Source organism: Lathamus discolor, chromosome W (assembly GCF_037157495.1).
Source record: "Lathamus discolor isolate bLatDis1 chromosome W, bLatDis1.hap1, whole genome shotgun sequence".
Classification (NCBI taxonomy): Eukaryota; Metazoa; Chordata; class Aves; order Psittaciformes; family Psittacidae; genus Lathamus; species Lathamus discolor.
In genome coordinates, this window is record NC_088908.1 from 21,351,238 (window position 1) to 21,423,326 (window position 72,089).

Sequence of the window (72,089 nt, forward strand, 5' to 3'; positions counted from 1 at the left end):
CTTAAGTAGGTGAGAGCAATTAATGAATTTAGAAGACTGCAAATAATTAGTTGTATATTCATAAGGAAAAAGATGCTAGATTGCAGGATTTCTGAAGCATTTATCTACTGTAACAAGGCACCAGAAGAATCACAGAATCATAGAATAGTTAAGAATTGGAAAGGACCTTAAGATCATCTAGTTCCAAACCCCCTGCCATGGGCAGGGACACCTCCCACTAAAATATGTCACCCAAGATTCTGTCCAAAGTGGCCCTGAACACCACCAGGAATGGAACGTTCACAACTTCCCTGGTGTCCTGGGTTCAGCAGTAGCTATTATTTTTTCTCCTTCTTAGTAGCTGGTGCAATACTGTGCTTTTGACTCTCAGCCTGAGAACAACGCTGATAACACCAGTGTTTTTAGTTGTTGCTAAGTAATGTTTAGTCTGACCAAGGACTTTTTGAGTCTCATGCTCTGCCAGGGAGGAGGGGAAGCCGGGAGGAGGCAGAGACAGGACACCTGACCCAACTAGCCAAAGAAGTATTCCATACCACAGCACATCATGCCTGGTACATAAACTGGGGGCGGTTACCCAGAAGGGTTAGATCACTGCTCTGGTAGGGCTGGGTGTCGGTCAGCAGGTGGTGAGCAGTTATATTCTCTTCCCTTGTTATTTCCATTATTATTATTGCTGGTAGCAGTAGTGGTTTTGTGTTATACCTTAGTTACTAGATTGTTCTTATTTCAAACTGTGGAAGTTACATTCTCTCAATTCTCCTCCCCATCTCTTCAGGAGTGGGGGGAGGAAGAGATGGGAGCGAGTGAGTGGCTGCATGGCTGACAGGGCTTAAACCACAACACCTGGGGAACCCATTCCAGTGCCTCACCACCCTCACAGTAAAGAACTTCTTCCTTATATCCAGTCTAAACTTCCCCTGTTTAAGTTTTAACCCTTACCACTTGTCCTATCATTACAGTCCCTAGTGAAGAGTACCTCTACAGCATCCTTGTAGGCCCCCTTCAGATACTGGAAGAATGCTTATGAGGTCTCCATGCAGCCTTCTCTTCTCCAAGCTGAACAGCCCCAACTTTTTCAGCCTGTCTTCATACGGAAGGTGCTGCAGTCCCCTGATCATACTCACGGCACTCCTCTGGACTTGTTCCAACAGTTCCATGTCCTTTTTATGTTGAGGACACTAGAACTGTACACAGTATTCCAAGTGAGGTCTCATGAGAGCAGAGGGGCAGGATCACCTCCTTCAACCTGCTGGTCACACTCCTCTTCATGCAGCCCAGGATACAGTTGGCTTTCTAGCCTGCGAGCACACACTGCCGGCTCATGTTCATTTTCTCATCGACCAACACCGCAAATACTCTCCACAGGGCTGCTCTGAATCTCTTCTCTGCCCAACCTGTAGCTGTGCCTGGAATTGCTCCAACCCAGGTGTAGGACCTTGCACTAGGCATGGTTGAACTTCATAAGGTTGGCATCAGCCCACCTTACAAGCGTGTCAAGGTCCCTATGAATGGCATCCCTTCCCTCCAGCATATCAACCGGACCACACAGCTTGGTGTCATCGGCAAACTTGCTGAGGGCACACTCAATCCTACTATGCATGTCAGCGACGAAGATGTTGAACAACACCGGTCCCAACACCGATCCCTGAGGGACACCACACGTTACTGGTCTCCAGCCGGACATTGAGCCATTGACCACAACTCTTTGTGTGCGGCCATCCAGCCAGTTCTTTATCCACCGAGTGGTCCATCCATCAAAATGATATCTCTCCAATTTAGAGAGAAGGATGTCGTGTGGGACAGTGTCAAACGCTTTGCACAAGTCCAGGTAGATGACATCAACTGCTTTACCCTTATCCATCAATTCTGTAGCCCCATCATAGGAGGCCACCAAATTGGTCAGGCAGGATTTCCCCTTAGTGAAGCCATGCTGGCTGTCACCAACCACCTTGTTGTTTTTCATGTGCCTTAGCATGCTATCCAGGAGAATGTGCTCCAAGATTTTACCAGGCACAGAGGTGAGACTGACTGGTCTGTAATTCCCCGGGTCTTCCATTTTCCCCTTCTTGAAGATGGGGGTTATATTTCCCTTTTTCCAGTCGTCGGGAACTTCACCTGACTGCCATGATTTTTCAAATACAATGGCCAGTGGCTTAGCAACTTCATTTGCCAGCTCCTTCAGGACCCGCGGATGGATTCCATCAGGTCCCACGGACTTGTGTGCGTTCATATTTTTAAGTTGGTCTCGAACCAGATCCTCTCCTACAGTGGGCCCAAGGTCTTCATTCTCACAGTCCCTGCATCTACCTTCTAAGAATTGGGTGGTGCAGTCAGAGCCCTTGCCAGTGAAGAGCGAGGCGAAGAAGTCATTCAGAACCTCAGCCTTCTCCAAATCCTGTGTAGCCAGTTCTCCCAAAAGCTTCTTCAGGGGGCCTATTTTGTCCCTAGTCTGTTTTTTGTTTGCTACGTACCTGTAGAATCCCTTCCTGTTATCCTTAACATCCCTGGCTAGGTTTAATTCTAACTGGGCCTTAGTCTTCCTAACCTGGTCCCTAGCTTCCCGGACAACATCCCTGTACTCTACCCATTCCTCAGAGAAATTATCTTGAAGAAACTGCAGTGAATGTACAGCAAGATTTGACTTTTGTTATGGCAAGCTGCCTGGATGAAGTTCTTGACACCGCTTTTGATGGAAGTTTTGCAGTTAACCCCAGAGCTGAGTACTTGAATAGCAAACTTTTAAGAGCGAGGCCAAGATTATGTCTGTTTCAAGTTTCACAGGGATCAAGAGCTATCAATGTATCAAGTAGAACTATGAGCTAAATTTGATTGTTTAAATGTGGATGTAAATGCTCTTCCTGCTCACTAATTCTGAAACAAACTCAAGTGTGCTCATGAAATGTATACTTTGTCACTGACAAAAGCTATTATAGAAACAGCCTATAGATCAAAAGTAAACATTTGTTTTGCTTTAATTTCTGTAGACAGAAAGCTGATTTACCTCAAACATAACAGCACCATAGTAATGAATTCTAGTAATAGTAATATGTATATAACATGTAATAGTAATGCATAAAATAGCGATATGTAATAGTAATAATGAATTCTAATAATTAATAGTAATGAATTCATAGTAATGAAATACAGGTATTTCTGTACATGATTACAAAATATTTTACAACTGTCATCAAAGACTTGATCTAATAAAATGATAAAAATAAAATAGTGAAACAAAAGAGGTTTTTAAGCATTCTACTTTAGTCATTCACTAGCCACATTCCAAGGGTAAGAGGTAACAACCACCGAGTCTCAGAATACCTTCTGCCTTACAAAATACTTGAACACAGAATGTGCAAAGAAACTAGACAATTGGTGAAACACCACAAAGGTACGTCACTAATGCACTGCATCACCTGCTGCAATTTTAAAGCACTACTGCAAACAACAACTAGCAAGAAATGTCAAACAGAACCCAAACATTAATGTCCACATTTGTCAAACATTTTCCTTTTAAGGCTTTTTTTTTCTTTTCCTCCAAAGGCAACAAAACCCAACAGCAGCAGGGCTAGCAGACAAACAAAAGATCTACTGCATTTCATCTTGTCTACTAAAGACAAATATGAATACTCACTTCCCAATACAACAATGTAAAACAATGCTTTCTAAAATAAATAGCTAATGTTAAGATAAATAAATGGTGTATTATAGATAAGGTAGTAAACTGTACAGACTTCTAGTACATTTTCCATTACCATATCTAACTGTAGTTAACTCACCATATCCTCAAACTCTTTCAGTGGATCTCTTCTCAACAGGTTTCTAAAACTTTTGAAGATCTGGGCCTAAGGATAATCTAATCATTCCATCTGATGGGCATCCATTGTTCTATACAGATTTCTTAACAAGACCAGAAAGCTGGAAACAAGTTGACCTCAGCAAGCAAACGCCAGTGGTAGGCAGCTGATCACACATAAATCAGTGTATCCCTCAAAATATCAAAAAGTAGTTAGTCAAGTTCCTGTCAAAGACCAGGACACAAACCAGAGGTAAATATAGACAAGCTTAAGTAGGTGAGAGCAATTAATGAATTTAGAAGACTGCAAATAATTAGTTGTATATTCATAAGGAAAAAGATGCTAGATTGCAGGATTTCTGAAGCATTTATCTACTGTAACAAGGCACCAGAAGAATCACAGAATCATAGAATAGTTAAGAATTGGAAAGGACCTTAAGATCATCTAGTTCCAAACCCCCTGCCATGGGCAGGGACACCTCCCACTAAAATATGTCACCCAAGATTCTGTCCAAAGTGGCCCTGAACACCACCAGGAATGGAACGTTCACAACTTCCCTGGTGTCCTGGGTTCAGCAGTAGCTATTATTTTTTCTCCTTCTTAGTAGCTGGTGCAATACTGTGCTTTTGACTCTCAGCCTGAGAACAACGCTGATAACACCAGTGTTTTTAGTTGTTGCTAAGTAATGTTTAGTCTGACCAAGGACTTTTTGAGTCTCATGCTCTGCCAGGGAGGAGGGGAAGCCGGGAGGAGGCAGAGACAGGACACCTGACCCAACTAGCCAAAGAAGTATTCCATACCACAGCACATCATGCCTGGTACATAAACTGGGGGCGGTTACCCAGAAGGGTTAGATCACTGCTCTGGTAGGGCTGGGTGTCGGTCAGCAGGTGGTGAGCAGTTATATTCTCTTCCCTTGTTATTTCCATTATTATTATTGCTGGTAGCAGTAGTGGTTTTGTGTTATACCTTAGTTACTAGATTGTTCTTATTTCAAACTGTGGAAGTTACATTCTCTCAATTCTCCTCCCCATCTCTTCAGGAGTGGGGGGAGGAAGAGATGGGAGCGAGTGAGTGGCTGCATGGCTGACAGGGCTTAAACCACAACACCTGGGGAACCCATTCCAGTGCCTCACCACCCTCACAGTAAAGAACTTCTTCCTTATATCCAGTCTAAACTTCCCCTGTTTAAGTTTTAACCCTTACCACTTGTCCTATCATTACAGTCCCTAGTGAAGAGTACCTCTACAGCATCCTTGTAGGCCCCCTTCAGATACTGGAAGAATGCTTATGAGGTCTCCATGCAGCCTTCTCTTCTCCAAGCTGAACAGCCCCAACTTTTTCAGCCTGTCTTCATACGGAAGGTGCTGCAGTCCCCTGATCATACTCACGGCACTCCTCTGGACTTGTTCCAACAGTTCCATGTCCTTTTTATGTTGAGGACACTAGAACTGTACACAGTATTCCAAGTGAGGTCTCATGAGAGCAGAGGGGCAGGATCACCTCCTTCAACCTGCTGGTCACACTCCTCTTCATGCAGCCCAGGATACAGTTGGCTTTCTAGCCTGCGAGCACACACTGCCGGCTCATGTTCATTTTCTCATCGACCAACACCGCAAATACTCTCCACAGGGCTGCTCTGAATCTCTTCTCTGCCCAACCTGTAGCTGTGCCTGGAATTGCTCCAACCCAGGTGTAGGACCTTGCACTAGGCATGGTTGAACTTCATAAGGTTGGCATCAGCCCACCTTACAAGCGTGTCAAGGTCCCTATGAATGGCATCCCTTCCCTCCAGCATATCAACCGGACCACACAGCTTGGTGTCATCGGCAAACTTGCTGAGGGCACACTCAATCCTACTATGCATGTCAGCGACGAAGATGTTGAACAACACCGGTCCCAACACCGATCCCTGAGGGACACCACACGTTACTGGTCTCCAGCCGGACATTGAGCCATTGACCACAACTCTTTGTGTGCGGCCATCCAGCCAGTTCTTTATCCACCGAGTGGTCCATCCATCAAATTGATATCTCTCCAATTTAGAGACAAGGATGTTGTGTGGGACAGTGTCAAAAACTTTGCACAAGTCCAGGTAGATGACATCAACTGCTCTGCCCCTGTCCATCAGTTCTGTAGCCCCATCATAGAAGGCCACCAAATTGGTCAGGCAGGATTTCCCCTTAGTGAAGCCATGCTGGCTGTTACCAACCACCTTGTTGTTTTTCATGTGCCTTAGCATGTTGTCCAGGAGAATGTGCTCCAAGATTTTGCCAGGCACAGAGGTGAGACTGACAGGTCTATAATTCCCTGGGTCTTCCATTTTCCCCTTCTTGAAAATGGTGGATATATTTCCCTTTTTCCAGTCATCGGGAACTTCACCTGACTGCTACGATTTTTCAAATATGGACAGTGGCTTAGCAACTTCATTAGCCAGCTCCTTCAGGACCCACAGATGGATTTCATCAGGTCCCATGGACTTGCGTATGTTCAGGTTCTTAAGATGGTCTCGAACCAGATCCTCTCCTACAGTGGGCCCAAGGTCTTCATTCTCACAGTCTCTGCGTCTTCCTTCCAAGACCTGGGTGGTGTGGTCAGAGCATTTGCCAGTGAAGACTGAGGCAAAGAAGTCATTGAGAACCTTAGCCTTCTCCAAATCCTGTGTAGCCAGTTCTCCTGCTAGCTTCTGGCGAGGGCCCACATTATCCCTAGTCTGTCTTTTATTTGCAATGGACATATAGAATCCCTTCCTGTTATCTTTCACATCCCTAGCCAAGTTAAATTCTACATCTTTTAATTCAAATTTGTGTGCAGTTCCAACAGCCTAAATATAAAATTTTAAGTGAAACTCACTACATGAAGCCAAGTATTTCTGTAGTATTTTATTAATCCAACCAGATGGAATTTATGTTCTGTACCCGTAGAACTACTTACCTCATCATGCAAAATAGTAAGAACAAGAGTTGTCTTAAGAAATCAACCTCTGACAAGAATGACAGTGCACAGTAAATAAACTGTATTTTTAATGGGTTACAAAAGTAGTTATTAGCTAGCCTAGCTCCCCACCCATATGTCCATTACCACCAGGTTTGACAAAGATCTCTTTCAAACAGCTTTTCACCTTAGTCTCTGTGTCTATGGTTTGGAACACAAATACCGTATACATTTATGGTTCAGTCTTTCACATACAAACAGTATAACGCCCAATATCCTTCAGAAGCCTTTCTAACTGGGGAGTCACACCTGTAAGAGACTGTTTGTTTTGTAACATCCATCATGTCACTAATATACAGAAATCAATTCAAGGCAGTTCCTTCAGTAACAACCAAAAGCCATGAAGACAAGCATCAATGTGTCAAACTGAGCTAACGCAAAAAGCAAAAGTTGGGTTGGGGTTTTGTTTTTAATTTGCCAGGTATTCTTTTAATGACAAATATAAAAAGACTGAAAACATTTCAATCTGACTGCCTTTTTTTTTTTTTTAAACAAATGGTCTTGTCTTAATATTACAGATACTGCATAAAACAATACCTTCTTTGTACTGAAAACAAATACAAGAATGCAATCAAGTTTCTAAGCATCTCTAAAATTTGAAGCATGAATTAAATTAAAAAAAATCTTAGTAATTGTTCCTTTTTTGGTAGAAGATAACTCAAAGTACAACATCATCTTGACCTGTTTTTAGAAGAGCTTCGTTTCCCTGATACACCTTTCAATAGAAGTACTTCTTTCAAGTTCAGTACACTCACAAATAGCTCAATTAAGAACAGAATCACCAATGAGTTGACTACTGGAAAGAGACAAAATTTACCAAACATACAGAAATAGAAGTTTTACCATAGCAATTATGCATAGCAGAAGATGACACTGGTAATTAATTAAAAAGAAAAAAAAAGATTAAAACCTGAATTACAGAAAAGAAAGTAATATTTATTTAATGAAAAACTAGAAGTTAATGAAAATTAGCAAATACACAGAAAATATACATCAACAGCAGCAATACTATGTAGTGACTTACAAAGGAGGGGGCAGTAGCCAGAGACCAGATCATTCAACATGGCTTGTCAAAGGGGGGAGGAAAAAAAACCACAAACAAAACCACAAAACAGTATCCTTCTCAACAGTACAATCAATCTACAAACAAGTTTTTATAATTATTTTACAACAACATTTCCTGTAGAATCAATTCTTAATACAAAAGATGCCCATTTTGGGTGTATATATTTTTTTTTCAGTGGTTTACTGCTGACTTATTTTAAATATGTTAATGTTACTACATGCAACTGCTTCCTCTAATTTAACAGCCTTTCCTTTTATTTACCTTCATATGTCTACCCTCCATCTACCAACTAATTTGTCTGACAGTCAAAGAAAGATGGTTACCCTAGTTTCAGCTAAATTAAATGCAATGGTTTAAACACTGGCCTCAAGAGGTTTGACTGCCATTTCAACACATGGATATAGTTACATTGATGCCTAAATTGCCATTTTCTGCAAAGAGCTGTGCAATGCTGGTGTCAAAGACTAGACAGTCACTATTCATAATGGCTGTTGCAATTCCTTCATGGATAGATCGAGGAGTTGCTTCCCAAGTCAATCGCCGTCTATGACCATTTAATTCCAGTCGATAAGCAAAGTTTTCTGCTTGCTTGCGGGTTCCTATCAGCTGTACAATCGCAAAGAACTGCTGATGACCATCATACTTCTCCTGTTTCTCCAATACTAACATGAAATGAAAGCCAAAACAAGACTGCATCATAACCCAGTCAACAGCACCAGGAAGATTAATGTCTGTAGCAAGAAACACTATATCTTCTCCCTGAAGTGTTGTAATGGACTTATGTTGATGCATCAGGTGTGGCATTACAGCATCTAGAGAACCTTGCCATTTACATGAAGCGCCGGGACATGGACAGGAATAAGGCCTAAACTCACACAGCTCCTCATGGTCTGCTTTTTCTGTGTGTGGCAAAGTTATCTCACATCCGGAAGAGGCATATTTACATGGGAACAGTACAGAATTAGCAACTTTCTCCATAGCCAGGTTACGAATGGAGCCCAGTGGGCCTCGGCAAGTCGGACAGCACGTAAGTTTGGGGCGACAGTTGCTACAAACAAGATGACCACTCTGACACTGAAGAATTGGTGGCAGCACATAGTCAAAACACACAGGACATTCAAAGAGACTAGCCAGGTCATTATTGGAAGCTGTAGTGCCTGTCAGTGCAGGGACCCTCTGTGACGGCGTACACTTTGAAGTACCTGTGGGTATAGCTGTAGCAGTCTGACGGCTCATTTCTGCAACAGAACAGAGAAAAAAGAATGAGTACTCAGACACATTTTATTTCCTTTTGCATACAGATTTTCTTGATTTACAAAGAAGCCTCAAAAGAAACCACATACAAATGACAGCAAAAAAACCCTATGTAATACAGACTGTGGATATGTTACATGGAGAATATCTGTTGTGCTGCATAAAACAGACACTTTTACAAGATGGAGATTTAACAAGTGAAAAAGTTCTGTAATTATTCTGAACTGGAATTTACCTACTGGAAACTGCAAGGGTGATGAATAAAGATACACTAAAAAATGGGATTGAAATCCTCAAAGTTTGGTGGTGGTGGTTGTTTGGGTTTTTTTTTTTTTAATACTGCATTTACAAAATACTCCACCCAGATCACTGGGTGTAACAACTATGAGCACTATGGAACAATTCTAAAGGCTGAATTTTAAATTGCTATGTATTTAGTGAGATGAGAAACCAATAATTTTTAAAGGGGGAAAAAAAAAATCTTCTGGATATGACCTTCTCAGTGATCATGTTTACTGTATAATTTTAAAAAACTGAAAACCAGTACCAAAGAAAACCACAGCTCAGAGATCACTGCACTGCTTTGTTCCCCAGGACAGGATAGTGACGCTTCATCATAATAAACATACCTGCTTTATAACTCTGGGTTGTAGAGTCTGATTCCGTGCTTCAGACCGGGTGCAAGGGGGATCGCTCCTCCCAACTTGCACACCGAGGGGTTAAGCAAGCAGATATTTATTACACACAAACATGCATATTCATTAGGTTCCCAAGAGAGCGGCGGGGATATTACAATTAGTTTAGGTACACATTATCATAAGTCTCCTCCCTTTTGATGCCTGCGCACTGCCCTCTGACGGTCATGGGCCTTCAAGATGAAGTAAGCAGTCTTCCTCACAGAATACTTTTCACCTTTGGCACAGTTGGATGCCCCAGTAATCACAAACCTAGCTGAAACCAGCCATATCTGCAAGTTTCTGATAGCTGGCAAAGATTCAAGACAGTGTGACCTTCGTACAAAATTTATTGCAAGCAGAACAGGATGGGCAGACAAGGAGTATCCTAAGCTAGGAGATGATTGGGAGGCACTGTCTCCAAACTAACTGATAATTAGAAGGATGGTAAGAAATAATTCACTCATTAGAAGGATGGAAAGAAATAATTCACTCTTGTTAGTAAGACTACTAAATTCTGTTATCACACCACAGACTTACAACACAAAAATTGTTCTCTAAGACCTAAGTTAAGTTAAAAGGATCTTAATGCTATGTTTTCCAGGCACTTGCTTTCCTTATATCAATAACACCGATGTTCCCAGTTGTGGCAAAGTAATGTTTACTCTGACCAAGGACTTCTCTGAGTCTCATGCTCTGCCGGGGAGGAGGGGAAGCCAGGAGGAAGCAGAGACGGGACACCTGACACAGACTAACCAAAGGGTTATTCCATACCACAGCATGTCATGCCCAGTATACAAACTGAGGGCAGTTACCCAGAAGGGCCAGATTGCTGCTCGGGTCAGGCAGGGTATTGGTTGGCGGGTGGTAGGCAGTTGTATTCTCTTACCTTGTTATTTCCCTTATCATTATTATTGTGGGTGGTAGCAGTAGTGGTTTTGTGTTATACCTTAGTTACTGGATTGTTCTTATCTCAACCCATGGGAGTTACATTCTTTCGATTCTCTTCTCCATCCCTCCAGGAGCAGGGGGAGGAAAGGGGGGGTGTGAGCGAGTGGCTGGGTGTTTCTGGGTTGCCAGCTGGGTTTAAACCATGACAGTTCATTTTTGGCGCCCAACACGGGGCACAAAGGGTTGAGATAACGACAGATCTGACCACAGTGTGTCTAATCATATTTGTGATAAGCATTTATTGTTTTGAATTAATAGTCACTCGTCACAATGCTTATTTATTGGCTCTCAAAGTTGTTGCTCTTGATCTCGGAGTTTCATCATGTCATACCTTACTTACAGCCGGTATTTGCTCTGTTAGTGTTTATCAGATGGGGGGCTTGGGCTAAGGTTCTTGTTTCACTGTACTTTATGGTAATGACTTGTAATACAACAGAATTATTGATTATGAAACTGATCTGGCTTATGTTCCCAATGTGGTCACCACGTCTATACTTTAGGAGGTATATAATAGAAGTGTTTAGCAATTACACATGTTTTTCCCCTCTGTCGTGGTTTAAACCCAACCACAAAGCTCATTCACTCACTCCCCCCCCTTTTTTTTCACCCTCTTTCTTTCCTTCCCTGCTCCCCAACCCTTCCCGCTCCTGGAGGGATGGGGAGGAGAATTGAGAGAACGTAACTCCCACAGGCTGAGTTAAGAACAGCCCAGTAACTAAGGTATAACACAAATCACTACTGCTACCACCAATGATAATAATGATAAGAGAAAATAACAAGAGAAGAGAATACGATACCACCGCCAAATGAGTTCGACCCCCAGAAGGGAGACCGTGCCCTTCCGGGTAACTCCCAGTTACCTCCCTGGGCATGACGTACTGTGGTATGGAATACCTCTTTGGCTAGCTTGGGTCAGGTGTCCTGTCTCTGCTTCTTCCCGGCCTCCCCTCGTCCCTGGCAGAGCATGAGACTTACAAAGTCCTTAGCCAGAATAAACATTACTTAGCAACAATTAAAAACAATCGGTGTTATCAGCTCTCTTCCCAGGCTGGAAGTCAAAACACAGAGCTTGCACCAGCTACTAAGAAGGAGAAAAACGGCTATTTGTAAACCCAGGACACCCTCCTCAGGTGGTCAACCAATGAAGGAGATATTCCCTTACTGTCCCAGCCCCCCCCCCCCCCCCCCGACTATTTACAGCACCATTTGAGAGTTCTGAAGGTTTTGAATGGCCTTTGGGTACCCTTGAGACCTGCCTGCTGATTGTGATGAGGATCACCATGTTGGCACACATACAGAGTGTGTTTTACCCACAACCATTTTGTCTGATCTCGAAAGTTAAGCAGAGTTGGCTTTGAGTCTTGTCTTGGGTTAGACGATGATATAGGAGGACCAAGAGATTTTCTCTGATGCTGGACAGTCATGAGTAGCAGGGTGTGTGGTATAGTATGGGCAACTATCTAGGCCAGTGGGCCCCTCCGGTGCTTTGGAACTTCATCACTGAACAAGTGCAAAATCCAGAAAAAATTAGTAAAACACTTAAATGAGGTGTCTTGTCACCCTGGTCATACCAGGGAGGGACAAATCATGGCAATGAGGTGGGTCTTGGCATATACATACAAATCCCTGTTAACATACTGCAGCCACTCCAACCACAGTGATAATCACTGCAGCTAAATCAGAGGACCAATTTGTGCCAATATCGGTTGCCCCTGTACGCAAGGGAAAAAGCAAAAAAGAGGCACAAAAGCAATCTGTACAGCAAAGAAAGATGAAGAACCAATGCACTTACTACATGGGACAGTATCTGAACAATAAAAATCACAGAATCATAGAATAGTTAGGGTTGGAAAGGACCTCAAGATCATCTAGTTCCAACCCCCTTTCCATAGGCAGGGACACCTCACACTCAACCATCCCACACAAGGCTTCATCCAGCAAGAGTTATTATTAAGTGAATCAGAGGGAGAGGAAGAAGACTTCTTGACCCAGGACCTCAACAGAGCTATCGAATATGCAAAAAGATTTTAACTGTCAACCAGGGGAACACATCATCACCTGGTTGCTCCGATGCTGGGACAATGGGGCTGACGGTCACGAACAAGAAAGTACAGAAGCTAAGCAGCTGGGATCACTTTCTAGGGAAGGGGGAATTGACAAAGCAATTTCAAAAGAGAAACAGTCCCTCAGCCTTTGGAGGTGGCTCTTGGCAGCTGTGAAAGAAAGGTTTCCATACAAGGATGATGTTATGAGTCATTCGGCCAAGTGGACCACACTAGAGAAAGGCATCCAGACTCTGAGAGAATCAGCCATTGTAGAGATGATATATCGCAGGCCGGATGCGGGGAGTGGACCCATAAATCCAGATGAAGTCGAATGTACATGACCCATAAGGCAGAAAATTACACGGAGTACACCGTCATCATACGCCCACTCATTGGCAGCAATAACCTGGAATGACATAGCACCGCCAACAGTGGATGAAATGATTTGTCAACTCCGAGAGCTCGAAGATAATCTCACCCCTTCCATCATTTCAGCTGTGGAAAAACTGTCTCAGGAGTTCAAACAATTGAGAAATTATCTATCTGACCTATCCAGCTCCCTACATGTACCAATCCATGTCTCAGCTATTAACAAAAGGCATCCTACTGCTCGAGAGAGAAGATACAGGAGGTATACACCATGGGCCACGCTATGGCTTTACCTGTAGGATCACAGAGAAGTCATGAGGAAGTGGGATGGAAAAACTACCTCAGCTCTGGAGGAACGGGTGCGTGAATTGAAGAGAACAAAGGTCAAGGCTGATCATCCCATGAAAGCTGCAGCTTCAGTCTCTGGTGAGGAGGTTCCCAGATGGAGTGGAAGAGCTGATTTTATTCCAGCTCCTGTGATAACGAAGACTAAACCCTGTCAACAAGACTTAAGTGTCCGACGTTGTGATCACTATTTGAGGGGCCCTGCCTCCAGCCAGGTGGAGGTAGGGGACAATGGGATTTACAGGACCTTGTGGATCAGATGGCCTGGAACATCAGTCCCACAGAAGTATAAGGCTCTAGGAGATACCGGTGCAAAGTGTACCCTGATGCCATCAAGCTGTCGAGGGGTGGAACCCATCTATATTTCTGGAGTGACAGGAGGATCCCAAGGGTTGACTGTACTGGAAGCTGAAATCAGTCTGACTGGGAGGAAGTGGCAAAAGCACCCCACTGTGACTGGTCCAGAGGATCCATGCATGCTTGGCATAGACTAACTCAGGAGACAGTACTTCAAAGACCCAAAAGGGTCACAATGGTCTTTTAATAATGCTGCCTTGGAGACGGTGGGAATTACCAGCTGTCCACCTTGCCTAGTCTCTCAGAGGATCATTCTGTTCTAGGGTTGCAGAAGGTCTAAGAATAACAAGTGCCAATCACGACCACAACGGTGCACCAGTAGCAATATAGCACCAATTGAAACTCCCTGATTCCCATCCATGAGCTGATATTTAGACCGGAGAGCCAAGGAGTGATGAGTAGGACCCACTCACCCTTTAATAGTCCCATATGGCCAGTTTGACAGTCTAACGGAGAGTGGAGACTAACAGTAGATTATCATGGCCTGAAAGAAGTCACACCACCATTGAGTGCTACCGTACCAGACATGCTAGAACTTCATTATGAAATGGAGTCAAAGGCAGCCAAGTGGGATGCCACAACTGATATTGCCAATGCATTTTTCTCAATTCCTTTGGCTGCAGAATGCAGGCCACAGTTTGCTTTTACTTGGAGGGGCATCCAGTACACTTGGAACCGACTGCCCCAGGGGTGGAAACACAGCCCTACCATCTGCCATGGACTGATCCAGACTGCACTGGAATAGGGACAAGATCGAGGACACCTGCAATAGACTGTTGACATTATCATGTGGGGTGATAAGAGTGGAAGAAATCTTTGAGAAAGGGAGGAAAATAATCCAAATCCTGTTGAAAGCTGGCTTTGCTATAAAACAGAGGAAGGTCAAGGGACCTGTACAGGAGATTCAATTTTTGGGAATAAAATGGCAAGATGGATGTTGCCAGATCCCCACAGATGTGATCAACAAGATAACAGCAATGTCTCCACCAACTAATAAGAAAGTAACACAGGCTTTCTTGGGTGTTGTGGGATTCTGGAGAATGCACATTCCAAATTACTGTGTGATTCTAAGCCCTCTCTATCATGTGACGTGGAAGAAGAATGATTTTAAATGGGGCCCTGAGCATCAACAAGCCTTTGAACAAATTAAACGTTCATGCAGTAGGACCTTGGACCAGTCCGGACTGGCCCAGATGTAAAAAACATACTCTACACCGTAGCCGGGGAGAATGGTCCTACAAGGAGCCTCTGGCAGAAAGGTCCAGGGGAGACTCAAAGTTAACCCCTCGGCTTTTGAAGTTGGGGATACAGAGGATCTGAGGCCAGCTACACTCCCACTAAAGAAAATAGATACTGGCAGCCTATGAAGGTGTTCGAGCTGCTTCGGAAGTGACTGGCACTGAAGCACAGCTCCTCCTGGCACTCCAGTTGCCCATGCTGGGCTGGATGTTCAAAGGCACGGTCTCCTCTACACATCATGCAAACGATGCTACATGGAATAAGTGGGCTGCACTAACTACACAATGAGCTTGAACAGGAAATCCCAGTGATCCAAGAATTCTAGAAGTCATCATGGACTGGCCAGAGAGCAAAGATTTTGGAATGCCAACAGAGGAGAAGATGATGCGTGCTGAAGAGACCCCACCATATAATAAACTGTCAGAAAGTGAAAAGCAGTATGCCTTATTTATTGATAGGTCCTACCATATTGTAGGAAAGCATCAGAGATGGAAGGCTGCTAAGTGGAGTCCCCGATGACAAGCTGCAGAAACTACTGAAGGAGAGCGTGAATCGAGTCAGTTTGCAGAGGTGAAAGCCATCCAGCTGGCCTTGGACATTGCTGAACGACAAAAGTGGCCAGTACTTTATCTCTGTACTGACTCATGGATGATGGCAAATGCCCTGTGGGGGTGGTTGCAGCAGTGGAAGCAGAGCAACTGGCAACGCAGAGGGAAACCCATCTGGGCTGCTGCACTGTGGCAAGATATCGGTGGCCAGGCGCAGAACCTGGTGGTGAAGGTATGCCATGTAGATGCTCATGTACCCAAGAGTTGGGCCACTGAGGAACGCCAAAACAACCAACAAGTGGATAAAGCTGCTAAGATTGAAGTGGCTCAGACGGACTTAGATTGGCAACATCAGGGTGAATTATTTTTGGCCCAGTGAGCCCATGACGCTTCAAGCCATCAGGGCAGAGACGCAACATACACATGGGCTCGTGATTGAGGGGTAGGCTTAACAATGGACTCTATTGCCCAGGTTATTCATGAATGTGAAACATGTGTTGCAACTGAGGAAGCCAAGCGGTTAAAGCCTCTTTGGTATGGAGGACGATGGCTGAAGTATAAATATGGGGAAGCCTGGCAGAGTGACTATATCACACTCCCACCAACCCGCCAAGGCAAGCGCCATGTGCTTACCATGGTGGAAGCAACCATCGGATGGCTGGAAACATATGCTGTGCCCTACGCCACTGCCTGGAACACTATCCTGGGCCTTGAGAAACAAATATTGTGGCAACACGGCACCCCAGAGAGAATTGAGTCAGACAATGGGACTCATTTCCGGAACAACCTGATAGACACTTGGGCCAAAGAGCATGGCACTGAGTGGGTATATCACATCCCCTACCATGCACCAGCCTCTGGGAAAATCAAATGGCAAAATGGGCTGTTAAAAAACACACTGAGAGCAATGGGTGGTGGGACTTTCAAGCACTGGGATACACATTTACCAAAAGCCACCTGGTTGGTCAACACCAGAGGATGTGCCAACAGGGCTGGCCCAGCCCAGACAGAACTTTTACATACTGCAGAAGGGGATAAAGTTCCTGTGGTGCACATAAAGAATTTCCTGGGGAAGACAGTCTGGGTTATTCCTGCTTCGGGTAAAGGCAAACCCACTCGTGGGATCGCTTTTGGTCAGGGACCCGCATATCCTTGGTGGGTAATGCGGGAAAAAGGGGAAGTCCAATGTGGACATCAAGGGGATTTGATTTTAGGGGAAAGCAGCCAATGAACTCAATTGTGTACTGTTGCCTGCTATGTAGCACTTTTATAGCCCACCAACTAAAAGTCTTCAGGTCACCAGCAACTGGCCGTGACTTCCCTCTGACCATCATCCCAACAACGAATGAACTTTGACGAAACCAGACAAGCTCAGCAGTGACCAGACGAGTTCTGCAGTGCCATTAGCAGGCAGTAATCCAATACTGCACACAGCCTCTCCTGCTCTGAAAGACTGATACAAGAGATGGAGCCCAACATCATGGACCAGATGAACTAAGCATATAGGTATTGGTCCATGCACTAAGGAAGGATATAGAATCATAGAATCATAGAAAGGTTAGGGTTGGAAAGGACCTCAAGATCATCTAGTTCCAACCCCCCTGCCATGGACAGGGACACCTCTCACTAAACCATCCAACAAAAGGCTTCATCCAACCTGGCCTTGAACACCGCCAGGGATGGAGCACTCACAACCTCCCTGGGCAACCCATTCCAGTGTCTCACCACCCTAACAGGAAAGAATTTCCTCCTTATATCCAATTTAAACTTCCCCTGTTTAAGTTTGAACCCATTACCACTTGTCCTACCATTACAGTCCCTGACAAAGAGTCCCTCCCCAGCATCCCTAAAGGCCCCCTTCAGGTACTGGAAGACTGCTATGAGGTCTCCACGTAGCCTTCTCTTCTACAGGCTGAACAGCCCCAACTTCCTCAGCCTGTCTTCATACGGGAGGTGCTCCAGTCCCCTGATCATCCTCGTGGCCCTCCTCTGGACTTGTTCCAGCAGTTCCATGTCCCTTTTATGTTGAGGACACCAGAACTGCACACAATGCTCCAGGTGAGGTCTCACAAGAGCAGAGTAGAGGGGCAGGATCACCTCCTTCGACCTGTTTTGCACAAGTCCAGGTAGATGATGATAATTGCTTTACCCTTATCCATCAATTCTGTAGCCCCATCATAGAAGGCCACCAAATTGGTCAGGCAGGAATTCCCCCTAGTGAAGCCATGCTGGCTGTCACCAAGCACCTTGTTGTTTTTCATGTGCCTTAGCATGCTATCTAGGAGAATATGCTCCAAGATTTTACCAGGCACAGAGGTGAGACTGACTGGTCTGTAATTCCCCAGGTCTTCCATTTTCCCCTTCTTGAAGATGGGGGTTATATTTCCCTTTTTCCAGTCGTCGAGAACTTCACCTGACTGCCATGATTTTTCAAATATGATGGCCAGTGGCTTAGCAACTTCATTTGCCAGCTCCTTCAGGACCCGCGGATGGATTCCATCAGGTCCCACGGACTTGTGCGCGTTCAGATTTTGAAGATGGTCACGAACCAGATCCTCTCCTACAGTGGGCCCAAGGTCTTCATTCTCACAGCCCCTGCATCTACTTTCTAAGAACTGGGCGGTGCAGTCAGAGCCTTTGCCAGTGAAGACCGAGGCAAAGAAGTCATTCAGAACCTCAGCCTTCTCCAAATCCTGTGTAGCCAGTTCTCCCAAAAGCTTCCTCAGGGGGCCTATTTTGTCCCTAGTCTGTTTTTTGTTTGCTACGTACCTGTAGAATCCCTTCCTATTATCCTTAACATCCCTGGCTATGTTTAATTCTAACTGGGCCTTAGCCTTCCTAACCTGGTCCCTAGCTTCCCGGACAACATCCCTGTACTCTACCCAGGCCACCTGTCCTTGCTTCCATTTTATATAAGCCTCTTTTTTCCTTTGAATTTTCCTCAGCAGCTCCTTATCCATCCAAGGAGGTCTCCTGGCCCTCCTGCTGCACTTCCTTCTAGTTGCGATGCAGCACTCCTGAGCTTGTAGCAGGTGATCCTTGAATATAAACCAACAGTCTTGGGCCCCCCTGCCCTCCAGGGCTATATTCCATGGAACCTTACTAAGCAGGCTCCTGAAGAGGCCAAAGTCTGCTCTTTTGAAGTCCAGGGCAGTGAGCTTGCTACACGCTCTTCTCACTCTCCTGGGGATCTCAAATTCGACCGTCTCGTGATCGCTGCATCCAAAGCTTCCCTGTAGTACCACATTCTCAACAAGCCCTTCCCTGTTGGTGAGCACAAGGTCAAGCATGGCACCTCTCCTTGTCGGCTCCTCTATTACTTGCAGAAGGAAGTTGTCTTCCACACAATCGAGGAACCTCCTGGATTGCTTGTGCCGTGCAGTGCCATCGTTCCAACAGATGTCAGGGTGGTTGAAATCCCCCATGAGAACAAGGGCCTGCGAGCGTGAGGCTTTTCCTATTTGTCTGTAGAGTGCTTCATCCACAGGTTCTCCTTGATCAGGAGGCCTGTAACAGATTCCCACAGTAATGTCTCCCACAGCTGTTTTCCCTTTAACCCTGACCCACAAACTCTCTGTAAACTGCTCACCTGTCCCCAGACAGAGTTCCATACTCTCCAGCCTATCCCTAACATAAAGGGCAACTCCCTCTCCCTGCCTGCCAGGCCTGTCCTTTCTAAAGAGCCTGTAACCTTCCATTCCAACACTCCAGTCATAGGAGCCATCCCACCATGTTTCTGTGATGCCTATTATATCATACCCCCGTAGATGTGCACACATCTCTAATTCCTCTTGTTTGTTCCCCATGCTACGGGTGGTTGTATAGAGGCATCTGAGACGAGCTCCAATTGAAGCCAGCTCGTTGGCTGGAGCAGCTGGAATATATCTAAATTTTTCCTAGCATTTATTAGAGGTGCTGGCAACTGACTGGGTGTGTTGGGATGGAATGATGCCCCCCTCCCCCAACACATCTAGTTTAAAGCCTCCTTGACCAGTCTGGCTAGCCTCCTACCAAAACTGTTCTTCCCCTTCTTTACCAGAGCAGCTCCACCAGCCCCCAGTAGACCTGGCCTACTAACTTCAGTCTTATGTTCAAGACACCCAAACCCCTGACTATGACACCACCCTTTTAACCATCTATTGACCTGACCAATCCTCCTAGCTTTTTCTTGGTTCTCCCCTGTGTCCTGGAGAATTGACGAAAAGACTATCTGAGCACCGGAGCCCCTAACCACCTCTCCCAGGGCTCTGTAGTCTTTCTTTATGGTCCCCAGTCTACTACTACCTATATCCCTAGCACACACATGGATCACCAGGAGCGGGTAATAGTCCATGGAACTTACCAGAGCAGGTAGCCTCTCTGTAACATCCCTGATCCATGCCCCTGGTAGGCAGCACACCTCCCTTGAGACGGAGTCAGGCCGACAGACGAGTGCTTCCGTCCCTTTTAAAGTGGAGTCCCCTATTACTACGACCCGCCACTTTTTCTTTGTAGTGCCAGTAGAGATCTTTACCCGTGCATAATTCGGCTGTTTGTGGTGCAAGTTTGTTTCCTCATTAGTCTCCTGCAGGACAGCAAAGCGGTTCTGCGTGGGGACTACAAATTTAGGAGGAAGCTCCTTGCTTTTAATTGTCCTTTTCCTCCTTCTTTTGTTATTTTTCTTTGTCACCAATTCCCAATTTCCTGGGTTGGTGGCCTCCTTCTTTTCTTCATGAGTTGGAGGGGAAGCTTGAGGCCCCTGCACAGTATGGGGCTGGAGCAAGCAGCCCCGCTTTCTCTCAGCTACCCTGACATCTTGAAGCCTGCTAATAGCATTCCGCAGCTCAGCCACCTGCTGCAGGAGAGCCTCCATCAGGGAGCATCGAGCACAGCCCTGCCCGTCGTGCTCCTTTCCCTCACAAGACCAGTGCAGGCACCCTCTACACTCCGAGCTCTGCACTGCAGCCTCCCCTCTCATCGGCTCTGTCTGGGTGCCTATGCTGGCCACCGCCGGGGCAGCCAGAGCAGAGCTCCCAGCGCAGGCCCTGCCCATACGACGGGTGCTCACCATCCCGCTCGCCTGCCCGCGCAAACTGCCGCGCAAACTGCCTCGTCCCGCTCTGTTCGCCGTGCTCCTGGTCGCTCGCGCTACCTGGGGCAGGTTTTTAACCACTCAGGGTTGGTGCTGCTGATCCTGGCTCCGCCCCCTGTGAGTCAGCGGCTCTCGTCCGCAGAGCTGCCAGCTCCTGGGCAGGTCCTGTCAAGAACTTGAAGCTCCCTCGGTAGCTCTGGCCGCTCTGAGTTGAGGCTCCTGGACGCTGATCTCTCCCCCGCTCCGGTGTTAAAGGCGTCCTCTCTCGAGCTACTCACCTCCCTCTTTGTGTGTGTGTGTGTATATTTAAGACAAGAGTGATGGTATATTGAAAATGTGGGATTTGAGCATGACATGAATGGTATGGAATAAGGGGTGGATACTGTCCTGGGTTCAGCAGTAGCAATTATTTTTTTCCTTCTTAGTAGCTGGTGCAGTGCTGTGTTTTTGACTTTCAGCCAGGGATCAACGCTGATAACACCGATGTTTTTAGTTGTTGCTATGTAATGTCTATTCTGACCAAGGACTTTCTGATTATCACGCTCTGCCAAGGAGGAGGGAAGCTAGGAGGAAGCAGAGACAGGACACCTGACCTAGACTAGCCAAAGGGGTATTCCATACTACAGCATGTCATGCCCAGTATATAAACTGGGGGCAGTTATCCAGGATGGCTATATCACTGCTTGGGTCGGGCTGGGTATTGATCGGCGGGTGGAGAGTGGTTGTATTCTGTTCCATTGTTATTTTCCTTATCATTATTATTACTGGTGGTAGCAGTAGTGGTTTTGTGTTATACCTTAGTTACTGGACTGTTCTTATCTCAACCCATAGGAGTTAGATTCTTTTGATTCTCCTCCCCATCCCTCCAGGAGTGAATGAGCGGCTGCGTGGTTCTTAGTTTCTGGCTGGGCTTAAAACATGACACTGTGTCAAATCAAATAGAGGTTCTGGGGAAGTGTCATCACATGAGCTTGTTACAAGGGGATTCAAATGGTAAGGCCTCTGTGAGAACTGAGCACTGTTGTAATTTTTCCCCATCTCCCATGGGTGGAACACTCATGATGACACGCTACAATTCTATCGTCCAGAACAAATTGTACACAGAGATTAATTGAACACAGGAGAACAAATTGCGATCACAGTGTTCACTTGGAAAAAGTTCAGAACCATAGAATGGTTTGGGTTGGAAGGGACCTTAAAGCTCATCCAGTTCCAACCCCCTGCCATGGGCAGGGACACTGTCCACTACACCAGGTTGCTCAACACCCCATCACGTGCATATTTGTATGTCAAATTCTAAATGTGTTTCCCTTCAAATATTTTAAACATACACTTCAGAAATGTTTGTGTTTCATCTTCCTTGAACCTATAGGTCTTGAAGCAGGGGATCCCCAGTAACCTGCAGGTAACTCTGGTTAAGCCCACTGCATTAGACCAGTTCCCTGGGCAGTCTGACAGGTTGCTTTCTTTAATTACACCTCTCAGGGCCCATTCAAAAGTGAAATTAAGCAACCTACAAACTTTGCAGGAGACCTTAATGCACAGAGGTACTTCCCACTTAAACCTTCTAAAAGCCTCACAGCACTAGAGAAAAGAACCAAGTACTAGAGAGAACCATACAGCCCTGTTTTATCACTGTTTCTGCATGTGACCAGCCTTCACATATGTGAAAGAAACAGTGCTGTTTTCACATAACTGGGGATCGGACTTTGTAATATTAGGGCTTTACAATATTAGAGCTTTAAGATCAATATTAAGGCTTTGCAATATTAAGATTCTTCAATACTGGAGCTGGGGCTAAGTTACTAAGGAAACAAAACGAAGGGTTTGAGATATCATAACTTAAAAAGGCACACTGTGGTTAAAGACAATATAATCTTTTAGACAAAAGGCACTGTAGTTAAAGACAGCATCATCTCTGGACAAAAGGTACACTGTAGTTAAAAAGAATACTATCTTTGTATAACCTATGAAACTAAGCAGGTGCAGGCTGGTTAAACAGTAAGTTGGGGTACCACAAGTCTGCCAAAGAGTTATGAAATTGAACCATAAAAGGAGATAAATAAATAAGAGGAAGGGGCATACAAAATCCAGTAAGGGGAAATGTAACCAGAGTCAGGACAGGTAGCATGTAGATTATACGCATCAGATAGGCTGTAAACCTTGGAGTACCCAACCAATGGGGAAACAAGGGAGGGAACTTGTGGATGGGGGTTGAGGGGTGGGGTGTGTGTAGGAAATATAAATCACAGTTCTGCTTTTGCTGTGTGTGCCTACTTGCCAGGACACCTGTTTTTGCACAAACGTTAATAAACAGCTGCTTCACTGCTGTGTTTACCCTGAGCTTAAGTTTTTATCTAGAGACCATTTCTCACAACACACACCTTCTACAACCGAGAACCATGCAAACAAGCAGGAAATGAAAGTGAGCAGGAATCTGTAAACCAGGCCATTGAGATCAGGAAGCAAGGAAGAAACTGGATAAAGCTATGAACTGTAATTCACCAAGACTAAACCTGCCCAAAGCCTACATTTTCATCACTCTTGTTAACATAAGGATGAATAATACATCATGACGGAAAAGTCAGAAGTTAATTTCTTATAGCTATCTTGAAAACTACAAGTTAATCGCAAGTGTAAGTGTTAACAGTGCAATATATTTAACCCAACAACATACAATTACAAACCAAGTAAAACCAACTACAGAACTGGAAATAAAATTTAAATCTATTTTTAGTTTCAAAAGCTTTACTATAGGTAAACCCCCTTAATATGCAATATCTGTTACTATCTTCATTCACACACACTGGGACTAAGTCTCTAAGCAACAGTGACAAACTAAGGCTCACTAGGTGTCACTGTCAAAGTATTAGTTCCTACAACACAAATTATTCAAGATATTTTTTTTTAAATTTGTACAATAACTAAGAGGAAGAGTGAAAAGAGGGAAAGGCATTTTAAGATTTCCTAGCTCTAGATCAAGAAAAAACTCTGACGACACCAGAACGCACCAAGCTGTTGATGAAACTGTTCTCAGCACCATTCTGGGGAGGGGCGAGATGCACACGCTACCGAGGCCTCCTGAGGGACACGATTTCACAGCTCCTACAAAACAGCTTAAAGTCCTGCGCACAACCCGAGTCACATGTCGCTACCTTTCCCCTTGCTGGCGTCACTTCCCGGCAAGCAGGCACACAGCACTCCCTTCCAGGAATGCAAGGAGTTGGAGGCATATCTCCCCGTCATGGGAAGCGGAGGAGCTCATCGCGTTCCCGCACGGACAGGCGGGCTCGGGGCTGCCCGGGGTGCACAAACAGGGCGCTGCCCGCGGCGAACGCGCCAGCGATCCCCAGCGGGACCCCGCGCGGCTCCAAGCGTTGTTGTCATCGCTTCGGTCACGATCCCCCCATTTACGGCCGCGAACTCTCTGCATCCACCGGCTGCATCCAAGCTCCTGCCCAGCGCCCCAAAATGGTTCCCCAACCTCCCCGCCACGGGCGGGCCTACTGGGCCGGACTGGCTACTCCCACTGGCGTTGCCCCAAACCCGGCGGCCCCGCCCCACCGCTGCCGGGTCGCAAAGGGGAGGGCGCAGCGGTCCCGCTCGGGCGCGGCGCGGGCGGCTGTTCGCACCCAGCGGAGCGGAGGGCCCGGCCTCATGGAACGGGGCCCCGGGACCGCGGAGCTGACCCCTAACGGCGGGCAGCGCCTCGTCCCAGAGCGGACAACTCCGAAGGCCCTGCAGCACATAACGGCACACTGCCTCCTCAGCTCGCGCCCGTACACAGAGATCCCTTCCCGTGTCCCCTCTACATCGGTACGTGCTTCTCACGAGTTGTCTTCAAATAGGCGGATCTGATCATCTTTCCCCAATAACTTTCTAAAAAGCTATAGATTCCATTCAAAACATTACTTTATCTTCCCATTCCTACTATTTCAAGGATACTGTTCAATTTAGCATTTTCCACTGTGGATCTATAAAGTACATGAATTTTCACCATTTCTATAAAGATTATTCAATTAAGCAAAAGCATACTAAACTCAATGAAAAGATTTGGAACAATGTGACATAGCTGAATATCCAGGTGGACTATTAAAAAAAAAAATTAGAGCAGTTTAAGGATAAAGGAATTGGAAACCAAGTCAACATGCTTGATGCACATGCTGGGCTCAGCAAAGCTTAGGCATTATGGAATACAGATGTAAGGATGATAAGATCATGAAGGTACAAGTTCCAGTGGAGTAAACAGAAGAACGTACTGCAATAAATTGTTTTGGTCACATAAAAAGGCTACAGTATCAGAGTAAAGACAATTATTTTTTAAAATGCTTCCCTACTACTTGAAATTCAAGTCCTGTTCAAGGAAGACTGTGGAAGCTTGTTTCAGCACCATAACATGTGCAAATAACACCCCATCACCAGTAACAAAAACTACTGGCTTGATACAAGGCATGCTTCAGCCTCACCCCCAAACGCCCAGTATACAACATCTCCACCAGTTAAGAGTCAATAATGTTTCCAAGCAAAACAGAAAAGCTGAAGAAAAGCAGCACAGAAATGGCTTTTGAGAAACCAAGAGCATCTTGTTAAGCATCTGAAACATGCCCTGGGCTTTCCCTCCTGCAGCAAAGTCCCCTAAACAAGCCCCTCCACAGGTTAGCGAATGCTGCATGCTCTGCTACGCTAGGATGTAATGTACAATGCCTAAAGAAAGAAAGTCTTTGAAACCTCAGATGGATAAAAAGTTACAGTGAGAAGGGGAAGACACAATCAATCCACTGTTTGAAAAGCTCAGCTGAGGTGCAGACATAGGAAAGCAGTTTCAAGAAAAGTTAAAAAAGATGACATACCTCACCTGCCACGGAATTAACAATACATAGGAACGGATCAATACCCTTTCAGCTGCTCATCTTTCAAAGGTGTTGGCTTCAGACACCACCTGCTTCTCCAAAATTTTTGCCCTCATCAGATAGACTTGGGCTTAACATTTTAATCTGCTTTTGAGGGAGTAACTAAATATTAGTTTTGAGAAAAAAAACAAAAACAAAAACCCAAAACAAACCACAAAACTCCTGTAGTCATCTAAATGGCTGGAAGGGGAAAAAAAACTCATTCTGTAATGCTGAAGAGTGCTGCAAGGACAGGATTTGCCTTATCACAGATATGCGATATGTCTATGTGATGCAATAAAATCTTTTTCAATCACATTTCAGAACTAACTGAATTCAGAGACTTCCATTCAAAACGCATTCTTAATGCATTACAGCCATCAACAAAGTAATACTAAATCTTTCAACTTTTTCAACTCTACATTCATATTTGAAAATGACACCTTTATAAAACCAACCCCGTTGCAGAGCACTGCAAATGAGAACATTTCATGACAGTGATTGAAGCTGTAAAGAAACACTTGACAGGTTACTTTTTCCAAGATGTGATATAAACCAAGGAACACCAAAACCTAAAAGCTAACCAACCTGTTGAAAATACTCATTAAAAAGGTATAAATAAGATCTTAAAAGAAGATACAGAAAGATTAGCCAGTATCACCAGACACATGTACAATTCAATATTGGTAACTTCTGTAAAATATTATAGACAATAAATTGAAAATACTAAAGAGTCACCAATATTTCTTTGGCAGCAGTAGCAGGTTTCATGAATGCAACATAAAAGAAGTGTGTGTATATTTAGAAACAAAAATGTGCGTACATGAACAAGTATACACTAAGTACGAAATATACAGCCCAAGAAGCTACAGGTGTTACCAATACAGAAGTGCCAAGCGAATATTATCTTGAGAATGAAAGTAATTAAACAGCACACCTGGTTCTGATTAGAAAGGGGCACCAGTGTTTTCTAAGTAGGGAACTTTCTTGCAATTTTTAAGGTAGCATTAAATTAATTTTATATAAAAAATTACAGAATCATAGAATAGTTAGGGTTGGAAAGGACCTTAAGATCATCTAGTTCCAACCCCCCTGCCATGGGCACGGAAACCTCACACTAAACCATCCCACCCAAGGCTCTGTCCAACCTAGCCTTGAACACTGGCAGGGATGGAGCATTCACAACTTCCCTGGGAAACGCATTCCAGTGCCTCACCACCCTCACAGTAAAGAACTTCTTCCTTATATCCAGTCTAAACTTCCCCTGTTTAAGTTTTAACCCATTACCACTTGTCCTACCATTACAGTCCCTAGTAAAGAGTACCTCTACAGCATCCTTGTAGGCCCCCTTCAGATACTGGAAGGACGCTATGAGGTCTCCATGCAGCCTTCTCTTCTCCAAGCTGAACAGCCCCAACTGTCTCAGCCTGTCTTCATACGGAAGGTGCTGCAGTCCCCTGATCATACTCACGGCACCCCTCTGGACTTGTTCCAACAGTTCCATGTCCTTTTTATGTTGAGGACACTAGAACTGTACACAGTATTCCAAGTGAGGTCTCATGAGAGCAGAGGGGCAGGATCACCTCCTTCAACCTGCTGGTCACACTCCTCTTCATGCAGCCCAGGATACGGTTGGCTTTCTAGCCTGCGAGCACACACTGGTGGCTCATGTTCATTTTCTCATCGACCAACACCACAAATACTCTCACAGGGCTGCTCTGAATCTCTTCTCTGCCCAACCTGTAGCTGTGCCTGGAATTGCTCCAACCCAGGTGTAGGACCTTGCACTTGTCTTGGTTAAACTTCATAAGGTTGGCATCAGCCCACCTCACAAGCGTGTCAAGGTCCCTCTGGATGGCATCCCTTCCCTCCAGCATATCAACCGGACCACACAGCTTGGTGTCATCAGCAAACTTGCTGAGGGCGCACTCAATCCCACTGTCCATGTCACTGACAAAGATGTTGAACAACACCAGTCCCAACACTGATCCCTGAGGGACACCACTTGTTACTGGTCACCAGTTGGACATTGAGCCTTTAACCACAACTCTTTGCGCGCGGCCATCCAGCCAGTTCTTTATCCACCGAGTGGTCCACCTATCAAACTGACGTCTCTCCAATTTAGAGACAAGGATGTTGTGTGGGACAGTGCCAAAAACTTTGCACAAGTCCAGGTAGATGACATCAACTGCTCTGCCCCTGTCCATCAATTCTGTAGCCCCATCATAGAAGGCCACCAAATTGGTCAGGCAGGATTTCCCCTTAGTGAAGCCATGCTGGCTGTCACCAACCACCTTGTTGTTTTTCATGTGCCTTAGCATGCCTTCCAGGAGAATGTGCTCCAAGATTTTGCCAGGCACAGAGGTGAGACTGACTGGTCTGTAATTCCCTGGGTCATCTATTTTCCCTTTCCTGAAAACAGGGTTTATATTACCCTTCTTCCAGTCATCGGGAACTTTACCTGACTGCCATGATCTTTCAAATATGATGGCCAGTGGCTTAGCAACTTCATTAGCCAGCTTCTTCATGACCCGCAGATGGATTTCATCAGAGCCTTTGCCAGTGAACACTGAGGCAAAGAAGTCATTCAGAACCTCAGCCTTCTCCAAATCCAGGGCAGCCAGTTCTCCTGATAGCTTCTGGAGGGGGCCTACATTGTTCCTAGTCTGTCTTTTATTCGCTACGTACCTATAGAATCCCTTCTTGTTATCCTTAACATCCCTAGCCAAGTTTAATTCTAACTGGGCCTTAGCTTTCCTAACCTGGTCCCTAGCTTCCCAGACAACATCCCTGTATTCTTCCCAGGCCACCTGTATTCTTCCCAGGCCACCTGTCCTTGCTTCCACCTTTTATAAGCCTCTTTTTTCCTTCGAATTTTCCTCAGCAGCTCCTTATCCATCCAAGGAGGTCTCCTGGCCCTCCTGCTGCATTTCCTTCTAGTTGGGATGCAACACTCATGAGCTTGCAAAATCGTTAAGATACCATAGTTTTTGTACCACAGCTGCTCAGTTATGAAAAGTCTTAAACAGCTGAGGCTGTTTAACATCTATAGCTCTACAGAAATGCCAGCTTTTCAACTATGTGTACTTACTATTTCTGAAAGTCATCCTACAAGGAATCTACCTTTCCTTGTCCCCTCTTGCACTCAGAATCATCAATGTACAGCAAAACAGAAGGGAAAAAGATTTTAGTAAGCTCTAGTCAAAATATTATTTACTGCACTCACCACCACCAAACCCACATATCAGCAATCAAGCACATGGAACATTAAGTGCATTATGCACAACTGTCCCAGAGAATAGCTTGTGAGTATTTTTTAATTAATATTTCTAATTTCTATTTAAATTTTAAGGCATTTGAGGGCCCAAGGTTTTCCATTTTGAAATGTATCAATTTCTTTCTCAGAGCTCTTGGATGATGTCAGAGCACAAAGGCCTAGCATGGTTAATATCAAACACATGCCTGCTCCCACAAATGTGACAACACTGGACACAGAAAAGTACATCCCAGCTTATCCAATGCCTCTTTACCTACTGGCCTACTTCAAAACTTTCAGAAGACGGTTCATAACATAAATTATTAATCAACCACATAACACAATTTAGTCTCTATACACTCTCTGGTTTTGATTCATGAATTATGAATTTTTTTAACCCTTCCAGACACTGTTTTCTTCAGTGCCCTTAACTATATACTGTTATTTCAGACACCTCAGGGCTTCTCATTTCCCGCATAATAATCAAAAGCCAGAGCAATCTAACATGACAGAATATTATAAAACAAGACATACACACACAAATTTACAAAACTGAGGCAAGTTGCATGATGATTTCCTTTTCCAAAATGTCACCTCTCCAGTTCATCTCCTTTTCATACAAAATTACAACAATTTCCACCACCTTGTAGTGGCCCAGACTGCCTGAAAGTGCAGGTAGTTTTTTTCTTGCACCTCAAGACACTCCCTACCAACCTGTCTTCCCAACCATCAGGAAAAGAAATCCCAGTGGATTTATATAATCATGGAATTAGTCATCCTCTTCATGGCTATCTCTGCAGTGATAATGCCACCACTAGGAAAAGAAAATGCAGCAATACATTAAACAAACTGGTATAAGCCACAATAGCAAAAATTGATATTTGGTAATGTCTTCTCTCCATTCACTAGCTCTGTATCCTTAGTGCCAGGAGTCAGTCAATGGCCAGAGCCTTCCTTGACATAGGACACCTGAACCTCTAGCATGCCCACACATGGAACCTATAGCATGATAAACTACGGTATGAACTCAAACCAGCAGCTGTCCCACACTAGCCTTCTCAGATACCAAACTGAATGCGCCTTTCCACAGTCTGACATAGTTTGAGAACAGAAGAGCTAACTGAGATAAAGCAGAAATTAAGGTTTCAAAATAAAGATGGCAGAAACCACTGAATCTACCAAAATAAGAAGAATTTCATATGAAAAGAGACAACTCTATGCAAATAAATACCAGAGAAAATTGGATTTTATATTTTAGTAATATCTAATTCCTTTTCACTGCGCACAGAGCACACTGAACTGAACTGCATCACGACCATCTTCCAGCAGTAGTTCAGCCCAGTAATTTCCATAAACACAGGTAGTCAGTTACCTCTTTAAAAGTTCCAGACATAGCATGTTGCAATAAAAAGGCAGGCAGGCATACAGGAGGATCAGCTACAAAGTGAATTAGTAACAGCACCAGAAAAACAAAACAAAAACAAGTTATTTTTCATGCTGTAACATATACTACCATCCAGAAGTAACTAAAGCAGGAAGCATTTAATTCTGTTCTACAAGCTATCATAGATGGGCTCTGTATACAATACAATAGTTCAAGAAAAAAAAACCCACAAAAAACTGGGGGGGGGGGGGGGGGGGAAGGAGCCCAACCAAAACTCTGTAACAGCAAATCCTACCAAGTGTGACAATTTGGGGGCTGTCTTTCTTCCCTCAGTCTGATTTTGCAAAAACTATGTTCTTCGTCAGGGACTGTAGTGACAGGACAAGGGGTAACGGGTTAAAACTTAAACAGGGGAAGTTTAGACTGGATTTAAGGAGGAAATTCTTTCCTGTTAGGGTGATGAGACACTGGAATCGGTTGTCCAGGGAGGTTGTGAGTGCTCCATCCCTGGCGGTGTTCAAGGCCAGGTTGGATGAAGCCTTGTGTGGGATGGTTTAGTGTGAGGTGTCCCTGCCCATGGCAGGGGGGTTGGAACTAGATGATCTTGAGGTCCTTTCCAACCCTAACTATTCTATGATTCTATGATTCTAAAACTCTGTAACAGCAAATCCTACTAAGTGTGACAATTTGGGGGCTGTCTTTCTTCCCTCAGTCTGATTTTGCAAAAACTATGTTCTCCACTTCTCCACTGCATACTGTAACTACATGCAATATTGCATCACCATTCACAGAATCACAGAATCCCAAGGGTTGGAAGGGACCTAAAAAGATCATCTAGTCCAACCCCCCTGCAAGAGCAGGGTAACCTACAGTACATCACACAGGAACTTGTCCAGGCGGGCCTTGAATATCTCCAGTGTAGGAGACTCCACAACCCCCCTGGGCAGCCTGTTCCAGTGCTCTGTCACTCTTACAGTAAAGAAGTTCTTCCTGATGTTAACGTGGAACTTCCTATGTTCCAGTTTACACCCATTGCCCCTTGTCCTATCACTGGATATCACTGAAAAAAGCCTAGCTCCATCATCCTGACACCTACCCTTCACATATTTGTAAACATTGATGAGGTCACCCCTCAGTCTCCTCTTTTGCAAGCTAAAGAGACCCAGCTCCCTCAGCCTCTCCTCATAAGGGAGATGTTCCACTCCCTTAATCATCTTTGTGGCTCTGCGCTGGACTCCTTCCAGCAATTCCCTGTCCTTCTTGAACAGAGGGGCCCAGAACTGGACGCAATATTCCAGATGCGGCCTCACCAAGGCTGAGTAGAGGGGGAGGAGAACCTCTCTTGACCTACTAACCACTCCCTTTCTAATGCACCCTAAGATGCCATTTGCCTTCTTGGCCACAAGAGCACATTGCTGGCTCATGGTCATCCTCCTATCCACCAGGACCCCCAGGTCCCTTTCCCCTTCACTACTTTCCAGCAGGTCAACCCCCAACCTGTACTGGTACATGGGGTTGTTCTTCCCCAGATGCAAGACTCTACACTTGCCCTTGTTAAATTTCATCAAGTTTCTCCCCGCCCAACTCTCCAGCCTGTCCAGGTCTCGCTGAATGGCAGCACAGTCCTCTGGTGTGTCAGCCACTCCTCCCAGTTTTGTGTCATCAGCAAACTTGCTGAGGGTGCACTCAGTTCCCTCATCCAGGTCATTGATGAAAATATTAAACAGCACCGGTCCCAGCACCGACCCCTGAGGAACTCCACTAGTCACAGACCTCCAGCTAGATTCTGCGCCATTGACCACAACTCTCTGCCTTCTTCCTTTCAACCAGTTCTCGATCCACCTCACTACTTGATCGTCAAGCCCACACTTCCTCAGCTTATCTATGAGGATGCTGTGGGAGACAGTATCAAATGCCTTACTGAAATCAAGAAAAACCACATCTACCGCTCTACCATCATCCCTCCACCTAGTCACTTCCTCATAGAAGGCTATAAGGTTGGTCATACATGACTTCCCCCTCATAAAACCATGTTGGCTGTTCTTAATGACCCCCTCATCCTTGATATGCCTAGTGATGGAGTCAAGAATAAGTTGTTCCATCATCTTTCCAGGGATGGAGGTAAGGCTGACCGGTCTATAATTACCCGGGTCCTCCTTCTTGCCCTTCTTATAGATTGGTGTGACCTTTGCCATCCGCCAATCCTCAGGCACCTCGCCCATTTCCCACGACTTACCAAAGATGATGGAAAGTGGCCTAGCAATGACCTCCGCCAGCTCCCTCAGCACCCGTGGGTGCATTCCATCCGGACCCATCGATTTACAGATGTCCAGATTGCATAGCTGATCCCTAACCCAATCCTCATCTACCAAAGCAAACTCCTCCTTTGTCCTGACTCCTCCTGGGGCTATAGAAATCCGGGGCCCTCGGGGAGAGTCTGCAGGAGTAAAGACAGAGGCAAAGAAGGCATTCAGCACCTCTGCCTTCTTTATATCCTCTGTCTCCAGGGTACCCACTTCGTTCAGCAGTGGGCCTATATTGCCTCTTGTGTTAGTTTTATTTGCTATGTATTTGAAGAAGCCCTTTCTATTGTCTTTAACCCGACTAGCAAGATTGAGTTCCAAGGAGGCCTTAGCTGTCCTAATTGCCTCCCTACATCCTCTAACAACTGTCCTATATTCCTCCCAAGCGGCCAGCCCCTCCTTCCATAATCCATAGATTCTCCTTTTCCACTTGAGTTTGCCCAGCAGCTCCTTGTTTAACCACGCCGGTCTCCTAGATCCCTTACTTGACTTCCTACTCATTCCTGTGTCTGTTGCAGGCAAGGGGAGGAGGGTGTGGCATGGAAGCACCTACCTTAATTCAGTAAGGCTGAACTAAAAGGAGAACCTGTACTTTGATGTGTCTCCACATAAAAAAATCTTTCTGCAATAATTATTCAAATTCAAGAGCTATTTTATGCTCAATATTTTTCCTGCATAACTATACAGTTAGAGAGCAGACCATCAAAATAACCAGACCTGATCAAGGAGGACCTAGTCTATAAAAGGGAATGATCATGACACAGAAAGCAAGACTACATTCTGTAGGAGGATTCAGGACAGGTTTATGTATGTTGACTATTTTTATAAAAATCTCCCCATCTTGTGCATTGCTTAGGTCCATACGTATTTCCATCTTAAATAATAATTTATTCTTGCCATCCTTAATTTGTTCTGTATTCCTGTAAACAGTCCTGGGGACAGTGGAGCCCTGTGAAGAATGGCAATCTGACCTGTGGAGGGAAAACATGTAGGGGAGGGCATGAAGAACTGAGATACTGATTCCAGAGTACAGATCTGGATGTCCCAAACATGAAATCTACACACAACCACCTTCAGCAGCACAGAGTAGTGATACTGGAAGCCTAACTTTTAATTCATCAGAAATTACTATTTTCTCAGACCTTCTAGTACTAACCTAAACAGAATCTCTAGTAATTTTGAGGGATGGGGTCGTTTTGTTTCTTTTTTTAATCCAGATATTTAATCTTCAGAGGCAAAAACATTTAGAAGAATGTGAGATAAAGATAGTATGTTTATCACACACACAACACAGTGAAACACTGAGACAAGGAAGTACAAAATGAAATATAATCCTTTGTAAGTAAGTAAATTCAGTTTTAAGTAACGTTAAGTTTGAAGGCTTTGTAACAATAGCAACAGAAAATAACTGAGGTAAATGTTTCACAAAAAACTAGTCAGAATGCAGCCAAAGAACATAATAAGAACCCTTGTATAAGATAAATCATTGTAGTTGGCGTAGTTTTAGGTCCTTATGACCTTAATACAAAAATAATTGTAAGAAAAACAGGATAGAGAAACAGGATGTGTAGATAAAGAGTATCTGAAACTAGCATATGTCCAGGATGTGCTGCAGCTAAGCTAACTGATAAGCAGAAGGACAAGATGATTACTTCTGCAGTGTCACCGAACCAATTAAGCTGGTGTAAGCATTTATCTACTGCACATGCTTCAAAGATTGCCAGAAGCGATGAAGATTGTTGGAAGAAGTAAACGACCCCCAAACGACCACTACCACATTGTTGCGCGCATGCAGAAATGGGCGTGGAATTATGTAAAACGGTTCTTGGATGGTTAGTGAAGATGTATGACGTTTAATGAATACGTATGTTAAGCAACAATATAACCACAGTCTGCTTGAGGTTCGGCAGAAACACGCTAGGAGGAGCTATCCCACATGTTTCCCAGTGCTGCAATAAAGAATACCTGCTTGTCAAACTTTGTTGGAGAGTTCTTAGGGAGTTTTATGAATCAACACAAGATTTTGGATGTAAAGGATCAAGTGCATATTTTTAAAATGGACATTTCTACATTTTGGAAGTAAGATTTTCCTACCACAGATACCTAACTCAAAAGGAAAAGCTATGGAAATCTAAGATGGGACACAGGTTTTTGTATTTTGTTGATATACTCTGGGTAGAAAATAAAGAACACTGAAATTACTTACAGTGTTACAAATATAAGACCTTAGTAAAATAAATGCAAAAGCAGAGTAGCTCTTTCAAATTTCTAATGGTCCCAAACTTTTCAGTACTTCATTTATTTAAACTCCCATCTGCTGCATGTCTTGTGTTTCTAGCATCCATTCTTTGAAGTACATGTGCTTCTGTTAAACCCAATCCAGTTTAGTGAAGTGACTTGTCTTCCCCACTCCTCAGTCCTGAATCAACTGTTTCTGTAATATTGTTGCACAAGGATTCAATTATCACCATTAAAAATCCTTTTAAAAATTATTACTACAGTGTTACTCAAATTCCTAAACTTGGCTACTGACAACTCTACCATGGTCGCACTCAACAACAGCTCTACTACTTTTCTCATAAAAAGGTTTTAGACTGTTTTAGAATGTGGCTTTATCTCAGAAGAACACTCTTCCAGCAAGCATTATCAACCTGAGGCACAGCAAACAGAAACGGGTCGAACTGCTGACTCCGGATGACCACGTCACATGGGAAGATTGAGCATTCCTTGAAACCTTAAAAAAAATATATATTAAAAAAAAAAAAAAAGGACTAGTGGTGCTAGAGCAGTAGTGTGTAGCATGGGCAATCTGGGTTTAGCTCCTGCTCTGTCACAACTTTCTGAGTCACCACAGGCAATACTTCCCTGCCTTTTACAGGTTTTAAAATACCCTAAGTAGCTGTGAGTCCCAGGCATTAATGCAACAGAGAATGAATTAACTTGATAAGGATACTAAATTAACTCTATAGACCCTATTAAAATTTACTTAAGTTTAGTAATAACGAAATATCATTATACACTAAAGGACACCATGTTAAATTATTTAACATCTCAGTTTTTACAGTCAGCAATAGTCGAACTTCAATCACTGTTTACTTTCCAACTCCTCACATATGGATAACTGCCCTCTAGTTATTCCAGTATTTTGTACATCAAAGAGACAAATTAGGGAGACATGGCAACTCCCTTCTCACTAATTCTACTGTATCCAATCTGAAGGCCTCCTTCTGTGACATCAACTCCATTTTGACATTTTCAGAAAGCAAATAAAGTAACCTTTCTTTAGAGGGATCCTTGTACTAAAAAAAAAAAAAAAAAAAAGTGGATTAAAAAAAGTTTCTTTATGAAAATCCAACTACCCAACTTTTGAAACAAGTGATTCAAATTCAGCAGAAGAGCAGCTCTCAGGCAAGAGCATTCTATGTTCTCTAATGGCCATTGAATTCTGACTAGGTATCCCTCAAATGTTAAGTAAGATGCACTCACTATTTCACTTAATTGTATTGCCTGGGAAATGGTTCATGGCATACAATATTAAAATTCAACCATAACCACTCTGAAGTCAGGCCTGAGCATGCATGAGAAAAGAAAACACAAGACATTACAAATGGTTTTGAAGTGACAGGAGTAGATGTATCTTTCTTTCTGCTGCTTCATGCTCTCTTTATCAGCACTTTCTAAATTCAACACCTACGACTACATCCTTCTCCGCAAAATATTGTCCTCTCTTCTGTTATGTAGTTAAATCAAAACTTGAGCCTATGTTGCATTGCTGAATTTCAAACAGCAACTACTAACAATGACTTGCTATCCAGAGCACAACCGGAAACTTCAGTATTTTTTAGCCACCTTCTTTTACAGGAGGTTTACAAAAATATATTGAGTTGGAAGATTAAGCATTCAAAAATTAGGAAATAAATATTCCAAGTTTCACAGGCAACCCTAAGGCTACTTTCTCATATACCTATTAAGGAACAGCTTTAATTAAATAACCTTCTTTCCCAAAACTCAATTCCTTTAGTAGATGAGCACCTGTACATCCATAGAAGAACTGTGATTGTACAAGGAACAACAACTTTTCCTTAAATGGAACACTGCATTTTAAAATAAAACTGTTATGTGCAGCAGCTGGTTTTAATATGCATAAAAGTGCTCTTAAAATTACTGCTTTACAGGTGCTCTTTTAGAAGAATGTCCTTCTCAACTACTATTATGGAATGCATACATTTATTGGTAAAATTTCCTTTCTACTTGACCTAGCACAAAGCCAGACTAAAATTTTATAGTACACCATCGACATCTGCAAGCCAAATTATTCCCCAGTCACACCTGTGCAACCAGGCTTCAAATTACATCCTTAATGTACTTGCATAATCATACAGATATGGGCCATGTAGAGATGAACACTACACAAATTAACTCAAATGCATCAACATCTTCATGCACAAAAAAGGGGAAAAAATTCCTGTTAATTTTGTGACTCTAATGATTTTTATATATATATTATACACACATGTGCATATATATTTCAAAACAGTCATTCAGAAGCCAAAAGATAAACAGAGCATTTTCATAGCTGTAAAAAGGAAAGCAACTACATATACACATAAGGAAGAGGAAAGAAACATGACTTGAGGCACATATATAGGCAAAAGTGAACAACTTAACACAAATTTCAAAGCTAACTTCAGTTAAACATGAGAAGCTTAACTTGTACACCTTAAAGTAGAGTTATATATGTACCGACAGACAAATCCATAAGCCCAGACAGTAACTCAGAACCACGCAGCCGCTCACTCAATACCCCCCCCTTCTTCCCCCCCTCTCCAGGCAGGATGGGGAGAATTATAGAATCATAGAATCATAGAATAGTTAGGGTTGGAAAGGACCTCAAGATCATCTAGTTCCAATGTAAACCCCACAGGTTGAAATAAGAACAGTCCAATAACTAAAGTATAATATTAAACTACTACTATTACTAATAATAATAATGATAAGAGAAATAAATAAGAAGGGGAAAGAATATAAAACTAAAAAGGGAAGGGGGAAAAAAAACAAACAACAAACACAAGTGATGCACAATACAATTGCTCACTACCCACCAACTAATACCCAGCCCAAACCAAGCAGCAACCTAGGCCTTCCAGGTGACTCCCCCAGTTTAGATACTGGGCATGATATGCTGCAGTATGGAATACCCCTTTGGCTAGTTTGGGTCAGGTGTCCTGTCTGCTTCCTCCTGGTTTCCTATGCCCCTCCTCACTGGCAGAGCATGAGACTGAAAAGTCCTTGATCAGAGTAAACATTACTTAGCAACAACTAAAAACAGTGCTGATAACACACCAATGCTTTCGGACTAAAGCAAAAACACAGCACTGTACCAGCTACTAGGAAAGAGAAAAATAACTGTTACAGCTGAACCCAGGACACAAAGCATGTTTCAAACATGATTTCCAAACCACCATTAGGTAATTTAAGAAGATTAAAATATCTGATCACAAGACTGTAGCAAATTCTGAGTCCCACACCAGGTCAAAAAAATGCCAAGAGGTAGCGAGGTCTCAAAACACAAAAAACTAGAGTCCATTTTCACAGATCTGAGAACAAAATTAAGATCTTAGTTCTAAGGTGATACACAAAGTTGTAGGCATTATGCTGCAAAGAGAAAGTAGCAACATTACATGTTTAAAGTTTCTTAAATGTCTTAATAGCACACTTAACTGATAACTGACCAGTCCAAACACCGACACCTAAGGGACACCACACGTTACTGGTCTCCAGCTGGACATTAAGCTGTTGACTACAACTCCTTGCGTGCAGCCATCCAGTCAGTTCTTTATCCACGGAGTGGTCCATCTATCAAACTAATGTCTCTCCAATTTAGAGACAAGGATGTCATGTGGGACAGTGTTGAACGTTTTGCACAAGTCCAGGTAGATGACATCAACTGCTCTGCCCCTGTCCATCAGTTCTGTAGCCCCATTACAGAAGGCCACCAAAACGGTCAGGCAGGATTTCCCCTTAGTGAAGCCATGCTGGCTGTCACCAACCACCTTGTTGTTTTTCATGTGCCTTAGCATGCCTTCCAGGAGAATGGGCTCCAAGATTTTGCCAGGCACAGAGGTGAGACTGATGGGTCTGTAATTCCCTGGGTCACCCTTTTTCCCCTTCTTGAAGATGGGGGATATATTTCCCTTTTTCCAGTCATCGGGAACTTTACCTGACTGCCATGATTTTTCAAATATGATGGACAGTGTCTTAGCAACTTCATTTGCCAGCTCCTTCAGGACCCACAGATGGATTTCATCAGGTCCCATGGACTTGTGCATGTTCAGATACTTAAGGTGGTCTCGAACCATATCCTCTCCTATAATGGGCCTAAGGTCTTCATTTTCGCAGTCCCTGCATCTGCCTTCCAAGACTTGGGTGGTATGGTTAGAGCATTTTTCAGTGAAGACTGAGGCAAAGTCATTAAGAACCTCGGCCTTCTCCAAATCCAGGGTAGCCAGTTCTCCTCCTAGCTTCTGGCAAGGGCCCACATTGTCTGAGGTCTATCTTTTATTTGCAATAGACCTATAGAATCCCCCTCCTGTTATCTTTCACATCCCTAACCAACTTTCATTCTAACTGGGCCTTAGCTTTCCAGACCTGGTACCTAGCTTCCCAGACAACATCCCTGTATTCTTCCCAGGCCCCCTCTCCTTGCTTCCACCTTTCATAAGCTGCTTTTTTCTCCTCTAAGTTTCCTCAGCAGTTACTTATCCATCCAAGGAGGTCTCCTGACCCTCCTGCTGCACTTCCTTCTAGTCAGGACGCAATACTCCTGAGCTTGTAGCAGGTGATCCCTGAATATCAACCAACAGTCTTGGGGCTCCCCTGCCTTGGGGCAGTATCTCATGGAACCTTACGAAGCAGGTTCCTGAAGAGGCCAAAGTCTGCTCTCTTGAAGTCTAGGGCAGTAAGCTTGCTGCATGCTCTTCTCAGTGTCCTGAGGATACAAGGTTAACCAATGCACAAGGGGATAATACAGGGAAATCCAACTAATATACGGGGGAGTGTATAAAGGGGTTAGAAGAATTCGCTTGCTTAAACAGAAGTATTGCCTGTTGTAAACACCTATCATGCCTACTAAGCAGAACAAGGCACAAACTACTGATGAGGGGAGAAGCAGAAGTCTGGTTCTACTGATAAGCAACTATTGACAAGGAAAAGCAGACCCCTGAGTCTATTGATAAGGGGGAGAAACAGATGGATTATGGCTGGGATACCAACCAAAACCTAAGGCTATGTGTGAAGACTAAAAGGTGAAAAGTTTAAGAGGAAGACACATTTACTTCATCTTGAAGACCCCTACTCACAGGAGGAAGACTCATTTACTTCATCTTGAGACCCCTACCCATGACCAGAAGGGGGCACTGAGCAGGCGCATGGGACTTTATAGCTCATTATAATACAAAGCGGGGATAGATACTAAATATGTATAGGCGTATCAGTAATCTAATGCATATGTATACCTTAAGAGAATAAATGAAGAGGGAAAAACAACCCTGGGTGTGCATACTTTGGAGGAACTATCCCCATGCACCTCAGCGCTGAAACAAAAGCATACCTACTTTACAACTTTAATGAGTTGTGGAGTCTATCCGCGTATCAATTTGGCGAGCCAGGCAGGAGGACTCTGTTCGGCTGCAGGATCGGCTGAGGGGCGGACATCCTAGGCACCCCAGGCTGCTTGCCTAGAGGAGCTCCATTTCTTGTCCACTCAATGCGGGGACAGACAACAACCTGTGCCGGCTGCAGAGAAACGGTATGCTTGGAATTTAGGTACTTTAGGGGGCCTGTAAGGAGTATGTGTGGCCCAGGGCTGCTGGTAAGGTGCCCAGAGACATTTGGCGCACAGCGAAGTTCCCCTTGGCAGGTAGGGCTTGCAAGCAGGGGGCTCATCGACCGATAGGGCGGCCGCGAGCGATCCTGGAGGCGGATCGGGCGAGCCCGGGTTTTCGCTGCATCCCAAGTTTTGGGAGCCAGGACGGACCTGCTAAGGGACGCAGGTGAAGGGAAGGCAAACCCACCAGGTCTCTGCTGCATCTCAAATTCTGGGAACCAGGACAGACCTGCTACCACAAGAAGCAGGAGAAGGGTAAGCGGAACCATAGTATGAGTGTGAGGGATCCCATGTGTGTCTGTGCGACTGAGACGTAGCATAGCTACAAAGCTAGTGTGGAGTCCTAATCCACGGTTCCGTGTCTCCGCGAGGGGAGCGGACAGAGAGGGACGAAGCATTTATGTTTTTCTGTCTTGCGTCTTGTCTGTGTATAATCATTAAGCAGCTTATAAAGTGGGGGAAGGTCTGGCTAACCCTCCCGCAGTGGATAGCTTTATGAAGTACAAGGGCAAGGGAATTCCCTATGTGCCTTGTGGGAGTGTAACTGTATGTGATGAGAGGCATTTCACGCGGATATTGCATTTCATGTGGATATTGTGGCAGTGCTTTTAGTGTAGATTCCACTTTTATAGCCACTCAGGGTACCGTTGGGGCAGATACTGCTCGGGGTGTCTTATGAAACACTGGCGAGTTTGTGGAGAAAAGCCACAAAATCCCGGAGGACTTCTGGGAAGTTAGAAAGGAAAACTGAGAAAGGGTTTATAAAAGGTATCAAAGAAAATTTGAGGAGACGTGGTTACAAAGGAGAAAGTAAAATGGGAATACAACAATTAATGTCTCTCTTTTTGGGACAATCCACGGGGGATATGAGGAAAAACTTCGTAACCTCACATATGAGTGCATAATAACTTTTGAACAGTGGAACCTGCTGTGGATACTAGGGCAGTGTAAATTTTGCTGGAACTGAAACTATGATCTAACAACAGGGGAGTTGATCTGCAGAACCCAGAGATATCATTTTACTGAATCCCCTGAGAATATCATAAAACTTGTGTGTAGGTGCTCTCATAATTTTTATAAATGCATTTGCAGAGCACTAGGAAAGAGAAGCTATAGAGATTTGTAAGAGATTGTTTGACATGGGAGCTGGTCAAAACAAGGGAATTCTGAAGAAAAGCCCACTGGATTACGTTTTGGCACATTGGAAAGAACTGGGAGGGTCTTCTGGGGGCTCGGTAAACAAGAAAACATTGGTAAAATATTGTAACCAATGGTGGCCTTTATATACTTTGGAAAATCAGGAAAAATGGCCTAAAAATGGCACTCTAAATTATAATACATTTTTTACAATTAATGTTGGTTTTGAGGTGGCCAGGAAAATGCGATGAAATAATGTATGCAGTTATGTTTTTCACTTTAAGAAACCACCCAGAGTGGCAGACAGAATGTGAAATTAATATAGCTCTGCCAGATACCTAATTTTGGTTTTGGAAAAGGACAGGGAAAAACAGAAAGCTAAGCTGAAGAGATGCTGCTCAGCCTGTGATATTGGGACAGTAATCACGAAAATTATATATCACAGGTACGTCTGAGAGGAGCACCTTCTGCCTCTGTCCTATCAGGTACTGATAAGGAGGAGGAAACTGCTGTCACTGGTAACAAGCAGCACATTCACATTCAGAGTTAAGAAGGGGTTAAACCAGAAGTGCTGTTGCAGAGGCAGGCATTTGTAACCCCTGCAGAGCAGGGTGAGCACCTGTAAAAAAAATAAAAAATAAAAAAAAAAAAAAAAAAGGGAAAACCAAAGGGGAAAGGAGGGGAGCTCACAAAGTTCCTGTGTTTGAGCATGGGATGGGTGCTGGGGGAGGCAAACAGACATGTTGACAGATGGGACTGAGGGGTTGTTGAATAAATGTGGATGGGAGTGAAGGAGGAAGCATGGAGAGTGTATAGGAATCGGGAACAAGTAAAAAAGAAAAAGCTGGGTCATGCTATAGCCACGACTGCGGTGGTTACTTTAAAACTGGTGGAAGAGAAATGTCGGGCAGAAGTGGGGGAGTTGGCTCCTCTTCTGTGGAACCAGATCCGTGTATGAAGAGTTTGGACGCTGGGAGTGAGACTGCCCTCGTGGGGGGAGTGCCATGGGGTGGCTCCGGTGACTGAATTGGAACTAGACTGATGGGGACCAGGGGAATCTTCCCTAGCAGATCCACTGGTTATAATGGAGCTAGGGGACAAAAGAAAAAAAAAAGGAAGTGGAATTTTTGGTTGATATGGGCGCAGGGTATTCGGTTTTAAACAAAGCTTTAATGCCTTTGGGGACGATTATATTATGGTAAAAGGGGCGACTGGCCACGGTGAAAAGGCTTATTTTTGTAAACTATTAAAATGTCAGTTGGGAAAACAATGAGGCATCCATACGTTTTTGTATATGCCAAACTCCCCAAAAGGTCTTTCTGGGAGAGATATGTTAGAACACTTGGGAGCGACCATTACTTTCAAAGAAGGTGAGATCACTTTAAAAGTAAACAACCAACAGTATTGAAACAAGGGGGACAGAAAATCACAAAATGGAATATATAAACCTTTAGAATCAGTTTTAAGTAATGTTAAGTTTGATGGCTTTGTAACAGTAGCAATGGAAAATTACTAAAGTGCATGATACATAGAAAAAATGCAGCTAGAGAATACACTGAGCATTCTTGTACAAGATAAATTGTTATAGTTGACAGAGTTTTAAGAAAAACAGTCTAGAGGAACAGGACACAGGGATAAGGAGTATCTGGGAATGGCAGCTGTCCAGGATGGACTACAGTTAAACTAACTGATAAGTAGGAGGATAGGAGGATTATTATGTCTCCTGCGCTAACGAACCAATTAAACTGGTATGAGCATCTACTGCGCATGCTCCAAAGGCTGCCAGAAGTGATGAAGATTGTTGGAAGAAGTAAACAACCCTCAGAGACCACCACCACAATTCTGTATGCATGCGGGGAACTTTCTGGAAAATGACGTAATGTATGTATGCCCAGGGACTATATAAGGACGGCTTGTGGAGCAACAGAGAGACACACGTTAGGAGGAGCTATCCCCCGTGTCTCCCGGCGCCGCAATAAAGAATACCTGCTTGTCAGCTTGAAAACTTTGTTGGCAAGTTTGTTCCTGGAGTTTTCTCCGAATCAGTATATAGAGATGTGAAAGCTTAGTTTTGATCACTAATCATGTCAAGGGAGAAGTCAGATTGCAGATATACTGGATCAGGTACTCCCAGGGGTATGGGCTACAAACATACCTGGAAGGGCCAAAAATGCACCCCAGATACAGGTATGTTCAAGGAGGGAAAACAGCCAGCCAGGATTAAACAATACCCCCTGAAAAGGGAAGATAGGGAAGGAATTTGCCCAAATGACTGAAAATTTCCTACAGCTAGGACTGCTAAAAGAGTGCCAATCTGATTTTAACATCCCTATTTTACCTGTTTGTAAACCTGATGGGTCATACCAGGCGGTACAGGACTTATGGGCAGTTAACAAAATAACTGAAGATCCTTACCCTTTAGTAGCAAATTCATACACTTTGCTAACATGCTTAACATCAGAGCTAACTTGGTTTACCATTCTAGATTTGAAGGATGCTTTCTTTTGCCTCCCTCTCCATGAAGCCAGCCAGAAAATCTTTGCATTTGAATAGAAAAGCCCTAAGACTAGTGTCCTGGGTTGAGCAGCAGCAGTCATTTTTCTCCTTCTTAGGAGCTAGTACAGTGCTGTGTTTTGATCTTTTGGCCTGGAACAGTGCTGATAACGCTGATGTTTTCGGTTGCTGCTCGAATGTTTGGTCTGGCCAAGGACTTTCTGAGCCTCATGCTCTGCCAGGGAGGAGGGGAGGCTGGGAGGAAATAGGAGACAGGACACCAGACCCAAACTAGCCAAAGAGGTATTCCATACCACAGCACATCATGCCCAGGATGTAACTTGGAGTTACCCGGAAGGGCTAGTGGGACTGCAGGGTTGGAGGAGGTATCGGACAGTGCTCGGCTGGGGGGAGTGGGGTGAGTTATCGGTCGGCTGGTGTTGAGGTGCTGTATTCTTTCCTCTTGTTATTTCCTTTAGCACTATTATTATTGGTGGTAGCAGTAGTGATTTGTGTTATACCTTAGTTACTAAACTGTTCTTATCTCAACCCGTGGGAGTTGCATTCTTTTCGATTCTCCTCTCCGTCCCTCCAGAAGCAGGGGGAAGGCAAGAAGGGGGGAGTGAGTGGACGAGGTTTGTGGTTGGGTTTAAACCATGACAGTTCTTTTTGGCGCCCAACGTGGGGCACGAAGGGTTGAGATAACGACGGAGATGATCGGATTAATAGTCGTCGCAATGCTGACTTATTGGCTCCCGAAGTTGTTTCTCTTGCTCTCAGAGTTTCAGAATGTAGTACATTACTTAGAGCCGGTATTTGCTGTGTTAGTGTTTATCAAGTGTGGAGCTTGGGCTAAGGTTCTTGTTTCACTGTACTTTATGGCAGTGACTTGTAATACGGTTGGGCTCCAGCAGCAGGGAGAGATGGATGTGGCCGTGGACTTGTACCTGGCCGCCCCGCTGCTCTTCACCGTCCTGGCCCTTGTCCTCGCCTCCGTCTTCGTGAGGCTGCGGGGAGCCGAGGGGGAGCGGCCCAGGGAGCCGGCGGCAGCCGAAGCAGCCCGGGAGAGCGGCCCCGGGAACCAGGCGGCGGCGGGAGCGGGGCCTGAGGCCGGGAGGAAGGCGGCTGCTGAGCAGCGGGAGGAGGGGGCCGAGGAGCCGAGCCCCGCGGAGGAGCCGAGCCCTGCGGCCGAGCCGAGCCCTGCGGCCGAGCCGAGCCCTGCGGCGGCCGAGAGCGTCCCCCGGAAGCCGCCCGCCGAGCCCTAGGAGGATGCAGGAGCCCAGGCAGCATTTCCCAGCAAGGCAGAGGAGGAAGAGCTGCGCCTAGGAAAAGAGAAGCTGGTGGTGGGAGAGCCGGCAAGCACAGCAGCTACACCAGCCCCAGGGACAAGTACAGCAGCATCATCTGAGAGTTCTGAAGGGTTTGAATGGCCTTTGGGTACCCTTGGGACCTGCCTGCTGATTGTGATGGGGATCAGCATGCTGGCACACACACACACAGTGTGTTCTGCCCACGAACATTTTGTCTGATCTCAGAAGTTAGGCAGAGTCAGGTTTGCTTCTTGACTGGGGTTAGATGACAATATGGGAGGACCAAGAGATCTTCCCCAAGGCTGGATAGTCATGAGTGGCAGTGTGTGTGGGACAGTATGAGAGAGTATCTGGTCCACTGGGCCCCTCCAGTGCTTTGGAAGCATTGGAGATGGAAGGCGACTCTATGGGGTCCCCAGCAACAAGCTGCAGAAACTGCTGAAGGGGACAGTGAATTATTTGGAGCCTGGTGGGCCATGACACTTCAGGCCATCAGGGCAGAGATGCAACATAGAGATGGACTCATGATCGAGGGGTGGACTTAGCAATGGACACTATTGCCCAGGTTATTCACGAGTGTGAACACTGCACACAGCCTCTCCTGCTCTGAGAGACTGTTACAAGAGATGGAGTCTGACATCATGGACCAGATGGACTCAGCAGCTTTATAGGTCCATGCATTAAGAAATGATCTTTTTCTCTGTGTATATGTAGATGTATATATATATATATATATATGTAAGAGTGATGGCATATTGAAGATGTGGGATCTGAGCATGATGTGAATGGTATGGAATAAGGGGTGGATAATGTCCTGGGTTGAGCAGCAGCAGTCATTTTTCTCCTTCTTAGGAGCTAGTACAGTGCTGTGTTTTGATCTTTTGGCCTGGGAAGAGAGCTGATAACGCCGATGTTTTCGGTTGCTGCTCGAATGTTAGGTATGGCCAAGGACTTTCTGAGCCTCATGCTCTGCCAGGGAGGAGGGGAGGCTGGGAGGAATCAGAGACAGGACACCTGACCCAAACTAGCCAAAGAGGTATTCCATACCACAGCACATCATGCCCAGGATGTAACTTGGAGTTACCCGGAAGGGCTAGTGGGACTGCAGGGTTGGAGGAGGTATCGGTCAGTGCTCGGCTGGGGGGAGTGGGGTGAGTTATCGGTCGGCTGGTGTTGAGGTGCTGTATTCTTTCCTCTTGTTATTTCCTTTAGCACTATTATTATTGGTGGTAGCAGTAGTGATTTGTGTTATACCTTAGTTACTAAACTGTTCTTATCTCAACCCGTGGGAGTTGCATTCTTTTCGATTCTCCTCTCCATCCCTCCAGAAGCAGGGGGAGGGCAAGAAGGGGGGGAGTGAGTGGACGAGGTTTGTGGTTGGGTTTAAACCACGACAACTAGGCACAAAATCCAGCTCACCTGGACGGTGTTGCCTCAGGGATTTAAGAACAGTCCCATCCTGTTTGGAGAACAACTTTCAAAAGACTTAGAATCCTGGGAAGCCCCACCGGAAGAAGGGAAGTTATTGCAGTACATAGATGACATCCTAACAGCTACCCAGACAGAAGAGGCCTGTGTGGCCCGGACAGTATGACAGGATGGTGTAGATTGTGGATCTACCATCATGGACTAATTGTTAAGCCTCTAAATGCACTACAACAAGAATCTTCAGTGGACAAAGGAAGCTACTCGAGCCTTCCACCAATTACAAAAACACCTTAATGTCAGCACCAGCCTTAGGACTCCCAGACATGAGTAAACCATTCTTTCTTTTCTCCCATGAGAAACAAGGAATTGCCTTAGGAATACTAGCACAGGACTTGGGCCTGTACAGGCGAGCAGTTAAGCAATTGGACTCTGCAGCTGAAGGATGGCCTGGATGCCTCAGGGCCGTTGCAGCAGTTGTACTAAACATCCAAGATTCACCTTGGGCCAGAAAATGACTGTGCTGGTGTCCCATACAGTGTCTGCAGTGCTGAAAGTGAAAGGCGGGCACTGGCTTTCCCCACAAAGGTTTCTGAAATATCAAGCCATCATTGTGGAACGAGATGATGTAGAGATAGTGGTAACTAACATTGTCAACCCAGCTTCTTTCCTCAGCAGAAATGGAGAACCACCATGATTGCCTGGAGACTATTAAGGCCACATATTCCAGTTGTCCGGATCTGAAAGATACCCCTTTAGATGACACAGAAACCTGGTTTACTGATGGGAGCACCTATGTCATCAGTGGAAAACGACATGCTGGAGTAACAGAATCCAGACCATTACCCATAAACACCTCTGCACAGAAGGTGGAATTGATTGCTCTGACTAGAGCTCTGGAACTGGCAAAAGGAAAAAACATAAATGTCTATAAAGACTCAAGATATGCATTCGGAGTTGTGCATGCACATGGTGCCATTTGGAAGGAGAGGACTGTTGAATTCACAAGGAAAAAAAACCACATTAAACGTGAACAAGAAATACTGAGACTGTTGGAAGTGGTCCAACTACCTGAGAAGGTGGCAATTATGCACATCAAGGCACACCAGAAGGTGAGCTCAGAATTAGAGGAAGGAAATGAGCTGGCGGACAGAGAGGCAAAAGAAGTGGCAAAAGATGAGATAACAACTGAAGGAGCTTTAATTCCTGATGGGAAAATTTCTCTGGAAGGTAAATCAAACTATAATAAGAAAGATCAGAAATTGATTATAGATCAAGATGGAATATTTAATGAGGAAGGGTGGGCCAGTACACACCCAGGGGAAAATAATTTTTCCCTCATCTTTGTCATGGTCCTTAGTAAAGAATGCACATCAAAAACACACTGGGGAGTGGATGCCTTGTATAAATATTTGATAAGCAAAATTATGGCTAGATCTCTGTATGCTACTATTCAACAGGTAACTCACCAGTGTAATCTCTGCCTCCAAACAAACCCCAAAAGTAATCCTAAACCAAAATGGGTCAAACTGGGAGGGGCAATGAACCAGGACAACAGTGGCAGATCGACTTTACAGAACTGCCAAGAAAAGGGGGGTATAGATATTTGTTGGCACTAACGGATATCTTTTCAGATTGGCCAGAAGCCTTTCCAACTAGAACTGTGAAAGCCTGAAAAGAAACACAATTGATACTAAGGACATATGCCTTGATACAGAACAAGGCATTTATCATTTTGAAATCCATCCAGACATTACTCAAAGGACTGTACTTGTATATACTGTACTTGTATATATTGTATATATGCATGTGCTTGTGACTGTTAAGAATCATTCTAATTTTTATATGCTACCATCCAACAAGTAACTCAACAATGTGATCTTTGCCTTCAAACAAACCCCAAGATTACTCCCAAACTTAAAATAGGCCAAATTGGCAGAGGTTATGGACCAGGCCAACAATGGCAGATTGACTTCACGGAACTGCCAAGAAAAAGGGGGTATAGACATTTGTTAGTAGTAACAGGCACCTTTTCAGGTTGGACAGAAGCCTTTCCAACTAGAGGCACACAAGCCTGAGAGGTAACAAACATATTGTTACAGGAAATAATACCACGATATGGAGTTCCAGCCACTTTATCTTCAGACAGAGGACCACATTTTGTTTCAAAAGTGGTACAACAAATTAACAAACATTTAGATATTGATCGGCAACTTCATACTCCCTACCACCCTCAGTCAAGTGGTCAGGTAGAGAAAATGAACCATCTAATTATACAACAAATTGTGAAATTGGGTCAGGAGGCCAGTCTACCTTAGCCCCAAACACTTCCATTAGCTCTGTTGAGAATTCAAACTAAACCAAGAACTCAAGAAGGGCTGAGCCCTTTCAAAATTCTGTATGTATGACCATATGGAGTCCAACAGGGAATGTCTCTCCAAGTGGGAGAAGAGACTATGAATAACTATATAATAGAGTTAGGAAAACAACTCAGAAAAATTGAAAAATATGTGGCTGGAACTCGAAACAGAAGACTGGATAGTCCTATATATAATATACAACCTGGAGATTATGTGTATATAAAATCTTTCAGAGCCACAGGGGAAGAAAATCTTGAACCAAGGTGGAAAGGGCCGTTCCAAGTACTACTCACAACTTTCACAGCTATCAAAATTAGAGAACAAAACTTCTGGATTCATCAATACTCGAGTCAAGAAGGCTCCAAAGGCTCCCTGGAAAATCACATGAAGCGGTAATAACAGACTGAAATTAAAACTAACTTGTGAGTAGTGTAGTGCAAGTGCTGCACATATTGCATGAAACTTGGCCCAATTATAATAGACATATATATTTAAGTAGCACAGTTAGTTAAAATGAAGCAGTTATTGATATTAATCCTTTATACCAATACCATGGTCCAAGCCATAGAAAAAGAAACATCAATATTGGGGTCAAACACGAATGTCTGGCTCACATGGGCAAACAAGACTGGGGTTACTGACTTCTGTCCGACCTTGGCACAGGTGGGAAATCCTTTCCAAATGTGCCTAATTGGCATACCATACTTGTGCCCCTTTGATTTTCAAGGATGGGTAAGGAATGACTCAGTTTTAAATCTTACCACAGTAATAGAAATGGTCAAGAGAGCTCGAGGGACCGATTGGACAGTTGCATCAGCCCAAATGGGTATAATAATACAAAACTTAAATCGTTCCACTATCCCAATGCAAGAACTCCAACTCTTGGGAGCTGTATAACTTTTAATACACAGTCAAGCAAAGTCCCTGAGACCAAGGTAACTAACAGGAAGACATGGTATCATAATATAACTGCTTACTGCTCAGGATCATCTCCAACATTCCGATACAGTGATAAAATACTCAAAGCTCTACCCCCAGGATATTTCTTGATATATGGAGACCGAGCATGGCCAGGAATTCCTTCCAGACCCTTTGGAGGACCATGTTATCTAGGTAAATTGTCCCTGTTTGCAGCCTCCAAAATGCATTTAGTCCAGGACATGAAGGGCAGCCTCCACAGAGACAAACGATCCATTGAGCAATTAGTCCCGAATTGCGATTCCACTTTAAGAATCTGTAATCACACAGCAAGATTTTTGGTGGCAGTATTTGTACCAAGTATAGCTGCAGGGAAAGCATTGTCAGATATACATCGTTTGGCATGTTGGGCGGCTAAGCAATTAAATATAACTTCAGATGTGATATCCTCACTTGCTACAAACACAGATAGTGTAAGACACGCATCTTTACAAAATCGAGCAGCAATTGATTTTTTATTATTGGCCCATGGATATGGTTTATTGTGAGGTGTCCCTGCCCATGGCAGGGGGGTTGGAACTAGATGATCTTGAGGTCCTTTTCAACCCTAACTATTCTATGATTCTATGATTCTATTTCGAAGGTATGTGCTGCATGAACTTATCTGACCATTCTGAATCAATTCATGCCAAGCTGCAAAAATTGCAAGAAAATATGCAAGAGCTTAAAATTGTTGGAGGCGGATTGGATGAATGGCTAAATAACTTAGGAGTTACTGGATGGTTCAGGGAAATACTTAAACAAGGCCTTCTAATCTTAGCTATAGGACTACTCATTTTAATGATTGTACCTTGCATAATACAATGTATATCGAAATCACTTCATAAATCAATAGAAAGAACATGGATAGCTCTGTCATAATATAGTAAAAGAATTTACTTACTTTATAGAAAAGGGGGGATTGATACAGGGTTAACCAATGCACAAGGGGATAATACAGGGAAATCCAACTAATATACGGGGGAGTGTATAAATGGGTTAGAAGAATTTGCTTGCTTAAACAGAAGTATTGTCTGTTGTAAACACCTATCACGCCTACTAAGCGGAACAAGGCACAAACTACTGATGAGGGGAGAAGCAGAGGTCTGGTTCTACTGATAAGCAACTATTGACAAGGAAAAGCAGACCCCTGAGTCTATTGATAAGGGGGAGAAACAGATGGCTTATGGCTGGGAAACCGACCAAACCCTAAGGCTATGTGTGAAGATTAAAAGGTGAAAAGTTTAAGAAGAGGAAGACTCATTTACTTCATCTCGAGACCCCTGCCCATGACCAGAGGGGGGCAAAGGACCTTCTAGCTCATTATAATACAAAGCGGGGATAGATACTAAATATGTATAGGTGTATCAGTAATCTAATGCATATGTATACCTTAAGAGAATAAATGTAGAGGGAAAAACGACCCTGGGTGTGCATACTTTGGAGGAGCTATCCCCATGCACCTCAGCGCTGAATAAAAAGCATACCTACTTTACAACTTTAATGAGTTGTGGAGTCAATCCGCGTATCATCGAGGATCTCGAACTCAATCATCTCATGATCACTACAGCCAAGGCTGCCCTGTATCATCACATTTCCAACCAGCCCCTCCCTGTTGGTGAGCACGAGGTCAAACATGGCACCTCTCCTTGTCAGCTCCTCTACTACTTGCAAGTGGAAGTTGTCTTCAACACCATCGAGGAACCTCCTGGATTGCTTGTGCTGGGCTGTACCATCCCTCCAACAGATATCAGGATATAATCTATGAATATGCATGAGTATGCTAAATGTATAGCTGCTATCAGCAAGTAACTGGTGCACCCAGGGCTGCAATAAAGAATGCCTGATTTCTAAAACACCAAATTGAGTCTTAGAGAGTTTCTCTGACTGACTATTACAGTAACATACCAAGTGTACAAAATAGAACTTGGAAACCTTGTATTTCATTTGTCATCCTCTTGCAAAATATAGAGGATACAGAATCTTCCCTTATGAAAGGCCTGTAATACAGACTAAATGGAAAAAACAAAGACAAGCCTTTTAATACACCTATATTTCTAAGTTAAACACCAGCTGTAGCAATTTTTACATAAAGGAAATGATTTTCAAGCTTTCCCTCCACCAATTTAACACTAAATTGTTTTAAAATACTCCTACTCCAGTTAAAAACTTTTCAACCTTTTGACAATCTGTATGTTAGCAAAATTTAACACACAATTTTACTTCATATATAGTTTTCCTTTGACATATTTCATCTGAACACATACTTGAAAATAACTCTTTAAAAAAGTGTGGCATTTTAAATGCTTCTCCTTGACAGCATTCAAAAAAACCAAACACTGAAAAGTCACTGTGGTCTTTCATGAAAGACTAAATGATTTTTTTTCTCCATATAGTACTATATGCAAGAATTTAAAAATATTAAGTTAAAGACTTCAAACCAAAGTTCAAAGTGCTATTTCACTTTAAAGGAGCTGATGACTAATTCTTTATGCAGCAGAAGTTATCACTACATTTCTTGTTTTCCTTCATGTCTCAGCAAGGTCATCAATTGTTACAAGAGAAGATACAAAACTGTTCCTAAATAAGTCAAACAAAAAAAGGAAATGGTCAACAACTGTCTATAGATTAATTTGCTGCTCTCTTTATATCAATTTCCCTGTAGGAATATATCCACAATAATTTTTAAAAAGGCAGTTCCAGATGCAAAAGAACAAATACAGTCTTTACAATTTAAATATTTCCCAACTGAAAATAAAGCCAACCTCAGCTTCCCTATTCAGCTTCTACAAAGAGAAACAAATCAAAATCAGAAGTGCACCATTTGGTTAACTGCAATTATCTAGCACTTTAGCTGATTAAAGTATTGTGGAATTAGTAACCCAATCTCTCATTATTCCTGTGATAACACCACCATTTTATAGATTAACACAAACAGGCATATATTTAAGAGAGTTGTCCTGGGCATTACAGAAACATAGCATGTAGTCTGTATTAAAACTAGAAAATATATATGTATATGAAGTGTGGCATAAAATTTAGGAGTATTAACGGGGCATTAATCTAGGGTTTGTTTTCTTTCTTTACCTAGTATAGTTAACAGCTAAATACACTATAGCATGGCATAAAACAACCCCAAGTCAATGATTTCAGAATATTTTTGTTACATGCAATTAAGTACTAATAGGAGAAACTCGGGCAAACCTGCAGTAACATCTCACAGTAACAACACAGTATTTATGCATATCTCTCCATTTCTAGTCCATGATGTGATACTGTACACAGAAGACATAAACCCAAATTGCATTTATCATGACGTTGCACATTTAAGACATGAACAGTACCTACACCTTGAAAAAGAGTAAATTGCTTACAACAAAATTTCTTATTAATGAAACAAAACATAATATATTAAGATAACAGAATGTCTCTACCTGTCGTGTATTTATGTTAGAATCAAAAGGGGTATCTCTTACTATTCTTTTTAATCACAGACTGGTTTGGGTTGGAAAAGACCTTAAAGATAACCCAGTTCCAAGACCCCCTGCCATGGGCAGAGACAACTTCCACTAGACCAGGTTGCTCCAAGCCCCGCCCAACTCGGCCTTGAACACTGCCAGGGATGGGGCAGCCTCTCAGGGCAACCTGTGCCAGTGTCTCACCACCCTCACAGTGAAGAGAGAATCACAACTAGTTGCCACTTTTCTTAATACTGATTTTCTTTCAAAAAACAAAGCAACAAAAAAAAGAACAAATCCAGTAAAAATCATCCACTACATCTACAATGTTCATGATGTTAACTTCAGAGAAGAGATCTTAAGCTTTAGGTCCCAAGTTGATGGCTGACATGAACTAGAGCCTGCCAGTGTCCTTCACTGCTACTGCTCTCTGCAGCAGGTGGCATTAACAGCACTAACCAGGATTCAGGTAACTACAGTCTGCAGCTGGAAACAGAATTTTCACTTTGGCTTTTTGCAGACTGAGTATATTCATCACAACTGCAGAACTGAGTTCCTTGTATGTGCCCAGAATTTCAGACACCACTGATTTACCATAACTCATCTAGTTGAGATTAGCTCCTGAAAATGAGACAACCATTAAAGCAAAACACACACCAATAGCCTATTTGGCAAAACTCAGTCCAACTTTTAAAGCTGATAGTTACAAGACCACAAAAAAAAAAAGGCAAAAAAAAAAAAAGCAAAAAAAAAGCAAAAAAAAAAAAAAGGCAAAAAAAAGCAAAAGGGGGGGAAAAAAAGCGCGCAAAGTGACTGTAACTTGAAAGAACATCATGTTTCTCATTATCATGGTTTAAACCCAGCCAGTAACTAGGAACCACACAGCTGCTCCCTCACTCCCCCCTTCTTTCTCCCCACACTCCCAGAGGGATGGGGAGGACAATCAAAAGAATGTAACTCCCACAGGCTGAGATAAGAACAATCCAGTAACTAGGGTATAATACAAAACTACTACTACTATCACCAATAATAATAACAATAAGGGAAAAAGCAAGGGGAGAGAATACAATTGCTCACCGCCCACTGACCAATACCCAGCCCAACCTGAGCAGTGATCTGGGCCTTCCAGGTAACTCCCCCCAGTTTATATAATGGGCATGATGTGCTATGGTATGGAATACCCCTTTGGCTAGTTTGGGTCAAGTGTCCTGTCTCTGCTTCCTCCTGACTTCCCTTCCTCCCTGGCAGAGCATGAGACTGAGAAAGTCCTTGATTATTTTCTACAACAGATTACTAGTCCAGAGATAAATGTTTTATCCTAAAAGCCTCTATAATATCCCACCTATATTCCAATATCTCAAATCTTCTTGAAGACCAGCTTGAATAACTCGGGCTTGAGAAAAATCACTCCTAGTTTTCCTCCCCCCTGGAATGCACTGTGCTAGCCTCAGAGTTAAATTGACAAGTGAAACTATGTCCCATGCATAGGATATCCCGTGTCCTTCATGACCTAGTCCAATTAGCTATGAGCTTCCTGACATCCACTCATCTGCCACGTTAAACAAATTAAGTCGCTTTATCTATTTAGCATATGAGTAAACCATTTATTATAAAGGAAAGGCAATATTCACCCAGACTGGTTGAAATGGAGACTGAAGAGAGAATACTGTAGAAATACTGCAGAAACATTGCATGTTTACAGGTACAAGCAAAACGTGAACTTATAATAAAAGCACCACCATTTCACTACTGGAAAAGAAACTTAGTTCTTCTCCTGAAGAAATACTTTGGATGCTTTGCCTTTCACTACAAACGCTACTGTTTTCCGTTCTTTTAAATCCATGGAGAAGGGAAGAGAACTCCAGCCTTTTAATTTGGCAAGGATCAACAAGAATCTTCCCCCATTTTTCCTTTCACTGTATTAGAGTGGAGGAAAACTGCAGCCTTCACCAAGGAGCACCCAGCGGCCCATTTACTCCTGCAACCTGTTTCCTGCGGCGGCAGGGTTCACTGGGGCGCAGGCAGAGGGCCGCCCCCGTCTTCCTCCCTTGGCCACGCTGGGCCTCACTCCGGGGGCACAAAGCGCACCGCGCGGCGAGGTCGAAGCCGAGCCTACAAAGGGGCAGCCTCACAGCCCAGGCCTTCCGCAGCAGCCGGGCCGGATCGCCGCCTCAGCCTAGCACACAATAGCCCAGCAGAAGGGCTCGCAGCCGCCTCGGAGTCGCTTCCTTCCACCCCTCGGGACCCGCAAGTCCAACCGGGGGAGAAGGTCCCGCCGCGTTTCGCTCCCCCGGGTCACGCTGCCTCAGACCCACATCGCTGGCGGCGACGCGGGGCCCGGCCGCGAGCAGGAAACCGAACGCTCAGGCTGAGCTTAGGCCGCAGCGAGGCCTTGTCCTGACCCTGCAGCCTCCCCTCCCCGGCGCGCTTACCTGTAGGCGCTGGGCTGGGCGGGACCCCGCTGAGGCGGCCTGGCTCCCCCGATCGTGCGAAGCGACTGGCTGCTCCGCTTTCGCCGAAACGCTCGGTGCCCGGTCCAACTGCTTAAACTCAGCGCGCGTTACCAACTGCTCGTTGCCAGCCGAGAACACACCACCATAGAGACGCGCCAGCTACGGCAGAGCGAGCGAGCGAGCCTGCCTGCCTGCCGGGCGCGCTCCCAACGCGGGCGGGTGCCAGCGCGCACGCGCACTCGGCAGCGGCACGCGGGTCGGGTTGCCCTGTTCCCGGCGTGGCGCAGGCTGGCGAACAAAGGCCGTTCGGTTGTGCTTGGCAGCGGTGCGGTTGCTGCATAGCTGCTAGGAACTTTCGAGCCCCGCCGTGTTTCCACTCGTTTGCTAGGCTCGAGGAGAGGTTGTCTCTTACTCGCTGCCAAGCCCCGCCAGGGTCACCCGACCCCCCCGCGGCCTCAACAGTGAGCCTGGAGCAGGGGAGAGGCCGCAGGCACGGCCCTCGTTTCCGTGCGCCCCGTGGGCCGCGGCAGTGGGAGTAGTCCTGTGCCAAGAGAAGATGTTTGGCAGAGCAGCATTGGGGGTCAAGGCCTAAGAGAGACGATTGGGTGCTCCCTGACACGAGGGCTGTTAATTCTGTTTTAAAAAGTGTAAAAGCCCCCAAAAGCGGCATTACAGGGACCGGTAGCATCCAGTACGGGGGTATTGTGGTTCTAAGGGACTGCTAACAAGAAACCCCTCCTCCAGTCTCTTCCTCTTCAAAGACTGCATAATTCGGGTTAGGCCCTGTCTAGCAATGCCCTAAATACACACGTAACTTTCAGCACATAAACTGAGTGAAATTAGTGTAGTTACTAGTGTGTTTACATATGCTTTGTGGGGTTAGGACCCTGAGCATCTACTGAAACTATTCAGGTTTGCCAGAAGAGAGCCACTGTTTATTTTCAGTAAAATATTTTAAAATACATTTTTGCTATCTTATTTCAATTTTTGAATGACTGAAGCATTTTCTTGGCTACTTTAACTGGTTATCCAGCTGGTTCTCAATATCCTTCTCATTCCTTTTGATGACCAGAAAGCACTTCTTTTTGCATAACATTCTTATGTTGAACCTACCAAGTTTGCTCTTATTCAGAGATTTTGGGGATTAGTTTTAAGGCAGCTTCTCAAAAATACATTTGTGTAGTGATGCCATACAATATGTACCAAACCCACTATTTAAGAATCCTCCTAAGTATAGATAATATTAATTATTTGTTGTCAAAGGATGATGGCTATGAGAGTAACTTCATTGCATTTAATTTTTCCCTACACACCTTGTAGCTATGCAGTGGCTATTGAACCTTCTCCTTAAACTATTCATGAGGAGTAATACATGCTCCTCGTTGGCAATGACTGCCAACCCATAGTTGGGTTGACTTATTGAATACTTAAAGAAATACATTATGATGATGTATTATTTTTGTCCTGGATAGTTATCAATATTAAGAGGGGTGGGGTTTTTGCCACCTGTGATTTTAGTACAGAATAGGGCAAATCATTTGATGTATTTTTAAACATATGGAAGTCTGGTCAGTAATGACTTCAAAAAGGCAGTCTCCTATAGACAAGAAGGACAAAACTTCTATAAGTAGCAGTTAGTATTTTTAGATGCAAGAACCGGAATGCTTATCGGATCCAGTAGTGTCTATGGTTTCATGCAAAGTATCTCTGTGGTTAAGGCCTTGATCCTGCAAACATACACTAACTTTTAGCTAAAAAAAAAAGGGCAAGCTGATAGAGTCTCACAGCCCTACTCAGATCAGCCCATTGCTAGATGGTCAGTATTACTAAGTATTTGCCTTTCACTGAATAGAAACTAGTTTCTTGAGCAGTGAAAGTAATTAAGCCTAGTTTCTAATGGATTTTTCTCTTCTCTCTCTTCTCACCAGAGGAACCTCCCAGTTCAATCCTGTGCTCCTGCCAGCCTCACCTCTTGCAATGCTTCCAGCTTGCCCACATGCCTTAACCCTTTGTAGCACCACAACGTGCTCCTGGCGTGTAGCCACTGCCCCAGTTGTGTGTAAGCACAACGTAGCCAGAAAACACTAGATCTGTTAAACTGGAGACCACTATTCAACAGAGTGGAAAGTGATTACATTTATCATTATCTCATCTTCCTGTGTGAATTATATGAAAACATTCCCTTCATCCCTCATGATTAATTTACAGATGAGCAATGTATTTTACCTCTCTAATAATAAAACTACTTCAGATTTTACTGTGGATGAAATTAGATTGTGATCACTGCAAAGGAGACCACACTCAGATTATATGAAGTCCAAAACCTTATTATTTGTTCATTTGTAAGTTCTTCAATTGTGTTTAAATTTGGCTGTAGGCAAGAGGTGCAGATGCTACCACTGTTCTCTATTTCTCAAGTGATGAACCTAATTGTCCTGGGTTTACCAGGAGCCGTTTTGCTCCTTCTTAGTAACTGGTGCAAGCTCTGTGTTTTGACTTCCAGCCTGGGCAGAGAGCTGATAACACCGATTGTTTTTAATTGTTGTTAAGTAATGTTTATTCTGGCTAAGGACTTTGTGAGTCTCATGCTCTGCTGGGGACAAGGGGAGGCCGGGAGGAAGCAGAGACAGGACACCTGACCCAAACTAGCCAAAGAGGTATTCCATACCACAGCACGTCATGCCCAGGGAGGTAACTGGGAGTTACCCGGAAGGGCACGGTCTCTCTTCGGGGGGGTCGAACTCGTTTGGCGGTGGTATCGTATTCTCTTGTTATTTTCTCTTATCAGTATTGTCATTGGTGGTAGCAGTAGTGATTTGTGTTATACCTTAGTTACTGGGCTGTTCTTATCTCAACCCATGGGAGTTACATTCTCTTGATTCTCCTTCCCATCCCTCTGGGAGCTGGGAGGGTCAGGGGGGGTGAGTGGACGAGCTGTGTGGATCGGTTTAAACCATGACACTAATGCAGAGTTGCACCACCTTGAACAGAGGTCTTAGACTATAGAGACCTATATGGTCTGTCCTGTATAAAAGTCCCTTATCGCTCTCTAACTCTTATACACTATTATTCAAATTGGAACTTGCCTGCAAAATCCCTACATAAAGGTTAGTAGGGTAAAGTGAAAACCTGAATGTTGATGATGATGATATGCTGTGCATATCCAGATATATGTGTTGGTGGTCCTTTTTGTTTCTTCAGAAGATCTCCTTATTTCCTTTTTATCTAGTCAGGCTTTTCAGTAATATGTAGAGGAAAAGAGAAGCAAAAGATGATGGATTTATGCAGTAACTGAGGGAGTTAATTCATAGCCACTTAAATGTATGGCTTTAAGGTATATTATTCCCCTTCTTATCCTTTACTTCATTCCTGTAGAGAATTAAGGGTATGTGCACAGTTCATAAATTAAATTACAGGTAGCAATTTCTTTCCAGTTGAGAGATTCAAAGACTTGAGCAATTAGTCTATCCGTTAGGCTCAAATAACTGAAGCCATGGAGATTCTAACACAGGCTTTGTTAGAAATTTTCCTGGAAATGGAAAAGGTTTAAAGCAATTCTCTTACCCGTGTTTTCAGTAAAGGAATATAATAAAATATAACTTTTCCTGAGGACTATCAGCAAGTACCAGGGGAGCTCCCTGAAGATCTAATGGCTGATGAATTGCATCTGTGTTGATGGTGATCAAACAGGGTTAATATCCCAAACTACTGATGCAAATTGTAAAATAGCTTAATACTTTCAGCCCTTCTCTACCAACTATTGAAACCTGTGGGAATTATAGCTCAGAATATGTTGGCAGATATGTACAGAAGAATTATGACAGTAGTTTCTATTCTCTCTATGAAACTGGAAGTAGGATGTAGAGTATCCATACAGCTTTTTTTTTACCACTGCACCATTATCACTGGGACAGAAATACTAATTTTAAATGAAATGTATGAATTAACCTGGGAGATCCATTTGGCCATAGCTCAGCTATTCATGCCTGGCCCCAGAATCTTTCTGCATATCTGTTGCATAGACAGTAAAGGGCTCCCACAGCATGAAGGGGGTACAAATGTTTCCTGCCGTTCACACAATTCTAATATTGTGGGAATTTCAAGGCCTTTTATAAGGTGGAATCAGTCCTGTGTAAGTTCATACATGTAACTGTTTATACAGAAGCATAAACATATGAAGATCAGCTTCTTTGGAAGATGAAACTCAAGGTAGGCTTTCAGCAAATGGGGAAGGCCAAACAGTTTCTTCATGAGGCCAGAGATACAAGAAATAACCTAACCTTTTCCCAAACCAGAGAGAGGTCTCTGGCTAAGACGGATCACTCCTAATGCAGGTCTTACACCAAACATGAAAAATACTCCTTACAGCCAGCAGAGGAATATGGTGAAAGGCATCAGATACTCTTCTGTGCCTTGGGTTATAAAGTAATGAAGAGGAAATGGTAGGACCCCGAGGAGACAGAGCCTTGTCTTACTGAAAAACAGTGGAGAAAAATCAGTAAGGCTTCTCTGTAAGTAATGTTAGATGGCTGATGTGGGCACTTCATGAAAAATGGAGTGTGTGTAAGTGAATCTTTGTGTAAAAGAGTGGTGATGCCAGGGGATTGGTGGTGAGACACTGGAATCGGTTGCCCAGGGAGGTTGTGAGTGCTCCATCCCTGGCGGTGTTCAAGGCCAGGTTGGATGAAGCCTTGTGTGGGATGGTTTAGTGTGAGGTGTCCCTGCCCATGGCAGGGGGGTTGGAACTAGATGATCTTGAGGTCCTTTCCAACCCTAACTATTCTATGGTTCTATGCTTCTATGATTCTTCTGTTTAAACAGGTAGCTGGTGAACGTGAAATGCTTTCCAAAATCACACTGTGAGGATTGATTTCTCATTACTATAATTCACTACTTCTCAACAAATGCAGTACATCAGCCAGGGAAGAAAAAAAAAAAAAAAAAAGAAAAGAAAAGAAAAATGCTGTGTTTCTAAGATTCTGTATCTGTGCTTCATAGTAAATGAACGTATCCTGGTACTTCTCTCTGTTGATGTCTGTCTTGCTAAAATGCTTTTTTCTTTTAGACAGCAACTTTGAGAATATGATGCCTTTCTGGGGTCATATGCTTCTGGTTTGTGAATTGCATCAAGCAAACTAACCATCCCCCTTCCTAGATCCATTCACAGTCTCTCTGTTATTGTCTATCACCTCTGAATGGTACTGAGTGGTTAAATCCTTCCTCCAGTAAACTCAAAACAGTAGGATCCATGACTTTTTAGTTAATTACTCAACTCATATGCACATTTATCTATGACGCTCCTCATGCTTCGGAAGAAGGTTTTGCACAAGTGCAAAACTCTGTTATTTTCATTCAAATTCTGCTGAACTTTTTTTCCCCTTTTTTATGGTCATGCCTACAAAACAGAGAATAAATATCAGGATGTCAACATACTGTAACTGCTTCCTATATTGCTAGCTTTTATTGTCTTGCCACTTTCTTTTGTCCATGATCTTCCATCTCATACAAAAGTTTCTGTGGGGTAGGAAGTGTCCTTCTAAGTTTATGTTTATTGAAAAATGGGAATATTGAAGCCCTGGCATATGATAAGGATCTACAGGCATGGGTGGATTTAATAAAAGAAGCATTACCTGTGTTAATTAGCCTGGTGCGAAACTGGACTTGTTACTATTAAGGCCATGTAAAGGGATCAAAGATCTCTGAAAATCCAGTTGACATATTTTCATATTTTTACCTAATATACTTTACTGTCATATAATTTGAAGAGTTGGCCAGTTGCAGTTTATATAGAAGAAAGAACTAAATTCAGTCTTCCATCAGAAAAACTGAGCCAACTACTCAGTGTGGGCTGTGTATGGACACCTTAGCCAGGGGGCTTGCTTGGAGGTTCCTTGTGACATCAAAAGGGTGAGTAGCTGTCTGTTAGCCAGGGGGCTTGCTTGGAGGTTCCTTGTGACATCAAAAGGATGAGTAGCTGTCTGTTAGCATTCTAATATTATGGTTGTTCAGGAGTGTCCTGGGCTCAGTAGTAGCAGTCATTTTTTCTCCTTCTTAGTAGCTGGTGCAGAGCTGTGGTTTTGACTTTGTCTGGGGACAGTGCTGATAACACCAATGATTTTAGTTGTTGCTAAGTAATGTTTACTCTGATCAAGGACTTTTCAGTCTCATGCTCTGCCAGGGAGGAGGGGAAGCTGGGAGGAAGCAGAGACAGGACACTTGACCCAAACTAACCAAAGAGGTATTCCATACCACAGCACGTCATGCCCAGTATATAAACTGGGAGCAGTTACCCGGAAGGCCCAGATCGCTGCTCGGATCGGGCTGGGTATTGGTTGGCAGGTGGTGAGCGGTTGTATTCTCTTCCCTTGTTAGTTCCTGTATCATTATTATTATTGGTGGTAGTAGTAGTGGTTTTGTGTTATACCTTAGTTACTGGACTGTTCTTATCTCAATCTGTAGGAGTTACATTTTTTCAATTCTCCTCCCCATCCCTCTGAGAGCAGGGGAAGGAAGAAAGGGGGGAGTGAGCAAACAGCTGCGTGGTTCTGAGTTATTGGCTGGGTTTAAACCATGACAAGGAGGGTTACTCCATGAATTACAGTCATGAAGCACTGGATTTTTCCTAGTCCTCTTATAGGTACTGCAAAGATAGTGTATCAGACCTGTTGGTTGTCTTTGTATGCACACATGAAGACAAACTGGGGAAGTGCAGTGACTATTCCACCTTCTTCCAGGACACAAAGAATCTGCTTTTGGGAACAGATGCACAGGATTTCTGGTCCTATTTTGGTTTTCTTGTTCATTGTCTGAATTTAGGGTATCCTAGAATATGGAAGATTGGTACTGTTTGTATCAAATGTGTGCAAAAGGAGACATATTAGAAAGGGTATTCTTAGAGTATGCTTGACTAGATGAATCTTGGTAGACTACTAATACAATATAATGCATATATTATTCAGCAACTGATCTGAAAGGCAAAGAAACCAACATTTCTTATCCTATTGGCTGAAATTAATTAGTTGTATAGTGCTTTAACATTCTTAAATCAGACCACAATAAACTGGAAATGGCTTAGAGAAGTGCCTTGCTTGGACCAAGAATTTTAGGGGCAAGATTCACTTTTTGTTTGTTTTTTTTTCCTTCATCAGCACAAGAGATTGCAGTTCATAACCTTTCTGATTAATTTGTACTGATAATCTATAGAGATTAATCTCCTTTCTTGGATACGGTCTTTTCACCATCCTCTTTGGGGTAAGCAGGTTTGGGGGATAGTATTTTAAATATGTTTACAGGTTTGACATGCAAGATTAGGCTGCTGAGACCACATATTTAGCAGTACTGACATAAACAGGTATCCCCCTGCCACCCAGTTCTTATTTGTGTTGGTTGTCAGTTTGTGCTGTAAAAAATCCTGTTGGAAAAAGTTTTGCAAAGTAAAAGGATTTTGTTATGGTTTCATTAAGCGTTATAATGAAGTTACAAACTGGAAAACTACACATACAAATTAATTTTAAAATAATTTGTAAGGATTTATGATGAGCATGTACACACTTCAGAAGGCCTCTGGCACTAATAACCCCCAATGTCTATCCTCTAGCTAGATTAAATTCATTTCCATTAGAACTCAGCAGATGCAGCAGCCATGGGCTGTTTTTCATTCCCAAGGGGTACTTTCTCCTTGATAAGCAAACAACCAACCAATGTTTGGATGCAGCACTATAGGAACTCCACAGTTAATGATCAGGAGAAATTTGATAGGGTAAATTAGTTGGATTTTTTGAATGAACTCTGGATTGATGGCTTGGCTTCACGAGCGAAGATTTGGGAAGGGCTTTACCCACACTTACAATAAGCACGGTGACCAAAGGCATGTGGGAATGAACTCTAATTCCTTGCTAAAAGCAGTTTGACAACTGCTTTGATGTGCAGCTAGAAAGATTCTGCTTTGGTTAGCAATTAGGATAGGTCATATTCCAGGGCTTCCCATTGTAATGCACTTCTAAGGACCATTTATTGGAAGCTCATGGATTAAATTTATTGATTGTGAAAACTGGCTATAATATGATGACTAAAGGGACAGACATGTTTGTTTGAAAGTCAATTTATTTGAAATTGGTCCCTGACTAGTGTAGTTTGGGATACATAGAGATGATTATTGCTGTGGCAGTAGCTTTCCCTACCACCCTTCCAACTTTCTAAATGTGTAGGGTGCAAGAAACATGCTATACATTTTCTCTCAGGCAGCTCTGTAAATGACTGATCTTCCCAAGATCTTTTCATTTTAAGCAAATGTGCAAAATAATCAAAACAAGTATGGATCTATTTATAACTATTGGATCTATTTATAACTATTTAAGAGATTATAGCTACTTAAGAGGTGGTTTAGTGTGAGGTGTCCCTGCCCATGGCAGGGGGGTTGGAACTAGATGATCTTAAGGTCCTTTCCAACCCTAACTATACTATGATTCTATGATTTTACATTTAAAACCAACCTCCAAATCCAAACCACCAAACAGTAAAAGGAAGTAGACCTGAAATATCTTAATTAGGGAAACTTATGGTGACGTTATTGAGGGTCAGGGTCACTAGGCTAATTGGGATGGCAAACCTGTTCTTGTCATATTACATTCTTTGAATTATCCTGTTGCAAACCAGGCTGTGTTTTAATTTTTTTTTTTTTTCTCTTGAGACAAGGGATAACACAGATATAATGACTTAACTGAATAAAAGGAAGCCTGTGACTCAAAAGCTTTCCTGCGCAGCACCAGCAGTCCAGGGGGAGGGCTGGAAACAAGAGGTGCTACAATGGTAAACGACATTACAGTAGGAGGGAAAAAAGATGTGTGCAATATAAAATGGGCATTCTGTTGGGGTTTAAGCCCAGCTGGTAACTCAGAACCATGCAGCTGCTCACTCAGTCCTTCACTTCTTCCCCCCACACTGCTCCCAGAGGGATGAGGAGGTGAATCAAAAGAATGTAACTAACTCTCACGGGTTGAGATAAGAACAGTCCAATGACTAAAATATAATACAACTACTACTACTACTAATAATAATAAGGGAAAAAACAAAGGGAGAGAATATAAAACTAAAAAAGGAAGAAAAAAAAACCAATAAACACAACTGACGCACAATACAATTGCTCACTACCTGCCGACTGATAACCAGCCCAACCAGAGCAGTGATCTGGCCTTTGTGAATGACTCCCCCCAGTTTATATACTGGGCATGACATGCTGTGGTATGGAATACCCCTTTGGCTAGTTTGGGTCAAGTGTCCTGTCTCTGCTTCCTTCTGGCGTCTTCTGCCCCTCCTCACTGGCAGAGCATGAGACTGAAAAGTCCTTGAACGGGGTAAGCATTACTTAGCAATAACTGGGATTTCTTATTTGAGCTCATTGTATAATTAGTGTGGCCCACTTACTCCATGTAGCATCAATTGTACGATGCGTAGAGGAGACCCTGCTTTGAACATCCAATACCAGCACAGGCAACTGGGGTGCTAGGAGGAGCTGTGCTTCAGTGCCAGTCAAAATCACAGGAGAGTTAGAGTTGGAAAGGACCTTAAGATCATCTAGTTCCACCCCCCTGCCATGGGCACGGACACCACACACTAAACCATGTCACCCAAGACACTGTCCAACCTGGCTTTGAACACTGCCAGGGATGGAGCGTTGACAACTTATTCAGGCAACCTATTCCAGAGCCTCACCACCCTCACAGTAAAGGGCTTCCTCCTTATACCTAACCTGAACTTCCCCTATTTAAGTTTGAACCCATTACCCCTTGTCCTGTCACTACAGTCCCTAATGAAAAGTCCCTAATGAAAAGTCCCTCTCTAGCATACACTCCAGCACACACTGCCAGCTAACGATCAATTTTTCATCAACCAATACCCCTTAGTCCTTCTCCGCAGGGGTGCTCTGAATCACTTCTCCGCCCAACCTGTACCTGTGCCTGAGAATGCCCCAACCCAGGTGTGGGACCTTGCACCCCAACGTGCTCCTGGCATGTAGCCACTGCCCCAGAGGGAGAACCCAGTGCAGCTGCTTCCCAGCTGTGGGCACACACCCACTGCTCCATGAAACAGTTCACATCTTCAGTGTGCACTCTCCAGCTGGCAGACCAAAGAGTTTACATTTCCCTCCTTCCCTCAGTATGGCCACTTACTCAGTTTTCATCCACTACCCATCATCACACTTTTTGAGAAAGCTACATAAACTTAAGTATCACTGAGTCTTATTCCTCCTTCAAACTGGGGAGAAATTAGCCCATGGGTTCAAAAGGTAGTAGAGGAGGCTGGCTGGGACACACCATACAGCAAGGTCACACAAATTTCATTACTGTAGGAAATTAAAGTTATAAGGTCTCAAAGACACATTAAGAGGTCATCTAATCCATCTTCCTGCTCCAAAGTAGAATCAGCTGTTGTCGTGGTTTAAGCCCAGCCAGCAACCCAGAACCATGCAGCTGTTCGCTCACACCTCCCCTTCCTACCCCTGCTCCCGGAGGGATGGGGAAGAGAATCAAAAGAATGTAACTCCCACGGGTTGAGATAAGAACAGTCCAGTAACTAAGGTATAACACAAAACCACTACTGCTACCACCAATAATAATAATGATAAGGGAAATAACAAGGGAAGAGAATACAATAACACCCGCTAACCGATAATACCCAGCCCAACCAAGCAGTGAACTAGCCCTTCTGGGTAACTTGCCCCCAGTTTATATAGTGGGCATGACGTGCTGTGGTATGAAATACCTCTTTGACTAGTTTGGGTCAGGTGTCCTGTCTCTGCTTCCTCCCAGCTTCGCCTCCTCCCTGGCAGAGCATGAGACTCAGAAAGTCCTTGGTCAGACTAAACATTACTTAGCAACAACTAAAAACATCGGTGTTATCAGCACTGTTCACAGGCTGAAAGTCAAAAGCACAGCACTGCACCAGCCACTAAGAAGGAGAAAAATGACTGCTACTGCTGAACTCAGGACAGTATCCACCCATTATTCCATACCATTCATGTCATGCTCAAATCCCACATTTTCAATATACCATCACTCTTATCTCATATATATACATATATATACATCTACAGAGAGAGAGAGAGAGAGAGAGATCATTCCTTAGTGCATGGACCAATCCCTATGAAGCTGCTGAGTCCATTCGGTCCATGATCTCAGGCTCCATTTCTTGTAACAGTCTTTCAGAGCAGGAAAGGCTGTGTGCAGTGTTGGATCATTGCCTGATGATGCTGACCGTTCATTTACCACAGAACTCATCTGGTTTCACCAAAGTTCATTCTTTGTTGGGATGATGGTCAGAGGGAAGTCACGGCCAGTCGATGGTGACCTGAAGACATCTAGTTGGTGGGCTATAAAAGTGCTACATAGCAGGCAACAGTACACAATTGAGTTCATTGGCTGCTTTCCCCTAAAATCAAATCCCCTTGATGTCCACATTGGACTTCCCCTTTTTCCCACATTACCCATCATGTATATCCAGGTCCCTGACCAAAAGCAATCCCATGAGTGGGTTTGCCTTTACCTGAAGCAGGAATAGCCCAGACTGTCTTCCTCAGCAAAGTCTTTATGTGCACCACAGGAACTTTATCCCCTTCTGCAGTATGTAAAAGTTCTCGCTGGGCTGGGCCAGTATGGGCAAGCATCTAGTCCACTGGGCCCCTCCAGTGCTTTGGAAGCGTTGGAGATAGAAGGCAGCTATATGGAGTCCCTGATGAGAAGTTAGAATCATAGAATAGTTAGGGTTGGAAAGGACCTCAAGATCATCTAGTTCCAACCCCCCTGCCATGGGCAGGGACAATTCACACTAAACCATCCCACCCAAGGCTTCATCCAACCTGTCCTTGAACATTGCCAGGGATGGAGCACTCACAACCTCCCTGGGCAACCTATTCCAGTGCCTCACCACCCTAACAGGAAAGAATTTCCTCCTTATATTTTGTTACTTGCATAGAGTTCAGCTGAATGGTTCCTGTGAAGCTTTTTCAAAGCATGAGGGCAAAGGCAAGTTTTCAAACCAATATAGTTTTAGTTTTCAGTATCAAATGGAGCCTGGCATAAGTGATTAAGCAGATATGGGAGAGCGTTACCTCTCATACCAAATGATGGACAAAGGAAGTGTGGAGTTAGGAAAAAAACAGAAATAACATGGATAGGTATCAGATTAGAAGGATCTCTGAAACAGCATTCCGGAGGCAGGTCAGACTGAGAAGACTGTCTGTTGGTCAAGGCTCTAGTGAAAAATAAGCACTGCATTTGACACTGCTCTAGTGCAGTTTATTTAGCTTAGCAGATAAATTGCCTTTACTGTAGCAGTAATTAATTTCATAGAATCATAGAATAGTTAGGGTTGGAAAGGACCTCAAGATCATCTAGTTCCAACCCCCCTGCTATGGACAGGGACACCTCTCACTAAACCATCCAACACAAGGCTTCATTCAACCTGGCCTTGAACACCGCCAGGGATGGAGCACTCACAACCCCCCTGGGCAACCGATTCCAGTGTCTCACCACCCCAACAGGAAAGAATTTCCTCCTTATATCCAATTTAAACTTCCCCTGTTTAAGTTTTAACCCGTTACCCCTTGTCCTGTAGATGCTCATGTACCCAAGAGTCAGGCCACTGAGGAACACCAGAAAAACCAACAAGTGGATAAAGCTGCTAAGATTGAAGTTGCTCAGATGGACTTAGATTGGCAACATAAGAGTGAATTATTTTTGGCCCGGTGGGCCCATGATGCTTCAGGTCATCAAGGCAGAGATGCAATATACAGATGGGCTCGTGATCGATGGGTATGCTTAACAATGGACACTATTGCCCAGGTTATTCATGAATGTGAAACATGTACTGCAAGTAAGCAAGCCAAGCGGTTAAAGCCTCTTTGGTATGGAGGACGATGGCTGAAGTACAAATAGGGGGAGGCCTGGCAGACTGACTATATCTCACTCCCACCAACCCACCAAGGCAAGCACCATGTGCTTACCACAGTGGAAGCAACCACCGGATGTCTGGAAACATACGCTGTGCCCTATGCCACTGCCTGGAACAGTATCCTGGGCCTTGAGAAACAAAGTTTGTGGCAACACAGCACCCCAGAGAGAATTGAGTCAGACAATGAGACTCATATCCAGAACAACCATATAGACATGGGCCAAAGAGCATGGCACTGAGTGGGTATGTCACATGCCCTACCATGCACCAGCCTGTGGAAAAATCAAATGGTACAATGGGCTGTTAAAAAATACACTGAGAGTCGTGGGTGGTGGGACTTTCAAACATTGGGATACACATTTACCAACAGCCACCTGGTTGGTCAACACCAGAGGATGTGCCAACAGGGCTGGCCCAGCCCAGCCAGAACTTTTACATACTGCAGAAGGGGATAAAGTTCCTGTGGTGCACATAAAGACTTTGCTGAGGAAGACAGTCTGGGCTATTCCTGCTTCAGGTAAAGGCAAACCCACTCGTGGGATTGCTTTTGGTCAGGGACCTGGATATACATGATGGGTAATGTGGGAAAAAGGGGAAGTCCAATGTGGACATCAAGGGGATTTGATTTTAGGGGAAAGCAGCCAATGAACTCAATTGTGTACTGTTGCCTGCTATGTAGCACTTTTATAGCCCACCAACTAGATGTCTTCAGGTCACCATCGACTGGCCGTGACTTCCCTCTGACCATCATCCCAACAAAGAATGAACTTTGGTGAAACCAGATGAGTTCTGTGGTAAATGAACGGTCAGCATCATCAGGCAATGATCCAACACTGCACACAGCCTTTCCTGCTCTGAAAGACTGTTACAAGAAATGGAGCCTGAGATCATGGACCGAATGGACTCAGCAGCTTCATAGGGATTGGTCCATGCACTAAGGAATGATCTCTCTCTCTCTCTCTCTCTCTGTAGATGTATATATATGTATATATATGAGATAAGAGTGATGGTATATTGAAAATGTGGGATTTGAGCATGACATGAATGGTATGGAATAATGGGTGGATACTGTCCTGAGTTCAGCAGTAGCAGTCATTTTTCTCCTTCTTAGTGGCTGGTGCAGTGCTGTGCTTTTGACTTTCAGCCTGTGAACAGTGCTGATAACACCGATGTTTTTAGTTGTTGCTAAGTAATGTTTAGTCTGACCAAGGACTTTCTGAGTCTCATGCTCTGCCAGGGAGGAGGCGAAGCTGGGAGGAAGCAGAGACAGGACACCTGACCCAAACTAGTCAAAGAGGTATTTCATACCACAGCACGTCATGCCCACTATATAAACTGGGGGCAAGTTACCCAGAAGGGCTAGTTCACTGCTTGGTTGGGCTGGGTATTATCGGTTAGCGGGTGTTATTGTATTCTCTTCCCTTGTTATTTCCCTTATCATTATTATTATTGGTGGTAGCAGTAGTGGTTTTGTGTTATACCTTAGTTACTGGACTGTTCTTATCTCAACCCGTGGGAGTTACATTCTTTTGATTCTCTTCCCCATCCCTCCGGGAGCAGGGGTAGGAAGGGGAGGTGTGAGCGAACAGCTGCATGGTTCTGGGTTGCTGGCTGGGCTTAAACCACGACAACAGCTGATTCTACTTTGGAGCAGGAAGATGGATTAGATGACCTCTTAATGTGTCTTTGAGACCTTATAACTTTAATTTCCTACAGTAATGAAATTTGTGTGACCTTGCTGTATGGTGTGTCCCAGCCAGCCTCCTCTACTACCTTTTGAACCCATGGGCTAATTTCTCCCCAGTTTGAAGGAGGAATAAGACTCAGTGATACTTAAGTTTATGTAGCTTTCTCAAAAAGTGTGATGATGGGTAGTGGATGAAAACTGAGTAAGTGGCCATACTGAGGGAAGGAGGGAAATGTAAACTCTTTGGTCTGCCAGCTGGAGAGTGCACACTGAAGATGTGAACTGTTTCATGGAGCAGTGGGTGTGTGCCCACAGCTGGGAAGCAGCTGCACTGGGTTCTCCCTCTGGGGCAGTGGCTACATGCCAGGAGCACGTTGGGGTGCAAGGTCCCACACCTGGGTTGGGGCATTCTCAGGCACAGGTACAGGTTGGGCGGAGAAGTGATTCAGAGCACCCCTGCGGAGAAGGACTAAGGGGTATTGGTTGATGAAAAATTGATCGTTAGCTGGCAGTGTGTGCTGGAGTGTATGCTAGAGAGGGACTTTTCATTAGGGACTTTTCATTAGGGACTGTAGTGACAGGACAAGGGGTAATGGGTTCAAACTTAAATAGGGGAAGTTCAGGTTAGGTATAAGGAGGAAGCCCTTTACTGTGAGGGTGGTGAGGCTCTGGAATAGGTTGCCTGAATAAGTTGTCAACGCTCCATCCCTGGCAGTGTTCAAAGCCAGGTTGGACAGTGTCTTGGGTGACATGGTTTAGTGTGTGGTGTCCGTGCCCATGGCAGGGGGGTGGAACTAGATGATCTTAAGGTCCTTTCCAACTCTAACTCTCCTGTGATTTTGACTGGCACTGAAGCACAGCTCCTCCTAGCACCCCAGTTGCCTGTGCTGGTATTGGATGTTCAAAGCAGGGTCTCCTCTACGCATCGTACAATTGATGCTACATGGAGTAAGTGGGCCACACTAATTATACAATGAGCTCAAATAAGAAATCCCAGTTATTGCTAAGTAATGCTTACCCCGTTCAAGGACTTTTCAGTCTCATGCTCTGCCAGTGAGGAGGGGCAGAAGACGCCAGAAGGAAGCAGAGACAGGACACTTGACCCAAACTAGCCAAAGGGGTATTCCATACCACAGCATGTCATGCCCAGTATATAAACTGGGGGGAGTCATTCACAAAGGCCAGATCACTGCTCTGGTTGGGCTGGTTATCAGTCGGCAGGTAGTGAGCAATTGTATTGTGCGTCAGTTGTGTTTATTGGTTTTTTTTTCTTCCTTTTTTAGTTTTATATTCTCTCCCTTTGTTTTTTCCCTTATTATTATTAGTAGTAGTAGTAGTTGTATTATATTTTAGTCATTGGACTGTTCTTATCTCAACCCGTGAGAGTTAGTTACATTCTTTTGATTCACCTCCTCATCCCTCTGGGAGCAGTGTGGG

The 72,089-nt window shown here is 44.0% G+C and overlaps 1 protein-coding gene across 4 annotated transcripts; it reads right to left on the minus strand.

Annotated features, from left to right (window-relative positions):
- Positions 1 to 6,787: 6,787 nt before the first annotated feature.
- LOC136004362 (E3 ubiquitin-protein ligase SIAH1-like) lies at positions 6,788 to 56,392 on the minus strand. 4 transcript variants are annotated; one of them, XM_065660832.1, is made up of 2 exons: positions 55,997 to 56,392; positions 6,788 to 9,092 (listed from the first exon to the last, which is right to left on the minus strand). In XM_065660832.1, the coding sequence occupies exon 2, from the start codon at positions 9,088 to 9,090 to the stop codon at positions 8,242 to 8,244; it is 849 nt and encodes a 282-aa protein (XP_065516904.1). In that variant the 5' UTR covers positions 9,091 to 9,092; positions 55,997 to 56,392; the 3' UTR covers positions 6,788 to 8,241. The 4 variants fall into 4 exon arrangements, with proteins under 4 accessions (XP_065516904.1, XP_065516903.1, XP_065516906.1 ...); XM_065660831.1 differs by lacking the exon at positions 55,997 to 56,392 and adding an exon at positions 23,863 to 24,201; XM_065660834.1 differs by lacking the exon at positions 55,997 to 56,392 and adding an exon at positions 23,719 to 23,856.
- Between the last annotated feature and the right edge of the window lie 15,697 nt (positions 56,393 to 72,089).

Excerpts from the sequence above, each read along its gene's own strand:
- LOC136004362 (XM_065660831.1), bottom strand. The coding sequence starts at position 23,953 with ATGACGGGGAGATATGCCTCCAACTCCTTGCATTCCTGGAAGGGAGTG. Across the intron at positions 9,093-23,862 it reads TGACGCCAGCAAGGGGAAAG|AAATGAGCCGTCAGACTGCT; the intron begins GTAGCGACATGT and ends GTTCTGTTGCAG.